The 72,089-nt window shown below is 44.2% G+C and overlaps 1 protein-coding gene across 1 annotated transcript; it reads left to right on the top strand.

Annotated features, from left to right (window-relative positions):
- The first annotated feature begins 12,095 nt into the window (after window positions 1–12,095).
- mxra5a (matrix-remodelling associated 5a) lies at window positions 12,096–68,983 on the top strand. The gene is made up of 8 exons (XM_069892054.1): window positions 12,096–12,469; window positions 36,509–36,623; window positions 39,143–39,434; window positions 41,811–41,940; window positions 45,860–46,250; window positions 52,333–56,907; window positions 64,174–65,074; window positions 66,986–68,983. Exons 3-8 carry the CDS (start codon window positions 39,226–39,228, stop codon window positions 68,889–68,891), a joined length of 8,112 nt encoding a protein of 2,703 aa, XP_069748155.1. The 5' UTR covers window positions 12,096–12,469; window positions 36,509–36,623; window positions 39,143–39,225; the 3' UTR covers window positions 68,892–68,983.
- The last annotated feature ends 3,106 nt before the right edge of the window (window positions 68,984–72,089 follow it).

Below are 72,089 nucleotides of genomic sequence, written 5' to 3'. Positions count from 1 at the left end.
GAAAGTTTAAGGGAGACAGCGGGGGGTACGTTTTTTTTTTTACACAGATTTGTGGCTGCCTGGAATGCATTGCCAGGGTTGGCAGTGGAGGCCAAAACAGTAAGAGCATTTAAGAGACAGGCACATGGATTTTAAAAAAATGGAGGTTTATGAGGTAGAGAGGGTTTTGTTTTTTCGAGGGGGTCGGCACAACATTGTGGGCTGAAGACCCTGTAATGTGCTGCAATGTTCTATGTTCTAATTCAAGCTAGCATCTTCTGAAAGGGCAATCCGAAACTGATGGTAAATGTGACCTTTACCTCCTTTCAAGATTCCAATATAATGAAGTAAAACATGGGTAAACAAAATGGAACAACTAAACAGAATTAATTAACATTTACTTCAAACAGCAAAACCCCAAGCCTTTCTCTTCTAATTTTCATGTACTTGATTTTGAGTTAAGGTGGTATGATATTAAGCAGTAGGGGAGATTTACCAGCTGATAAAACGCTTTTTGGAAAGAGAAGGATCTCTCTCTCATCCCAAAGGATTACAAAGTCACCGCTTAGCACCAGGCCCACGAGGAGTCTTAATGTCAGGGAGCAATTGGCAAACCCTGGCGATCAGAGTCAAACAAGAAAGTCCACAGGTGATGGGGCTGGGTTCAGTAGACACACATGAATCTCAGCAGGTTACGCAGCATCCGTAGGAAGTACAGTAAAACACTCAGTATCCGGCACGCATGGGGACTGGAGTAGATGTCGTGTCATCAAATTTGCCGGTTGCTTGAGATTGCGTGTTGAATGGATTAGTGAGCTAACCGCTAGTGGCTGCCAATTTTGAACTTTAGTATTTTTTACCTATTTACTGCATTAGCATTAACAATGGCGTAAAGCAAGGCTGCGTTCTCGCACCAACCCTCTTTTCAATCTTCTTCAGCATGATGCTGAACCAAGCCATGAAAGACCCCAACAATGAAGACGCTGTTTACATCCGGTATCGCACGGATGGCAGTCTCTTCAATCTGAAGCACCTGCAAGCTCACACCAAGACACAAGAGCAACTTGTCCGTGAACTACTCTTTGCCGACGATGCCGCTTTAGTTGCCCATTCAGAGCCAGCTCTTCAGCGCTTGACGTCTTGTTTTGCGGAAACTGCCAAAATGTTTGGCCTGGAAGTCAGCCTGAAGAAAACTGAGGTCCTCCATCAGCCAGCTCCCCACCATGACTACCAGCCCCCCCCCCCACATCTCCATCGGGCACACAAAACTCAAAACGGTCAACCAGTTTACCTATCTCAGCTGCACCATTTCATCGGATGCAAGGATCGACAACGAGATAGACAACAGACTCGCCAAGGCAGATAGCGCCTTTGGAAGACTACTCAAAAGAGTCTGGAAAAACAACCAACTGAAAAACCTCACAAAGATTAGCGTATACAGAGCCATTGTCATACCCACACTCCTGTTCGGCTCCAAATCATGGGTCCTCTACCGGCATCACCTACGGCTCCTAGAACGCTTCCACCAGCGTTGTCTCCGCTTCATCCTCAACATTCACTGGAGCGACTTCATCCCTAACATCGAAGTACTCGAGATGGCAGAGGCCGACAGCATCGAATCCACGCTGCTGAAGATCCAACTGCGCTGGGTAGGTCACGTCTCCAGAATGGAGGACCATCGCCTTCCCAAGATCGTGTTCTATGGCGAGCTCTCCACTGGCCACTGAGACAGAGGTGCACCAAAGAAAAGGTACAAGGACTGCCTAAAGAAAGCTCTTGGTGCCTGCCACATTGACCACCGCCAGTGGGCTGATATCGCTTCGAACCGTGCATCTTGGCGCCTCACAGTTCGGCGGGCAGCAACCTCCTTTGAAGAAGACCGCAGAGCCCACCTCACTGACAAAAGACAAAAGAGGAAAAACCCAACACCCAACCCCAACCCACCAATTTTCCGCTGCAACCGTGTCTGCCTGTCCCGCATCGGACTTGTCAGCCACAAACGAGCCTGGAGCTGACATGGACATTTACCCCTCCATAAATCTTCGTCCGCGAAGCCAAGCCAAAGAAAGAAGAATTTTCCACAATTTTTTTCTTGAATTTTAGATAACAGGATTTTTAATGTAAATGGTAACATTGGTTATCTTTAAATCTCCAAATGATCGGTTACCCTTTACTTCACATTGATCCTTCCTGAGTTTCTCCAGCATGGCTGTGTCTTGCAATCCTGGTGATCAGTAATGAGGTGGTTTGAGCCTGTCACATTAATGGTGATTCCCAAACTTCCATTTGGTTTTCGTAGTGAGTCCTTCTGGTTGTCCGACAAAATTGCTGGCATTTCTGCAAAAGTTTTGACCAAAAACTCTCTGAATATTGACAAGTTTGTATTAATATGGCCCACTGTATCTTTATCTCTGATATCTTCATTCCATCATATACTTTTTGCTTAATATCGTACCGCTTTCACTCCCATGAGGACATTGACCATCAGCCCTTATTTCCTCGTGCTGTGTCATTATTTTGGAGCCTTCCAACAAGAACCCATCTCCCACAGAAGAAAAACAAAATCAAAAAACAGTAATGTATCAACTCTTTTTTGGCACACACGGGTGATTTTCGCTTTGATATGCTGGCCCTGTGACCAGAGCGCATGGAGAATAAACTGCCTCCTTCATATGCCTGTCTCTCAACAATGGTTTTATTCAATTTCGGTTTATAATTCATTTCATTATTTTCTTGTTCCCCAGTGAGTTTGAGTGGTTTACACAGAAGTAAGTTGTTTAAATGAAGTAATTGCAGAATAAGGCAACAGCATTATTTTAGCATTAACCCCCTGCAAAATAAAATTGTGATAAAACGCTTTTTGGAAAGAGTCGGAGCCCTCTCTCCTCCCAAAGGATTACAAGTTCAAGTACTGAAGCCAATTTCCCTTCTCAGTAGTGTATTGAGTATTCTCTCTGCGTCAGATTCAGAATTTGAATCTCTCTCTCTCTATTCTTCCCCCACCCACTTCTGATTCACTCTCTGTTCCTTCCATTTTTTGTTCCCTTTTGCATACATACACCTCCCTCATCTAGTTCATCTGCCATTCAGCTTTGTCTTTGCCTGCTCCCAATATCACTCACCTGGCTGCCTTCATCCACACAGTATTGGCCCTTCAGCCCTCAATGTTGTGCGAACCTATATATTCCTACTGATTTTAGATCATTTTCTTTCATCTATGTTTCTTTGGCTTGGGTTCGCGGACGAAGATTTATGGAGGGGGTAAAAGTCCACGTCAGCTGCAGGCTCGTTTGTGGCTGACAAGTCCGATGCAGGACAGGCAGACACGGTTGCAGCGGCTGCAGGGGAAAATTGGTTGGTTGGGGTAGGGTGTTGGGTTTTTCCTCCTTTGCCTTTTGTCAGTGAGGTGGGCTCTGCGGTCTTCTTCAAAGGACGTTGCTGCCCGCCAAACTGTGAGGCGCCAAGATGCACGGTTTGAGGCGATATCAGCCCACTGGCGGTGGTCAATGTGGCAGGCACCAAGAGATTTCTTTAGGCAGTCCTTGTACCTTTTCTTTGGTGCACCTCTGTCACGGTGGACAGTGGAGAGCTCGCCATATAACACGATCTTGGGAAGGCGATGGTCCTCCATTCTGGAGACGTGACCCACCCAGCGCAGCTGGATCTTCAGCAGCGTGGACTCGATGGTGTCGACCTCTGCCATCTCGAGTACTTTGACGTTAGGGATGAAAGCGCTCCAATGGATGTTGAGGATGGAGCGGAGACAACGCTGGTGGAAGCGTTCTAGGAGCCGTAGGTGATGCCGGTAGAGGACCCATGATTCGGAGCCGAACAGGAGTGTGGGTATGACAACGGCTCTGTATACGCTTATCTTTGTGAGGTTTTTCAGTTGGTTGTTTTTCCAGACTCTTTTGTGTAGTCTTCCAAAGGCGCTATTTGCCTTGGCGAGTCTGTTGTCTATCTCATTGTCGATCCTTGCATCTGATGAAATGGTGCAGCCGAGATAGGTAAACTGGTTGACCGTTTTGAGTTTTGTGTGCCCGATGGAGATGTGGGGGGGCTGGTAGTCATGGTGGGGAGCTGGCTGATGGAGGACCTCAGTTTTCTTCAGGCTGACTTCCAGGCCAAACATTTTGGCAGTTTCCGCAAAGCAGGACATCAAGCGCTGAAGAGCTGGCTCTGAATGGGCAACTAAAGCGGCATCGTCTGCAAAGAGTAGTTCACGGACAAGTTTCTCTTGTGTCTTGGTGTGAGCTTGCAGGCGCCTCAGATTGAAGAGACTGCCATCTGTGCGGTACCGGATGTAAACAGCGTCTTCATTGTTGGGGTCTTTCATGGCTTGGTTCAGCATCATGCTGAAGAAGATTGAAAAGAGGGTTGGTGCGAGAACACAGCCTTGCTTCACGCCATTGTTAATGGAGAAGGGTTCAGAGAGCTCATTGCTGTATCTGACCCGACCTTGTTGGTTTTCGTGCAGTTGGATAATCATGTTGCGGAACTTTGGGGGACATCCGATGCACTCTAGTATTTGCCAAAGCCCTTTCCTGCTCACGGTGTCGAAGGCTTTGGTGATGTAGAGTCCTTTGTTTTGTTCTCTGCACTTTTCTTGGAGCTGTCTGAGGGCAAAGACCATGTCAGTAGTTCCTCTGTTTTCTTAAATGCCCCTAATGTTTCAGCCTCCACCACTCTCCCAGGAAAGTCATCCCAGGCACCTGCATAAAGAAACATACCCCTGATGTCTCCTCTTAAGTTTCCTTCCTTCACTTTGCAGCGATGTCCACTGGAGTTTGCCCTGGGAAAAAGGCACCAGCTGTCTACCTTATCTATGTCTCAAGACCATGGTTAAGCTTCTTGTCATCTTTCTTCGTGCATCCCTCGCCCACCTGGCTCCTTCTGTCTATTATCCTTCACCCCTCCTCGGTCCACTGCTGCACTTTCTCACACCCCTCCCCCCTCCTTTTTTTTGCTGGCCATCTGTGTTCTCCACTCTCTAAAACATCAATTCCTCTCAATTTTACCGGCTGAGCTCCTCCAACAATTTGTTTTTTGCTCCAGATTTCTGCATCTGCCATCTCTTGTGTTTCTATGTGAAACTAGAAAGAATTCCACTTCTGCTCCTACTCTAATCTTCGTGCTCTCATATGGGATTGCAGTATTATTAACGGTGGACAGCATCAAAAGACGGCATCCAGTGCCATTCCACATCTGTTATCTAACATGAAATCCACACAGCCCCCAGCCTCCACACACCCCACAACCTTCACAGCCTCCAAAACCCCCCTATGCCAGCCAGACCCAACACCACCATAACCCCCTCAAAACCCACCCCTCAGCCCCCCCCCACATGACCCCATACACCAAACACCCTCCCTCACCACCCCACCTCCTCCAAACCCGACTTCACGCACCCCAAAACACCGGAAAAACTCCAAAAACCCTCAAGCCCCACATCTTCCACACCCCTGAACCCCACACCCTCCACAAAATCCCCAGAGCCACACATGCTGAGACACTTGCCAACAAATCTTAGAAGAGCACAGCAGAGAGGGAAGCACTGCCAATATTTCAATTTGGATCCCACTCCCCCCCCATCTCTCTTCCCAGTTCTGGGTCCATGGACAATGCAGTGGCAACAGTGGTATCTCCACTACCTCACAGCTCCAGATATCCAGTTTCAATCCTGGTACCTGGTGCTATCTGTGTGGAGTTCACATGTCTGATCTCCTCCCACATGCACATTGGCAGAGAAGTAGGTGAGTGGAAGAAATGCTCGTCACAAATAGTTAGGAATGGTCAAGCCCGCAGATAATAATCGGATGGATTTACAGACCCTGTCAATTGTGCACAATTTATTTGCCAACAACTTATTTATCTGGCACACTGGTCAGTTCCATCAATGGGAGATAATTGTAATGATAACAAGAGTATAATATGTCATTATACATATGCACGAAAATTCTCACTTGCTGCAGCCAAACAGGTACTTTATAATAAAAATTACATTAAATTAAAAGGAGATAATAAATAGAAAAGAATAGCTCATAAATATTCACACTTCTTATAGAGCAGCGGTACTCAACCAGTGGATCATGGCCTACTGGTGGGCCACAGCGTGGGACTTTAAAGATGTTAAATAAAATACTTTAAATTAGATAAAGGTGTGCCTTTGACTTGAAAATTTTGCTCAGTCCTTGCTACTAGTGGGCCATGGCTTGTCAGGCTGAAAGCCTGGAGGGATTAAACCAAAAAAGGTTGAGAACCACTGGTATAGTACATGAAAAATCTAGTGCTACAATTGTACAGACAGTTCCTTTCGAGGTGTCTGAGCAGCTCCTGATTAGTGTGGCCAGTTCAAGAGCCTGATAGCAGTTGGAAAAAAAACTGTTCTTGAACCTTCTTGAGAACCAACTGAGATTCAAGAGGGTGCTGAGGGCAAGAAAGGCTCCCAAAGGGGACTGCGTACTGTCGTCATTGTGTCAGAGTTTGGATTTGTGCTCGGGCTGCCGATGGTTTGAACTGGAGTCTTGTGCGGCTGCAGAGGCTGTGGGAGCACTGGAGGTGAATCCACGGACTCTTGGTGACTGTGCGGGGGGCGGGGGGGTGGTGGGCTCTCATTTGCTTTTCTTTCCCTGACTCATCACATGACTGTAAAGGGCACCAAATAATGCTAATGGTAAACTTTGACTTCCTTATGGCAGACTAAAGGCAATTTACCTTGCCGCCACTCCGCCCCTCCTTATTCCGACACCACTGAAAAAATCAGAGCCCTACCCCCGAGGTTACCCTCATGCCCCTTGATTACATTTGTTCTGATGTCAACTCTGAGAAGAGGTTGTGATTCGCATAACACCAGTGATAACATTGTAGAGAGCTCACCACAACTGGCAGGTGCGGCAATTGCATGGATGAAAATCAGACAAAGAAGTGCTGGAAAAGTTTGGTGATCAGGCAGCATGTGCGAGGAGAGAACTACCTTCATATCTCTGTTGTCTTTAACCCTGCTACAGCCCATGCCTTTTCACTGCCTCTGCCTCGGTAACTCACTGCTTCTCCCAGTCCTGACTTCATACATAAACCCTGATTAGAATCATAGAACACAGAACATTATTGCCCAGAAAATAGACCTTTCAGCCCTTCTAGTCTGTGCAGAACTATTATTCTGCCCAGTCCCATTGACCTGCAGCCAGTCCAAAGCCTTCCCATCTATGTACCCTGTCCAAAGTTTTAAAAACATTGTTACGTCCAGAGGACCCCAAAACGCAGCAGCAATAGATAAGCACCAATACAAAGCGTTACTTAAAAAAAAGTTGCTATTAATTACTGGATGCCGTCTTCTGATGTTGTCCAGATGGTGACATTGTCCAGATACAGGAATATTAGGCTGTTCTGATCTACCATCTGGTCCATTTCCCGCTGGAAGACCGCGACTCCATGAGTGATACCAAAGGGGACCCTGAGGAATTGGTACATGTGCCCGTCCACTTTGAAAGCCATGAAGGGGCGGTCCTCCGGACGGATCGGGAGCTGGTGGTAGCCTAAATTAAGGTTGATTCATTGCATCCGTGATTCGCGGGAGTGGATAAGTGTCTAAGAGTGTGAAGCGGTTGACCGTTTGGCTGTAGTCAACCACCATCCGCAGCTTCTCCCCGTTCTTCACGACTACTACCTGCGCCCTCCAGGGACTTGTGCTAGGCTCAATAATGCCCTCGTCCAGCATTCTGTGCACCTCACTTTTAATGAATTTTCTGTCCCCAAAGCTGTACTGTCGGCTTTTGGTGGCAATCGGTTTCCAGCCGGGAGTGAGGTTGGTGAAGAGTGTTGGAGGATCGACTCGGAAAATGGGGAGTGGAGTGCCTGGTTCTGGGCACAGGGACTGGTGTGGGCTGTCACTGACAGGAGGTATCCGGAGTGGAGTGGTGGTGGCAGACAGAGAGCAGGGCGTGGGTCACCAATTTAAAATGGCACTGAAAATCCAACCCCAATAATACAGAAGCACACATTTGAGACAGGACTAGTAACTTAAAATCTGTAAATCTGATGCTGTGAACTTTCAAAGTCACCTGCAATACCCCTTGATGCCTGTTGAGTGGGCTCTTGGGGCCAGCAAAATTTTCTGGTCAGTCGGATAGACTGTAAGCGCGCATCGTCGGATCAGGTCTGGGTGAATGAAGCTCTCCGTTGAACCTGAATCAAAAGGACAGTTAGCATATTGATTGTTCACCTTGATGGTTTCCATGGCCCTAGCTAAGGGTTGTGGTTGGCTTTGATTCAGTGTCACAGATGCAGCGAACGATACAGGGAGCAGAGCTGCCTGTGTTGGCATCTCCGGAGGCTGGCATCATGACGTCATGCGTCACTGGGAGGGCTGTCCGTTGGAGCCTCGCGTTACTGGAGCAGGGCCGGAGCCATGGTGCCTCGGCCTGTTGTGCGCTACACTTGTGCGGTGACATCATCGGAGTGGGGTGGTTCGTCGGAGTCTGCCGATGCAGAGACCCGGTCAGAGGGGGCCAACGTGGAGAGCCACGCTGCCGGAAAGTCAGCGGTGAGCGAGGGGGTCGAAGTGGAGAGCCGTAGTGCAGGTGGTCCGTCAGGGCCTGCTGGCACAGAGGTCGCATTGGAGGGAGCTGGCATAGAAGCCAGTGGCGGCAGTGTGTGTGGAGTGGGCAGTCCATCGGGGTGCTGCGTCACAGCGATGGCTTCCACTCGGTGCTTGTGTCATGACGTCAAGTATTGCCGTGCGATCGGTTCCTCAGTCTCATTGGATGGGAGTTCTGAGGTTGAGCAGTTTGAACCTGCGGAAGGCGGTTGGGCCTCACACAAGGCACATTGCTTGACTGCCACCAGCTTGGACCAGCAGAATTTTGTAAAATGGCTGTTCTTTTTGCACTTCTGGCACTGGGCCTTCCTTGCAGGGCACAGGGATCGGCTGTGTTTCTCCATCCCGCAGAAGTAACACTTTGCGGCCGCTTTGGGTAGCGTGGCGGCGGCCAGGCCAGATTAAAAGCAGGTGTTCTACTCACATCGTAACGGTGGGCTCAGCCCTGAGTGTAGGTATCCATGCTTAGGGCTGCAACCTTCATCGTTTCTGCGATCTGTACAGTCTCCACGAGGCTGTCTCCCCCGTGCTCCAACAGTCACTGCCTCACTTCATTTGATCGAATCTCAGCCACGTAAGCATCCCGTATGAGGTCATCAGTGATCCTGGCCGCAGTTTTATCAGTGCATGCCCATGTTCTGCCCAGTAACCTTAGTGCCTGTAGTTAGGCTCTGTAGGACTCACCCGGCTGCTGTGTCCTGGTCGCCAGCATGTGTCTGGCATGGACCTTATTCACAGGTCATTCATCAAGTCCTTTTAGCACCTTCATGGCTGCTGTATAGAAGGTCGCGTCCTGGATGTTTCCATAGACCCTCATGGACATCATAATCAACAGTTTATCGGTGTCTTCCTCCACGACGGAGTCTGAGCACTGCAGATATGCCCCGAAACACCTCGCTCAATGCCTGAAATCGCTCTGAGCAGTTGCTGACTGCGGGTCGATGCTGAGGTTTTCTGGTCGCAGCATCAGCTCCATCCGTTGAAAGTTTTTGGTAATAAAATTGTAGCGCGTTGAATGACTCAAAGACTTGTAGATTCAAACCAAGGCTTTTATTTCCAAAAGACTGGAGTGAAGTACATCAAGGTCAACCAGTCCAGAATGACCTGGATCTGATTAGGTGCAGCACCTTATGACCTGGCCAGTAGGTGTGGCTACGGCTCTCAGCCAATCATATACAAATATATAGAGAGGTGATAGGATCCCATACTAACACAACCCCCAAACACCTCTATAAACTGTCACAAAATGTTAAAACTGAGCTGCATTCTCCACTTCAACTGCCAGCTCGTTCCACACTCCCACCAGTCCCAACATTTGCCCTTTCACCCTTAACCCTTGTCCTCTGACTTGTCTCTCATTCAACCTCAGTGCAAAAAGCTGAGTTGAATTTACTCTGTCTATCCCTCTCATAATTGTGAATGCCTCTATTAAATCTCCCCTCATTCTTCTGTGCTCCAGGGAATAAAGTCTTTGTAATGGTATGGATTGTGTGTGCTGATTGGTTCAGGTTGGCCCGTCCCCTGATGACACTCTCACATTGACTCCTCCCCTGGCACCCAGGCCATAGAGGTTGGGCCACCTCTCCCTTGGATCAGGGCCAGCTCAAGTCTTCTGTGCAATAAAGCCTACCGTTCCCCTCAGTCTTTCCCATTGTGATTATTGGGGCAACTGGTAGTGCCCAACAATTTATTGGACAGAAATTTTAACGCCTCCGGTAATGGAGAAGTTGCTGTGCTCTGATCGGCTAGAGGTGGACCCCCAAATCCTGGGTACATCAGAACTCTTCGAGCAGTGGGTCAATTGCTTCAACAACTTCCTGGAGGCCGCTGCTGGGGTGGTCGATTCGGATGAGAAGAGGCTGAAAGTCCGACAGGCAAGAGTCGGCCAGAGGGCTTTCCAGGCCATCAGAAGCTGCACGACAGACACAGAGACGATGGCTGAGCTACGGGTGCTATACAAGCCCAAGATCAATGAGGTTTACTCCCGTTACCTCCTGGCATCCAGAAAACAGCAGCCTGGTGAGTTGGTGGAAGAGTTAGTTTGAGCACTGGGGAAATACTGTTGGGGAACCCCACGGTCCCTGTGCCTGGGGCCCAGTGCGTGGAAGACCTGGTCTGGGACGCTTGCAGGTTAAGATTGAGGTTGGACTATATCCGACAACGTCTCCTCAAGGAGGATCAACTCCCACTGAAATGGGCGATCCAACTGGCCGCGACCTTAGACTTGGCCCAGCGCCACGCAGAGTCGATTGAGGGCAGAAGTGGGCCTACCCAGTACGCGCCGCCACGAAGGCCGCCATCCTGGGAGTCGGTGTCAAGGACGGCAGATCCAACTGCAGCTGCAGTAGCGCTGGGATCGTCGAGGTGCAACCTCTGCAGGCAGGCAAGACATCCACGACGTCTCTGCCCCACGAAAGGAGCTACCTGCTCGGCCTGCGGGTAAAAGGGTCACTACCAACGTGTTTGCAGGTCCAGAGCCCCAGAGAAGACTACCCCACACAGGAGCGCAATACTGGAGGCTGAGCCACCTGGCTCTCCTCTCCAGGAGTCGGTCCTCCGGGAGGCATCAAATCCCCCCTTCCTCCCGGGAGCCCTTAAGCATCACCCTGACCCAGACTGTTCCCTCTCCTGCCCCCCACCCCACCCCACCCCCAGACTGCTTCCTCTACCAAACGGCAGAGCTCGGACGCACCTGCCCTCCGGTGGTCCTGAAGAAGGAGGAAGTCGCTGGTGCGGCTAAACCTCTAGTTAAATTATTTTCTCTCCCTTCTCATTGTGTTGGGGGGGGGGGAGGTTCTGTTTAAAATGAGGGGGTGAATGTCATTGGATTGTGTGTGCTAATTGGCTCGGGCTGGGCCTGTCCCCTGATGACACGCTCCCATTGACTCCCAGGCCATAGAGGTTGGGCCATCTCTCCCTTCCCTGGCTTGGATCTGAGTCAGTGCAATAAAGCCTACCGTTCCCCTCAGTCTTTGCCCTTGTGATTATTGGGGCAACTGGTAGTGCCCACCAGTCCTACCCTGTTCCTGAAGCCCAGGCCACATCCTAGTAGATCTTCTCTACACTCTTTCAATCTTATTGATAGCCTTCCTGTCCTTTGGTGACCAAAACTGCACACAATGCTCCAAGTTGGGCCTCACTCGTGGTGTCTGATACAACTTTATCATAACACCCCAACTCCTCTATCTCTCCCCATAGTTCCTGCCTGGTCCCTGTTCTATTTGCAGCATTGGAATGCATTATTGGAAGAAGTTCAATTGGTTTGCTTCACGGAGCAGCTCATGTGCCTGTCTCCACCCAATGAAGAGTCCATTGCGTGAAATACAATGCACTCCCCCCCCTTTTCAGGAATGCCCCCCACCTCCGGAACCAGTCCAGCCCAGGGGTGTCTGCACAAAAGACCAGCATCTCACACTCCCTCGGTCAGAAAGCCTCCCCAAGTCTCGCACAGGGAACGAGGCAGATTCACGGACCCCCCCCCCCCCCTCCTCCTCCTCCGTTTGGATCTCCTGGTTGCCACGAGAGAACCTGAGCGAGTCTCAGCCCCCCTCTTCAACTCAATCCGCGACTTGCCCAGCTGCCCACCCCCAGAAGCCGCTGGTGTCAACTTCAGGGGGAGCTGGGGGAACGGTGTGGCTCCCTGCAAATGGGGCAGTCAACGCGGGCGACGATGTGGAGGACGGGAGGGCTGAATCCCCTGCCCAGGAGGTTCTCCTCTATCTAAATGCCTGTCCGGCTCATTCGCTGCTCGGCTCCGAGGGGTCGGCGGGGAATTTCGCGCCCGCACCCTGATCCGAAAGATTAATTGTTGCCATTCTATAGAGAGAGAGAGAGATTGTTAATGTAAATCAAGGAGTCTGGAGATCCCCGCTGGCATCTACAGCGAATTACAAGGTAAATGACGCCTGTTTTACTCGTTCAAGGATAAATTTGACTTTCTAAAATAATGTCATTATTGTTTCAAACTGGGTTTGCAACTATGTTCGCATCTTAATGAGAATGTAACTTTTAAAGTGGTTGATGGGTGGCCAATTAGTGAGATCAGATTTCACTGTTCTAAAAGTTTGCAGTGCACGTTGCCCCCTCGATTCAGTGGGAATGGAGAGTTAGCAAACTTTTCCCCCCACCCCACAAAGTCAATCCTTGGAAACCCAGGTGAAATCCCCATCGGGGGGGGGGGCTTGGCAGAGTGTTTCTATCGACTCTTACACACTGTCTCCCGGGGGAGGGGGAGACAAAAGTGTCCCAAGCAGGAGTCATCTGCATTTGGACAGCAGCGGCGCGCAGATCTCCTCCGGCAGGCTGGGGTCCCCGTCTCCGCACCCTCTGCCCGCGAGTGGGAGGGAGGGCCGCACGTTGCGCGAACCGGCTTCCCTCTGGTTTGAATGTTCCCGGCTCATAGTAGGATGTTGGCGGAGGAAATTCCCCTGGACCACATCAGCAATCCCCCTGGGGGTGGGAGGGGAGGAGAGAGGGGGTGGGAGGGGAGGAGAGAGGGGGTGGGAGGGGAGGAGGGGAGGGGAGGAGAGAGGGGGTGGGAGGGGAGGAGGGGAGGGGAGGAGAGAGGGGGTGGGAGGGGAGGAGGGGAGGGGAGGAGAGAGGGGGTGGGAGGGGAGGAGAGAGGGGGTGGGAGGGGAGGAGAGAGGGGGTGGGAGGGGAGGAGGGGAGGGGAGGAGAGAGGGGGTGGGAGGAGGGGAGGGGAGGGGAGGAGAGAGGGGGTGGGAGGGGAGGAGGGGAGGGGAGGAGAGAGGGGGTGGGAGGGGAGGAGGGGAGGGGAGGAGAGAGGAGGTGGGAGGAGAGAGGGGGTGGGAGGAGAGAGGGGGTGGGAGGAGAGAGGGGGGGAGGGAAGGAGAGAGGGGGGGAGGGGAGGAGAGAGGGGGGAGGGGAGGAGAGAGGGGGTGGGAGGAGAGAGGGGGTGGGAGGGGAGAGGGGGTGGGAGGGGAGAGGGGGTGGGAGGGGAGAGGGGGTGGGAGGGGAGAGGGGGTGGGAGGAGAGAGGGGGTGGGAGGAGAGAGGGGGTGGGAGGGGAGGAGAGAGGGTGGGAGGGAAGGAGAGAGAGGGTGGGAGAAGATAGGGGAGGGGGTGATCCTGAACTGCCCTCTGCAACTGGGTTTCAAGAAGCCTGTGGGGATATGTAATTACATCACTAGGTCACCAGGGGTCATCCCAGTGACCTTGTCCATAAAGGAGTCCAGAGCTACAGTCTGGCCTTCCAGGTTCGTCTTGCAGAGAGACAAGACCCTCTTAGTGTACATATTAGTTTATTAAAGCTGTCTTATACTGCTGGTGTGGTTATGGTCAGTACAATTTAATATCACCACAAAGCCGACCCCCCCCCACCTCAGTTCAGAGCCGTCGTCATTGCAAATGCCCGCGGTCGGGCAGGCTGCACCGAGATTGATGTGCGGTCGCCGGGGGCTGGCGTGTGCCCGCTGATTCTGATCCGCGGGGAAGGTAGAGGTGAAAAACGCAGTACTGCTGCCCTCTACTTCGTCTTCCCCAGTTCACTGGCTGACAAATATCGCAGGCCAGTGCGAGCAAATGTGCTGCAGTATGCAGGGAATAGGCACACAGACATTGATGACAAAGCCAGGATGCATGTGAGTGCACATACAAATGATAAACAGGTGCTTAAATACGCATGCCGTGCATTGACAAATGGGCACATAAATGCACAACTAGTCATTAAATACATACACACACACACACACACACACCATAGTTATCCATACAAATTGTTCATCCAGGTCTGCAGGTGAACCTAAGGGTACCTGCAGCATAGATCATTCATTTTTGTTTGCTTCAGATCTGACAAGCAAATGTTCCCAGATAAATAATGGTGAAGGTTCCATTATTGTCATGTAATACTACATTTAGTATGTAACATACATGACGGCAGTGCCCCTCACAGAAACCTACAGCACCTGATGTTCCTCGGTGGTCTCCCTTCCAAGTACTGGGCCTGCTTAGCTTGAGATCAGACAATCTCAGGTGTACTCAAACTATAAGGTACTGCAGGTGACCCACGTAGGTGTCCAGCATAGGCTCCATTGCTCAGAGTAAACTATGGCCTCATTGCTCACTATGTACCTGTGTGTTCAGCAATGCATTTTATTGATGTATACTTGAACAATACACTAAAAATATTTTGTACATAATCACTGAGCAGGAATTGCATTAAAATCTACTCTCCGCACAAATAGTCTGAAATTCTTTCGACTTAAACTAAGGTGTTGATCCATTGGTTTCAAATCCCTCCCTTAATGCAATAAAGTGAGAGATTGTTAAGCGGTGATTATTTTTTATTTTAAAATCCTGCAGATTAAACCTGGTCAGTCTAAGGGGAAATTCATCTTGAGGCAGAAGGAGATGGAAAATGAACAACTTGTTTGACTCAATCTAGTTGAAGTTCAGGTGGATCGGAGGCACTTGTAACAGAATATGTAAAGATATAGATAATCGCAACAGTTTATCCCACTTTACTATGTTGATCTTACTGATATTGATCTCCGCTTGTAGCAAAAAAAACAGTGAAAATCTATCCAAAGGATTAAAATGAAATGCAGTTTTCTATTTCAGATTATTAGCGAATTGTTTTGCTTTAAATGCGTTCTATGGCTCAAGATTCTTCTGTTAATTGTCATTTAATAAAACAGATAATGTAATCTAGTCTACCGTAAAGCAGACAAATATTCACTAACATCAGAAATTGCCCGGTGCCCCTTACAGTCAGAGAAAAAAGAACCAAAATCGAGTCCCCTCAGAGACACTGAGTCATGAGGCACTTTCAGGTGGCCAAAATACCCCGATGTAAAGCCACATATTCTACCCCTATGCAGCTGTCGGGAGGCCACCTGAAAATGGAGAACCTGGCCAGAAGGAGCACTGAGCTAACCCCTTCCTGTAGGTATAATCTCCAGCTCCGAGAATCCCCCGTTGCCCCTGAAAACAGCAGTGGGATGACAGCCACAGTCCACAGGAGCCAGCATTTGCTCGGATGAGGCTTTCCTTCAGCCAGCACGTTCAGGTAGCAGAAAGGTGTCTTCTCTGCGGCCACCTGAACGTCCCAGCTGCACTCCTCCTGCCGGCACATTATCTGCATCCGAGCACCTGAAAGTGGCTAATGGATTCACCTCCAGTGCTCCCACAGCCTCCGCAGCCACACAGACTTTAATCTGAACCATTGGCAACCCGGGTTCCAGATCCAAACCCCTCTGACATGATCATGAAGCCTTCAGTGCCCTTGGCACACCCTCTTGCATCTCGGATCTGATACGTGGTACCACTTCAGACAGTCTCCAGCAGTCCGCAGCCTGGTTGCGTGAACCTTGACTGCAATCACCAGACGCCTGCCGCCTGAGTGTTCTTCAGCCTCAGAGCCCCTCGCTGATCCGCCGCTGTGGTCACCGTCCGATGGGTCATCTCCTCCTCCACAAACGGTGGATGGACTCCCCATTTTCTGGTGCCCTGCTCGAGTCTTCTGCATTCCTGGAGTCTGTAAATGCTCCCCACCACGAGGCCATTGCCAAAGATAGGCATCCTGGGCCCAGACCCCGCAGTTGCAGGATTTTTAAAATAAACCACAGTCGATTCATTTCTTTGGCTTTGGCTTCGCGGACGAAGATTTATGGAAAGCTTGTACGGAGTTGATGGCAGCCAGTCTGGGCAGTTGGACCTGCAGAGGAGTGCTGTGTCTCTGGTCCCCACTGGTCCACATCAATGGCAGTGCTGCCATGACAGTGGCTCCGGCAGTGCCACCTTTTTTTTTGAGCCAGAATCTCGCCATGTTAACTTTCATGCAGCGCTTAAAAAGTTATGTTACTGTTTTAAATTGCAAAAGGGGATGAAACTTGGAGGTTGGAACGGAAGATTACTGGCAACATTTTTCCTGCCATAACAGAAGAAGAACTCAGATGTACAACTTTGAAGTGTTTGACCATATTCATAATAAATGTGGATATGGGTTTTCAATGGAAAGTAAAGACATTTATTGATACTGACAAGGAACCAGGCCCCAAATGCAGAAAGCGTGTGCTTTTGTGAGGGCGTGAGAGTTCACGTCAGTGCAAAATTTCACTTTGATTTCAAACATGGACATTCCTTATCCCCTCCAAAGTTAACAATTAAAAAAAGATTTATCACAGATTCTTGTTTAATTGTTTCCATTTGGTTGATTTTTTTTAAAAAACTTTGTGAATTATTCCTTTCATCAATTGAACACTTTCTTCCTGTTCTTTCACAGGGGATATGGGCTGGAACTTGTGAGTGCCAGTGAGTCAAATGTTCCAGTAGAGGCAGATTGTGGACAGGGTGATTAAAGGACTTTGTACTAATAACTGCTTCTAATTCACCTACTCTCTCAATTTCAACAACTTGTCTGAGCCACAGCCTGATTCGAGATGTTATATTCAACAGGACGAGAAAATAAAACCACTGTGTTAAATATTGACTCACAAACCCACTGCTTCTTTAACCCTGAGTGATCTCTATTTTTGAAAGTTTGAATTAGTTGGCAGCTCAATGCTCAGTTCTATACCTCAAGGGCATTAACATTAGGGGTCAGATTCAGAATTTATTGCCATGAACACGTGTCACAAAATCTGTTGTTTTGCATACAGGTGCAGAAATTGCAATAAATTTATGAAAATAAAATAAATTAGTGGAAATATAAGAGTCTCAACATCCCCCCCCCCACCCACAAGATGGTGGTGGCTATGATCGGTAGCAGCCATGAGGGTTTGCTGACTCCAGGGAACGAGGGGACTGGTGCAAACCACCAGAAAATGGGGAAACCATACCCCGTTTGAGAAAGAATCTATGGGACAGTGACCTTGACAGCGGACCACTAAGGGGCTCTGAGGCTGAAGAATACACAGTAGGCAGGGTGTTGGTGACTCAAGGCAAAGTAGCTAAATAGGATGCAGGCTGTAGTCAAAGGACTCACACTAGGCTGCAGACTGGTGGTGCCTGGCTTGAGACCAGCTGAAATAGATACCAGGTATCAGAACAGGGATGTGGGATGGCGCTGGAAGCTTGCGGATCATGTCAAAGGTGTGCGTTTGGTGCTAGGGTTGCTGTTGGTTTGAACTGAAGGCTGTGTGGCTGTGGAGACTGCGGGAGCGTTAGAGCAAATCCATGGACACTCAATGACGCTGGGGGGATTCTCTTTTGCTTCTCTTTCTCTGACTGTAAGGGGTATCGGGTAATTTCTGGTGATAACAAATTTTGTGGACAAAATGAAAATTTGTCTGTCGTTTTCCATTTTATTACATGACAGTTGAGCTTGCAGCGAACCAGCAGGCAAAATCTTCGCTAGGATTCTCCTAAATAGAATAATACCTAGTGTCGCCGAGAATATTCTCCCAGAATCACAGTGCGGCTTAAGCCTTCGACACCGTGAGCAGGAAAGGGCTTTGGCAAATACTAGAGCGCTTCGGATGCCCCCCAAAGTTCCTCAACATGGTTATCCAACTGCACGAAAACCAACAAGGTCGGGTCAGATACAGCAATGAGCTCTCTGAACCCTTCTCCATTAACAATGGCGTGAAGCAAGGCTGTGTTCTCGCACCAACCCTCTTTTCAATCTTCTTCAGCATGATGCTGAACCAAGCCATGAAAGACCTCAACAATGAAGACGCTGTTTACATCCGGTACTGCACGGATGGCAGTCTCTTCAATCTGAGGCGCCTGCAAGCTCATACCAAGACACAAGAGCAACTTGTCCGTGAACTACTCTTTGCAGACGATGCCGCTTTAGTTGCCCATTCAGAGCCAGCTCTTCAGCGCTTGACGTCCTGTTTTGCAGAAACTGCCAAAATGTTTGGCCTGGAAGTCAGCCTGAAGAAAACTGAGGTCCTCCATCAGCCAGCTCCCCACCATGACTACCAGCCCCCCCACATCTCCATCGGGCACACAAAACTCAAAACGGTCAACCAGTTTACCTATCTCGGCTGCACCATTTCATCAGATGCAAGGATCGACAACGAGATAGACAACAGACTCGCTAAGGCAAATAGTGCCTTTGGAAGACTACTCAAAAGAGTCTGGAAAAACAACCAACTGAAAAACCTCACAAAGATAAGCGTATACAGAGCCGTTGTCATACCCACACTCCTGTTCGGCTCCCAATCATGGGTCCTCTACCGGCATCACCCACGGCTCCTAGAACGCTTCCACCAGCGTTGTCTCCGCTCCATCCTCAACATTTATTGGAGCGCTTTCTTCCCTAACGTCGAAGTACTTGAGATGGCAGAGGTCGACAGCATCGAGTCCACGCTGCTGAAGATCCAGCTGCGCTGGGTGGGTCACGTCTCCAGGATGGAGGACCATCGCCTTCCCAAGATCGTGTTATATGGCGAGCTCTCCACTGGCCACCATGACAGAGGTGCACCAAAGAAAAGGTACAAGGACTGCCTAAAGAAAGCTCTTGGTGCCTGCCACATTGACCACCACGAGTGGGCTGATATCGCCTCAAACCGTGCATCTTGGCGCCTCACAGTTCGGCGGGCAGCAACCTCCTTTGAAGAAGACCGCAGAGCCCACCTCACTGACAAAAGGCAAAGGAGGAAAAACCCAACACCCAACCCCAACCAACCAATTTTCCTCTGCAACCGCTGCAACCGTGTCTGCCTGTCCTGCTTCGGACTTGTCAGCCATAAACGAGCCTGCAGCTGACGTGGACATTTACCCCCTCCATAAATCTTCATCTGCGAAGCCAAGCCAAAGAAAAAGAACATGACAGTAAAATAATCTTCAACTCCTGGATTTTCAGAATCCTTAGTAAAACAGCAAATTAAGTAATGAATAGATCCACATCTAAAATGAGCTACAGTCCGATATAACCTTGCTTTAGATTGATCATGAATCCTTAAATGGGAAGTGACATTGGGCATTATAACCATATAACAATTACAGTACGAAACAGGCCATCTCGGCCCCTCTAGTCCCACCTACCTGCTTGCTGTCCATTACCCTCCAATCCCCTCACATCCATGCACTCATCCAACCTTCTCTTAAATGACAAAATGGACCCTGCTGCAACCACCTCTTCTGGAAGATCATTCCTCTCAGCCACCACTCTCTGAAGAAGCTTCCTCTTATGTTATCTCTAAAGTTTTGCCGCCTAACCCCTCATTCCAATCTCACCTACTCTCAAAGGGAAGAGCCTATTCACTTCTACTCTATCTATCCCCCTCATAATTTTAAATTCCTCTATCAAATCCCCTTCAACCTTCTATGCTCCAATGTTCAGTCTAATCAATTTTTCTTTGTATTCTAGATACTGCAATCCAGACAACATTTTAGTAAATCTTCTCTACACCCTCTCTACATTATTGATATCCTTCCTATAATTTGGAGACCAGAACTGCACACAATACTCCAAATTTGGCCTCACCAATGCCTTGAACAGTCTCAACATCACCTCCCAGCTCCTATATTCTATGTTTTGATTTGTAAAGACCAGCAGACCAAAAGCCTTCTTTACCATTCTATCTACATGAGAATCCACTTTCAAAGAATAATGAACCATTATTCCAAGATCTCTCTGTTCCTCTGCCTTCCTCATTGCCCTCCCCTTCACTGCATTTGTCTTGTTTTGATCATTCTTCCCAAATTGAAGCATTTCACACTTGTCTACATTAAACTCCATCTGCCACCTTTCAGCCCACCCTTCTAAGCGTCCAAATCCCTCTGCAGTCTCTGAAAACCATCTTCACCATCCACAACTCCCCCTATTTTTGTATCATTCGCATATTTACTAACCCAATTTACCACCCCGTCATCCAAATCAATAATGTAAATGACAAGCAACAAGGGACCCAACACCGATCCCTGAGGCACACCGCTCATCACCGGCCTCCATCCTGACAGATTCTCTGTCATCCACGATGATTCTCTGGCATCTACCTTCTAGCCACTGTTGAAGCCATCTGACTATCTCAACATTAATACCTAGTGCCTGAACCTTCCTTACCAACCTTCCATGTGGAACTTTATTGAAGGCCTTACTGAAATCCATATAGACAACATCTACTGCTCTACCCTCATCAACCTTCCTAGTCACGTCCTCAAAAAATTCAACAAGTTTTGTCAAAGGTGACCTTCCCCACATAAATCCACGTTGGGTCCCTGAATAGTCCCTGCCCCTCTAGATACTTATACATATTATCTCTAAGAATACTTTGTTTCATTTACCAACCACTGATGTCAAACTTACTGGCCTATAATTGTTGGGCCTACACCTGGCGCCCTTTTTAAACAGAGGAACCACGTTTGCAACACGCCAATCCAGCGGCACCATGCCCTCCTCTAGTGACTATTGCAAAATCACTGTGAGAGCCTCTGCTATTTCCTCCCTGATTTCCCTCAAGGTCCTGGGGAAATTCCTGTCGGGACCCAGAAACGTATCCACCTTTACATGCCTCAAAAGTTCCAATACCCCATCTTTCCTAATCCCTACATTTTCCATGATCACCCCTTTTGGTTCTCTCATCCTACACAATTCCATATCCTTTTCCCTAGTGAATACCAAAGAGAAGAGCTCATTCAATATCTTCCCCATCTCATATGGCTCCGCACACCGTTGTCCGCTCTGATTCTCTAATGGACCAATTTTATCCTTCGCTTTCCTTTTGCTATTTACATATTTGTAAAAACTCTTCGGATTAACTTTTCCCCTGTTTGCTATAGCCACCTTGTACCTTCTTTTCGCTTTCCTAATTTCATTCTTGTGCTTCTTTTTACAATCCATGTATTTTCCAAGCATCTCGTCCATACCTTATTTCTTGCATTTAATATAGTCCTCCCTTTAACTTCAAACCAACTTTCTAATCTCCCTTGAAAACCACGGCTCTCTTGAACGTTTGGCTCTGCCTTTTATCCTAACAGGAACATAAAGGTTCTACATGCTCAAAAGACATTGGAAGGAATATAAAATAGAATAGAATACAATAAAAAAAGACAATAAACCATGTATAATAAGAGCACAATATTCTAAAATAAATTGTTAAAAAAAGATTACTGATTCTGAAATTAAAAGATCTCCAATTCTCCTCTACCCCCTTCCCATAAAACAAATCAGCCCAAACCACTCCCTGCAAATCCTTTCTCATCTCATCAAATCTGGCTTTCCAATAATCATCATACAGACCAATGGACCCCTCTTGCATCATGGTCTCCCTCTATCCCACCCTCGAAGAAGCTTTCCCATGTCCCATCCCCATCTGCTGATCAATTAGAATATTTTGTGCAATATATAAAAAGAATGTCCTCCTGCTGCAGCAGGGAGGGTCACTACACCAACAGTTCTCAAATGTTGGGAAAATTGTGGAAAAAAATTAACATAACCACGGCTCGTGTGGTCATTCATACTGGGGGTCTTTTTAGACTGCAAGTCCCTGAGTGTAACAGTCCCGGTGGTTGGATGTGCAGTAGAGTGGACAATTTTTTTCTGGTATGATTTACACTCCAGACTTCCCCCAAAAGGCTGTAGGGGTCCTGAAGGGTAAATTGGGGTGCAGGAATTGACTCAAAGACTTTTTTTTAGACTGCCCGCGTAGCAGCAAAATTCCTTGATTGTGCCGCTAACGTGCCTGCAGTCTGAAAACCATAAATGTTTGGGCATGAGCCCTTTGCCTACGCCCCAGAGTGCCGATGGATTTCTGTAGATGTACTATTGAGACAGTGCTGAGTATAGTATTTTTGTGTGGTTTGGGAATTGTTCTGCACAAGATAGCAAGGTCCTCCAGCGGGTCATGTAAACTGCCCAACGTATTATCGAAATGCAATTGCCAACCATCGAATCTATCTATAGGCGACGATGTTTGGACAGGGTGAGGAATATCATTAAAGATGCAACACACCCTAACCATGAACTATCGGGAAGATGCCTTTGCTCGAGAACTACCAGACTTAAAAAGAGATTTTTTTTTCATGAAGCCGTGATATGTTAAATATCAGTTCACAGCATTGAGTGGTTGCTGCACCAATATTTCAGAATCAGTCATCTTTTTTTAACAATTTATTTTAGAAGATTGTGCTCTTACTATACATGGTTTATTGTCTGTTTTTTTTTTATTGTATTCTATTTTATTTTATATTCCTTCCAATGTTAATCATGCTTCATTGGCTGGTATACATCATGTGGAAAAATTTCTTCTGTCATATAAGATTTCCATTTTGCATGTTCCCTATTCTCAACCTTAACAATGCCCCATCTACAGCACTCTTCCGGGGGGAGTCATGTGATGGAGTAGTGGCCGGACGGTGAACTCCAGCCCTCTCCAGAAAAGTCAAAAAAAAAACAAAGGAAAACACAAAGGCACAGAAATAAAAGTTAAAAAAAAGTGAGTATAAAGGTGGAAAGAAGATGGCGACAAAAAAAGAAAAATCGAAATCAACGGTAAGAAGAGAGGAAGAGACGACAACGGAGGAAGAAGGAGAAGGCCTTACCTGTTCGAAGAGGCCCGCGGTGGAGAGAGAAACCCGCTCCCTCAGGTCGGTAGAAAGTGGACTACAAAAATGGCTCGTTGAGCCGAGTAAAAGTGCGCAACCGCGCATGCAAAAAAAACACACCGACGGGAGGGGTGACCAGCTGGGGAGTCGATCTCCACAGCCGGCAACGACAGCTGCAGAACACCTGCAGCAAGAAGAGACCACAGAAGACAATGAAAATAAGAAAGAAGAGAAGAAAAGGGCAACAAAGAAACAACAGATGGCCAACCCAGAGGAAGAAGAAGAGGAAGAGGAAGAGTACAGTGAAATAGAAGAAGAAAAGAAAGGCAAGATAAAGGATATACTTTCTCTTATTAAAGAATACATGGAGTCATTTAAAGAATGGCAAACACAGGAATTTAATGATTTAAGAAGAAGAATAAACAACACAGAAGAGAAAATGAATAAAATAGATATGACCTTAACAGAAATGGGAAAGAAAATGGACAAGATGGAAGAGCGGGAAGCAGCAGTAGAAATGGAGGTAGAGGACTTAAAAAAGAAATTAGAGGAATCTAATAAAAAAGTTAAGGAGACACAAGAGCTGTTAGCTCAGAAAATAGATATAATGGAAAATTATAACAGAAGAAATAACATAAAGATAGTGGGCCTTAAGGAAGATGAAGAAGGCAAGAATATGAGAGAGTTTATAAAAGATTGGATCCCTAGGATCTTAGGATGTCCAGAACTACAGCAAGAAATGGAAATAGAAAGGGCACATAGAGCATTGGCCTTTAAACCACAACCACAACAAAAACCAAGATCTATTTTAGTAAAATTCCTAAGATATACTACAAGAGAAAAGGTAATGGAGAAGACAATGGAAAAAGTAAGAGAGGGCAACAAGCCACTGGAGTACAAAGGGCAAAAAATCTTCATTTATCCAGATATAAGTTTTGAACTCCTGAAGAAGAGAAAGGAGTTCAATACAGCAAAGGCGATTTTATGGAAGAAAGGGTATAAATTTATAGTAAAGCATCCAGCGGTATTGAAAATATTTATTCCAGGACAACAAAACAGACTATTCTCGGATCCAGAGGAAGCACGAAAATTTGCAGAACAATTACAAAATACACTGAGGGATGAAGACGTGTAATGAGAGTAAAAATGACTACGATCTATATCTATGTGTGTAAAGGGGTATATGTGTGTATATGTATAATGTGCATACGTGAATGTATCCGTATTTAGAGGAAAATATAGATAGTATTGACAAGAATTAATAAGGGAAGGAAATGGAATAGAGGGAATAAGGAGGGAACTAAAAGAGTGACCTTTGTTACATATGAAAAGTGAAATCTATTCTGGGGGGGGCTGGGGGGGGAGGAGTTGCAGTCACTGCAAAATCAGCTGACGCTTGCGAGTGAATTCGCAAACCCAAATGGAGAGGGGAGATGTGGTTGTCCGACAAGGGATAAAGGACAACTCAGGAGGGGAAGGGGAGATTGGGGCTAAAGAAGTTTTAAATAGGAGAATAAGGAAAATGTTTGATGTTTTAGGAATGTTGTCTTATAAAGGGTTTAAAATAATTAAACAGAAATGAAAAAGGAGGAAAGGTAATGATGGAAAAACGGAAAGGGAAGATAAACAAAGTATAAAATGGCTACGTTGAACTATATGACTTTAAATATTAATGGAATACATAACCAAATTAAAAGGAAGAAACTGCTAAATTTACTGAAAAAAGAAAAAATTGATATAGCTTTTGTGCAAGAAACACACTTAACTGAATTTGAGCACAAGAAATTAAAGAGAGATTAGGTAGGACATGTAACAGCAGCATCGTATAATTCAAAAGCAAGAGGAGTGGCTATATTAATTAGTAAAAATGTGCCATTTAAAATAGAAGAGGAAATAATAGATCCAGCAGGGAGATATGTAATGATAAAATGTCAGATATATTCGGAGTTTTGGAATCTACTCAATGTATATTCACCTAACGAGGAAGATCAAAAGTTTATGCAAGATATCTTTTTGAAGGTAGCAAATACACAAGGGAACATATTAATAGGAGGGGATTTCAACCTGAATTTGGATTCAAATATGGATAAAACTGGGAAAAAAATTAACAGAAAGAACAAAGTAACCAAATTTATAATTAAATCAATGGAAGAAATGCAACTTTTCGATATATGGAGGAAACAACACCCAAAAGAAAAGGAATATTCATATTACTCGGCTAGACATAAAACATACTCAAGAATAGACCTATTTTTGTTATCAGCTAGTATGCAAGATAGAGTAAGAAAAACAGAATATAAAGCTAGAATACTATCGGACCATTCACCCTTAATATTGACAGTAAAGCTAGAGGACATCCCTCCAAGAATGTATAGATGGAGATTAAACCCCATGTTACTTAAAAGGCAGGATTTTAGAGAATTTATTGAAAAACAAATAAAAATGTATTTTGAAATAAATACGGAATCAGTGGAAGATAAGTTTATACCATGGGATGCAATGAAAGCATTCATTAGAGGGCAAATAATAAGTTATGTAACCAAGATGAAGAAGGACTATAATCAGGAAACAGAGCAGTTGGAAAGGGAAATAGTAAATATAGAAAAAGAATTAGCAATGAAGTAAGATACAACTAAAAGAAGAGAATTGGCGGATAAAAAATAAAATATGAAACATTACAAACATAATGGAGAAGAACATAATGAAGACAAAACAGAAATATTATGAACTGGGTGAAAAAACGCACAAAATCCTAGCATGGCAGCTTAAGACAGAACAAGCTAAGAAAATGGTATTGGCATCAAGGAAAAAGGACAAACAAATTACATATAATCCAAAAGAAATTAAGGAAAACTTTAGAGAATTCTATGAACAATTATACTGAACTGAAAACGAAGGGAAAGAAGGGAAAATAGATGAATTTCTGACTAAAATTGAACTACCAAAACTACAAATAGAGGAACAAAATAAATTAACAGAACCATTTGGAATAGTAGAAATACAAGAGATAATTTAAAAATTACCAAATAATAAAACACCAGGAGAGGATGGATTCCCAATAGAATTCTTCAAAACATTTAAAGACTTATTAAATTACAGCACTCTTCCAAAAGAAGAAAACATTTAGTTGAGGCTATGTCCACAATGAGTTAATATGTTTAATGTGCATTAGCTCATTAATAGTCAAATTTATTGTCATCTGGTTGCATAAGTACAACCTGATGAAACAGTGTCTGGTCCTCCGTGAAAAACATGCTGACACACAACTAGACACAACACCCATGCAAACAAATAATACATATGCAGGACAAGTATTCTATTGATTAAAAATAAATATAAATGAGAGTCTCGGATGGTTAGTGTGAGCAGTTCCTTTGGTCGTTTAATATCCATTCAAGCAGGATTTACCAAGCATGCATTTAAAATCATTCTGAGACACAGTTGCAAAGCCATGATTGGGAAATACCATGGAGGTGAATCCTGTCAACCAAACTACAGTAATGTCAGGTGGCAATAAATCATTTCACACCAGAAGCAAAATGATGCAGAGGTGGGAGATGCTCTATATTTGCACTCTTTCAATTTGGTATCGTGAATTTGGTGCTCACTGTGTGGTCTTCTCTGCATTGGCAGAAATCAAACATAGATTGGATTACCACTTTGCAGAACATGTGCTGTGACCCTTAACTTCAAGTGGTTTGCTGCTTTCACTCTCGACCTAAATCCCACACTGTTCTATCTGGCTCTGGCCTCCTCCATTGTTCCAATGAAGCTGAACACAAGTTTGAGGAAAATCACCTCACCTTCTGATTAGATACCTCATGGCCTACTATACTCAACGCTGGATTTAACGAGAATAAATCATGAAAGTCTGTATAGCTTGCTCGAGCCCCAAACGCTGGTTAGGTATCTATCTTTGCTACAAAATGTATACTGTTTTTTGACCTGCTGAGTTTCTCCAGCCTTGTGGTTTTACTTCGATCAATCTGCAGACTTTCATGTTTTGCTCTCTCTTGATCATTGATCTGCACTTCCACCAGTGTTTGTTTAGAGATACCGTCTACCAATGGGTTGTCCACATTAGCAAGCTGGCTTATGAACTGCACTAGAAATGAATTGCCTTCTGTTGCTTTTGCTTTTCATCAATAAAGCAAGAAACTGAGCTCCCCCACCAGAGGCTGTCCAAGAAACTGAGCTCCCCCACCAGAGGCTGTCCAAGAAACTGAGCTCCCCCACCAGAGACTGTCCAAGAAACTGAGCTCCCCCACCAGAGGCTGTCCAAGAAACTGAGCTCCCCCACCAGAGGCTGTCCAAGAAACTGAGCTCCCCCACCAGAGGCTGTCCAAGAAACTGAGCTCCCCCACCAGAGGCTGTCCAAGAAACTGAGCTCCCCCACCAGAGGCTGTCCAAGAAACTGAGCTCCCCCACCAGAGGCTGTCCAACTCTATGGACTATTATTTCATTTGTAAATTACTGTCATTCACCACGTGGCTGACAATGTTTTCATGATTTAGCGTGAGGCTGGATAAGTTGGAATGTGCTTTGGTCACATCAATTACTAATGTTACAAAAGAGTGAGGATATGGCACTGACCCTGCCAACCATTGGCAAAGGGACCATTTAGGGAAGGAAGCTGGCCAATTGGCTTGTCAAGCGTTTCAAAAAATGGATCTAGTGATCCATCAGAGCCTTGCACCTTTCCTCCTATTCAAAATGATTTCCACTTTGATAGATGCTCTTGACTGTATTTCCAAAATCATTTCAGGTAAAACATTCCAGCTGATAAGACCTCACTGCATTTTTTTTTAAATCATCTTCATTTATCTCCTGGTTCTCTTACCATTTATTCTAAAATTAGAACATCTTAATTTCAGCTTCGGAAAGAGATTCTCCTTATTTTGCCATCATAACTTTGATTATTCCTATTAAAACTCTCCTTAGCCTTCCCTCCTCTCACATACTCCTTTAAGTATTCCCTATGCCCTGTGATTAGTAAGGGATTGATTCAGATTGTATGTGAAAGAAAAAGATTTGAAAACCTCTGTTTTAATTGTACCTCATTGACTCGTTATGTGCAGGGTTTCAGAACTCCAAACGAAATGGGCCAATGACAATTTTTCTCAAGCCAAGTATTTCGGTGGCAATCGGGTCAAGAGCAGTGATTCTCAACCTTCCCTTCCCACTCACATCCCACCTTTAAGCAATCCCTTTCTAATCACAGAGCACCTAAAGTTGGAATGTGAGTTTAGGGGGCAGTTTGAAAACAACTGGTCTAAACTAATCCCCATTTAGCCACATTAGGTCTGTTGGCTTCTGTGCCTTGGCAATTATATTGCTTGTCTTTATAAGGGTTTACTCTGTAGTCCTCCATCACCTTTCGTGTAGCCCTGATCCAATTACTGACTACATCTCATGGGTAGTAAAAACACAAGGCTGGAGAAACTCTGCAGGTCAATTACCATACTTTAAATAGCAAAGATAGAATCACCTGACCAATGTTTCAGGCTTGAGATCTTCAACAAGGTATAAGCAATATGTAGACAAGTGCCTGAATAAAATGAAAGGGAGAAGCCGGGTGGAGTAGCACAGGCCCACAGACAAGAGGTAAATAGGTAGATGAGGGAGGAGGGCACAACAGCAAGTCGGGAGAGGGAATAATGCAATGAATGGAGAGGGAAGGGGTTAGAGAGCTGGAGGAAAGACAGAGGGATGGGGAAGAGAGAGAGATCAGGGAGCAGAAAGTCGATGTTGGAGAGTGCCCAGACGGAAAATTAGGTGTTGATCCTCCACTTTACAGGTGGCTTTGGTTTGAGGCCAGACATGTTGGTGTGGGAGTAGTTGACCACTGGGAGATCTCTGTCATAGGGTGGCACGATTGGCGTAGTGGCTATCGCAACGCCTTTACAGCGCCTGCCATCAGGACCGGGGTTCAAATCCCGTGCCAGCTGTAAGGAGTATGTACTTTCTCCCCTTGTCTGTGTGGAATTTTCCCTGGGAGCTCCGGTTTCCTCCCACCCTTCGAAACGTACCGGGGGAGTAGGTTAATTGAGTGTAAATTTGGCAGCACGGGCTCATGGGCCGAAATGGCCTGTTACTGTGCAGAATGTCTAAATTAAGAGCAAGGCTGCTCATTGGCACAATCTCCCAGTCTGCATTTTTTTTTTAAATTTTGTAATTCTCTTAACTCTACTGCATCATTTTAATAAAAAAGTGTTTTACTTTACCTCAATCATGGCACCTGCAGACTTTTGCATTTAACTACATCCTAGAGACAATTGAATTTAACTTGGGCCAAGTCACCATTAAAAGATTAGAACAACAAACACTGGTAAACTAACTGTGTTTAAGTTGTTCGCGACACAAAGAAATTTTAATGCTATGTCAAGATCTCTTTCTGAAGAATAAATGGCATTATATTGAAGATTTTTTTTTATTTTAACAGTACAACACAATAGAAGATCCTTCCGGCCCATGAAATCCATGCTGTCCAATTGCAACCAATTAACTTACCTTGCATCTTGTACCTCGATGAAGGGCTCAAGCCGAAAACGTTGTTGATGTATCTTTATCTTAGCTAAAATGTATCCCCAGCATTGGGTTTTCACTTCAACCATGGTGTTTGTGTTATCTCCTCGGACCGCAAGACCCTGTAGAGCAGGGGTGTCAAACTCAAATTCACGGAGGGCCAAAATTAAAAACTTGGACTAAGTCGAGGACCGAACTAAATATTTATTGAAAATTTTCAACAACATCTGCATGTTTTCTCTTCTTTCAACATATGTAATGTTAAACTTTAGGATATAACTTTAGGAGGATAATGTTACAGGTCAGGAGTAGGTAGCTCAAGTTCACCCTTTGCTTGACCTGAGGGAAACCTATTTGGTCCCTGTGGAAATGTAGTCAGCATTCACAGGCTGTGTCCATTTTGGCCTGCATCAGGACTCAGCATTTCCTGCTCACTCCTCAGGCTCTAGGCCTCTATTCACCCTCGACCCACCATCCCTCTACCTGACCAGTCCTTTACCCAACCTCTACTCACCCCTTACTCCACTCGCTCTGCCTCTACCCATCCCATCCTATACACGCCCCTCTACTGCCTCTCCCCTCAACCTGTTCCTCCCTCTACCCATCTCTCACCCTCTAATCACCCCTCCCCTACTTGCCCTGCCCCTCCCCTTTTACCTCTTCCCTATCCACCCCTCCTTCTACTCATCCCTCCCTCTAACTGCCCCTCGCACCACCATAACTTCCCCTGCCCATTACTCTTCACCTACACCCTCTGCCCACCCCTGCTTACCCACCCACTCAGGCCCAGCGCGCTGCCGATCAGCCTTTGCGGACAGCCACCATCTCTCTCTTCACGTGCAGGGCTGAACCAGCCGTCCCTGGGGTCCGCGCGGGTGCAAGCGCTGAAGGCCGTGGCGACCGGGAGAAGTGCGCTCGTGCTGTGGAAGGGCCGTCCGGTGCCAGTCGCGCGGGGCTCGCGCTGCCCGGGGGTCGTGCGCAGCCTGCCATGCCCGTCGCGTCGACAGGAAATCACAGGCGCTCGCCCATCCGCCGCACCGCTCGACAGGTGGGAGAAGTGACTGGTTGTGCGGGGAGCCTTCTAACCGGCTTGCCGGCTGATGACATCGACAGACTTCTCGTGTTACAATTTCTCGTGTTACAGTGAGGAAGGATGTGCAATGAAGGGGGAGGATGGTGGGGGTGACATTACCAAAAAACAGCATCGGCTCTTGCTGCAGGGCGGGCCACCTCTAATACATTTTTGAAATGATCTTGTGGGCCAAATATAATTATATCGCGGGCCAAATTTGGCCAGAGTTTGACATGTGTGGTGTAGAGGATAGTGAAGTCAGCAGAAAAGATCAATAGGGGCTCTCTTCCTACCATGAAGAACTCAATGCAGATGAAAGGCAATAAACATTGTGAAAGACTCCACACACCCCACACGTAAACTGTTTTCCCTTCTGCCCTCTGGTAGGAGGTATCGTAGGACTTTGGTCATTATGTCCAGATTGGGCAACAGTTTTTTCCCCCGAAGCCATTAGGCTCCTTAATTCCCAGAACACCATGTAGATAATGTATCGTGGACTTTAATGTACATGTCTTAATATTTCAATATGTTCAACTTATATTTTTGTAAATCTGCTCTGTGGTTCTGTAGAAATGCTATCTTGTCTTTACTGGGTGAGCATGGCATGAATGATAAATAAAGGTGACTTTATTTGACAAAAGTAGTAAAACACCTGCAGCAACTAAAACAACAGCGCATGTTTTTACCGCGTGCAGACGAAACCACGTGATTCGAAGCGTCGTTGTAGTGGGGTGATAATAACAGCCCTGACTGGAGCGCATTAGATGGTTCAAAAAGTAAATTACTACAGAGTTTTAGCCTTGTAGGTATATTGATACATGTAAGCTGGGCTTACAAAAAATGATTTTGTTGTTATTATATGACTACAGGGATATTTTTATAAAAATAATAATTTTCTGCTGAAACACTGCACAAAAATTTAATAGACAGTTGTTTTGATGTCCCCCCCCGCCCCCGATGGTGTCTCCCAGTGTGGTCTGCACCCCACGCATCCCACTAGTTCTCTCTTTGGCTTGGCTTCGCGGATGAAGATTAATGGAGGGGGTAAAAAGTCCACGTCAGCTGCAGGCTCGTTTGTGGCTGACAAGTCCGATGCGGGACAGGCAGACACGGTTGCAGCGGTTACAGGGGAAAATTGGTTGGTTGGGGTTGGGTGTTGGGTTTTTCCTCCTTTGCCTTTTGTCAGTGAGGTGGGCTCTGCGGTCTTATTCAAAGGAGGTTGCTGCCCGCCGAACTGTGAGGCGCCAAGATGCACGGTTTGAGGCGAGATCAGCCCACTGGCGGTGGTCAATGTGGCAGGCACCAAGAGATTTCTTTAGGCAGTCCTTGTACCTTTTCTTTGGTGCACCTCTGTCACGGTGGCCAGTGGAGAGCTCGCCATATAACACGATCTTGGGAAGGCGATGGTCCTCCATTCTGGAGACGTGACCCATCCAGCGCAGCTGGATCTTCAGCAGCGTGGACTCGATGCTGTCGACCTCTGCCATCTCGAGTACTTCGACGTTAGGGATGAAAGTGCTCCAATGGATGTTGAGGATGGAGCGGAGACAACGCTGGTGGAAGCGTTCTAGGAGCCGTAGGTGATGCCGGTAGAGGACCCATGATTCGGAGCCGAACAGGAGTGTGCAATTCCTTACGGACAGCGTCAGATTTGTACCCATGTCGCTGGTGCTGCAACCCAGGGTTTTTTTCAAAGTTTATTCTATTGGCACATGTTAAAAGTACATACTATCGATCAAAATCAATACATGCAATTTTATCATGTTTTTCTCCTTCCCTCCCACACAGAAAACCCCCCAAGAAAACAGGAAACAAGAAGAAAAGAGGGACAACAGAAACAGAAAACAAAATAGATTAATTGTTTCGACAATACTGGATATTACCTTAAACTAAATTATAGCCTCATTATATTAACCTCTATAACTACGAATATTTCCACTAAATATAAAACACATGATGAACTAAAACACTACTGTATAATATATAGTACTTGGTTAAAATCTATTTTTTATATATATATATATATATATGTATATATAAAAAGATACATATATATAAAACATCTAACAATAATAAAATAAGAAATTAAGGTGAGGTCTGGAAGTGACAAAGCTCAAACTATAGTCTACCAATTAACTTAATATAAGTATTTATAAAGTTATAACACCAATCTTTTGCGTATATGGAAGCCAAATCCTCAAAATTTTATCATATTTATTCTATGTCATCTTTTCCAAGGGTATACAACTTTGCATTTCACCATGCCATTTATCAATACTAAGTCTGTGTCCAATTTCCATGAAATAGCTACACATTTTCTGGCAACTGCCAGTGCAATTTTTAAAAATTCCTTTTGAAACCAATCCAACTTTGAATCTGGATTAATCCGTGAGATATCCCCCAAATAAATAACGTAGGATTTCTCGGGAGTCTAACACCCATTACCTGTTGAAGAAAATCTATTAAATTAGTCCAAAACAATTTGGGACATGTCCATGTAGAATGTAAAGAAGTACCTATATCCTGTTTACATCGAAAACACTTGTCCAAAATGTTTGAATTCAATCTATTAAGCTTCTGTGGAGTGAAATATAACTAATGTATAAAATTATACTGTAGCATTCTATACCTGACATTTATTGTATTTTTCATACCATCATAACATATTTGTGTCCAAATTCTATCAGTAATATCTATACCCAAATACTTTTCCGACCTTTGATTTGATTTACCCCCTTTAAAAATAATTAAATACTTTTTTATATTTCGATTTGATTTTACTGTTTCTATTTCATCATCTTCTAACAGTAGATAAGAGGCGGTTAATCTTTCTTGTAAATAAGCTTTTAGTTGAAAAAAAATCCAAATATTGCATTATTTTGTATTCTAATTTTCAATTGGTCAAATGTCATTAAGTATCTACCTTGATAGCCATCTTTAATAGACTTTATTCCTTTTTTTGATCAGTTAATAAAATTTATATTATTCAAAGTAAATGGGATCAATTTATTTTGCACCAGTGGCATCCTCCCTAGTCCATACCCTTTAAAACCCATCAACATATGTACCACACTCTAACCAAATACATTAACCTTGGTGTACCTACTTCTCCTGTTAATAATGCCTCATTCCATTTACATAAAAATTCCTCAGATTCTTTTTCACCTATCTAATTCATTTCAATAGTATCCCAGGCCACTCTTTGTCCCTCGTCAAAAAAGCAAGAAAGAAATCTTAACTGGGCTGCTTTATAATAATATTCAAAATTTGGAAGTTGTAAACCTCCCAGTTCAAATCTTCATGTTAATTTTTCCATAGAAATCCTTGACATTTTACCTTTCCCTAGAAATTTCCTTATAATTTTATTTAAATCTTTGAAAAATGTTTAGGAATATCAATTGGAATAAATAATGCACTCATGGAAAAAAATTAATTTTAATACACTTTACCCAACCAATTAATGTAGATGGTAAATCCATCCATTTTCTTTAAAATCCTCATCAATATTCTTAAATAGTGACCCATAGATAGACTGGATGTGAGTAGACTCTTTCCCCTGAGGGCAGGGGAGGTTGGAACAAGAGGGCATAAGTTAAGGGGAAGGGGCAAAACTTTAGAAAGAATGTTAGAGGATACTTCTTCACTCAGAGAGTGGTGGCCAAATGGAATGATCTTCCAGAGAAGATAGTTGCGGCAGGGTCCTTTCTGTCATTTAAGAGAAGGTTGGATGTGTACATGGATATGAGGGGGGTTGGAGGGTTATGGGTGGACAGTGGGAGAGTTGAGCTAGTGGAGTTGTTCAAGTGAACGGGCGCGAACTCGTAGGGCCAATTATGGCTTGTTTCCATGCTGTAAACTGTTTTATGGTTAATAATTAAGTTTACAAAGATTTTGTAGATGATTATCAATTCGAATTCCCAAATATTTTATCCCACTGCCTAACGATTTAAATTTTGTCTTTTCTCTACACTGAGTATAATCACCTAAAGTCAAAGGCACAATTTCACTTTTGTCCCGATTAGCATAACATCCTGAAACTGTCTCATATCGTCCAAGCTGCATATATAATTTATTTAATGAATTTACCAGATCTGTCAAAGGTGCTGCAATAAAGTTGTCCTAACACGGCTGCCCCAAATTGAGGCGCTAATCAATTGACATAAATTAAGAGTGAAGAATTCAGATCTATATAAAAAAAACAAAAAGCTTGAAGTCACCATTCATTATTATTTGTAGTTGAGCCAGATTTGTAATAAGGTAGCAAGCTTTCCGAGAGTAATATTTCCTGTGTGGATTTGGCAGAGCAATGCCGAGAAAGTCTCTTTTAAAGACGAGTGCATTACAACTATTGAGAGCCTCAATTGAATGCTTTGGGATCTGATGAATTAATTCAGATTTATGCATCCAAATGCTTTGATTGGATTATTAATATAAGATGAACCTTTAGTAAATTACATTTGGCTAATCACAAGCAGATTTCCATTATCCTCTATTTCACTGGCAACTGATTTTTTTCCAAATGTCCTCCCTTTATCAGACCTCTGCAGCTTAAGTTTTATCCTGTGTTGTAGCCAAGGGAAGAGCTGTTTGATCAGCTTCTGGTGAAGTACCGCAAACATGTATTTTCTGGGAGGTGGACGGGCTATTGGGACGTAGAGTTTGCTGCCTGCGAGTGGCAGGGATGGGATGGAGGTGGGGAATGTCCATCATACCTGATGCAGTTCCCATAGGTAAGAATGGCAAGCAATCTCCCTTGAAATCATTGTCCTGGATGATTTCTCATTCACATTTTCAACAGTTTGAGTCTTGGAATACATCAACTACATTATTATTTCGCTGCCCTGTTCACAAAACCATGTTATAAACTGCATTGAAAATATATTAAAGTTTGAGGGATAGAGGTGCTGCTTTTGTATTTCCCTTGGAAAAAGTTTTGCATCTCACCAAAAATTTGTCTAACTCGTTTCTGGAATTATTAGTGATTTTTAGACAGCAACGGTAGAAAAAAAATATGTAGGGGGAAAATTAACATAAATTAACAAAATTATTCATGTTGTGCTTGCTTCCACGACACGCCTTAAGTTCCTGTGCACGTTAGTCCTGGTGCTTTTATGTGGAGAAATACGACCTGAGCCATTAGCTGGACGTCGAATTCATGAGGCATGCTTTTTGGTGCGATTTAGACTGCAGGCTTCCCCTGAGAAGTAGTAGGGGTCCTGTAGGCTAAACCGCGGTGCAGGAATTGATTCCTGCACTCTCCTTTTTAGACTGCCCCATGGAACGGCAAATATCGTTGATTGTGCCTGCGATCTAAAAACCCTAATGGCCAACAGTCACACCTCACTGTCGCACGTCTGACAACGTCTAAATGAGTCTTTGCAAGGTTGTACGAGTTTGCAACCTTTTTTATTTGCTTACATAGACAGTCTATGGACAACAAAGGAACAACAGCAATGGAAAAATAATGTTTGAGTGACATCTATTCAAGTTTCTCTGAGGTCAGTGGGAGGGGTTGATGTTATTGAAACCATGCATGCCCCGGAAAGAGCACTGATTCTTTTGTCGAGGACATAACACTGCCAGCCAGACTGACTAATTGTGATTGACAAGAGAATTATCCAATCAAGCTGGTGACAGCTGGGTAGTAAGAACATTTATACACATGGTTTGGATGTAACTATCTTCCACCTCACTACAATGTTTGGAGAGATGTTCTTGGGTTTATTAGAAGAAACTCCTATCGTTGCTGTAATCTCTTCTTTAAACAGATTTTCTTCTAAATAAATATTTTATTAATGCAAAAATAACTGCTGTGACACAGGTCCGTTCTGCAGTGTGATTCATGAATAAAGCCAACCAGCTATTTTCTTTTCTTGGTTCCAGCTCCCCTTGCAGAGATCTGGACCCTAAATTGAGGCCGTCACTGGAGTTCAGTCCTGAGGGATTTTGCTGCACAATTGGAAGTATAATTTTTCAAGCTAGAGGGCGTTGATTGAAGGTGAGAGGGGAAAGATTTAAAAGGGACACAATGGGCAAGCGTTCACACAGAGGGTGGTGGGTATAAGGAATGAGCTTCCAGAGGAAGTGGGAGAACCAGGGAAAATAGTTACGTTCAAAAGACATCTTGACAGGTACATGGATTGGAAAAGGTTTAAAAGGATATGGACGCAGACAAATGGGACTGTCTCACGTAAACAACTTGCCATCATGGACCCAATTGGGCTGATGGCAAGTTGTAAAATTCTATGACTTGCTCGTGACCTTGTCCACTTTCTCAGGGAACTTCAGGACCAGCATTAATAACCAGTTAAGGAGTTAAGTCTTCAGCCACTGGGATTGCAGTGGAATTCTCAAAAATGCAGGAGAAGCTCAGCAGGTCAGGCACCATCCATTGGAAGGAAGGAGTAGCCAACATTTTGGGCCTGAGGTATGAGCCAAAAGCAGGCAGGTGCCTCGATAAAATGGTGGAGGGAGGAGATGAGTTAATCTCCCATTGGTGTGCTGTAATGTGGGAGCAAATAAGGTGCTAACAAAAAGATGGATCACAAATGTATTTCATAATTGAGAAGCAGAGTTCTTTCCCAGAATGTAGAACGTTAAGGTCCCTCTACCAGTTTGCCCATCTCACTGACAAAAGGCAAAGGAGGAAAAACCCAACACCCAACCCCAACCAACCAATTTTCCCCTGCAACCGCTGCAATCGTGTCTGCCTGTCCCGCATCGGACTTGTCAGCCACAAACGAGCCTGCAGCTGACGTGGACTTTTTACCCCCTCCATAAATCTTCGTCCGCGAAGCCAAGCCAAAGAGAGAAGAGAAAGAAGAGGTGAAAGCTCATTTTGTCCGTGTGAGTCTGCCAAATGTTATCTGAATGTTGAATTATCGAGAGTTTATATTTTAGGGATTAACCAAGATTTTGCTTCTGGCTGATCACAGCAGGAATAAATGGATTTACTCTGTTAATGAGTTGCTCTGGTTAGAAGATTGCGTTTAATTGTTACCTTGAAGGAGGCCTCTGGCTCGAAACATCGGTTGTACATCTTTACCTCCTGTGGATGCTGTGTGACCTGCTGAGTTCCTCCAGCATTTCTGTGTATTCACAGTGTTGATTGTTAAGAACCAGTTTCTCTCAGAATTCCTGAGTACTGGTATCTAACGTGGAGACGCTATGAATTCTTTGGAAAGAGAGAGAAGGCAGTTGAAATACTAAGAGAAGCACGTGGGCTTTTGTAGTGATACAGGCAATGCAAACGCTTGTTGTTGGTCAGAACTGTCCACGAGCGGGAGAGTTTATTGTCATATACAGTATATAAATACAATGCACAGATACATTGAAATGATTACTTGCGGCAGCTTCCCAGCCAGGTCAAACAAATAACTCCTCATACTCCATCTGGGCACCCTCCATCTCAATGGCATTAGCATCGACTTCTCCAGTTTCCATTAGCCACCCTCATCCCTATTTCTCCTGTCCTCCAGCTCTGTCTCTCCCTCTTTTCTTTCCCTCTGTCTCCTTTCCTCCAACTCTGCATCCCCCTTCCCTGATCAATTCTCACCTCTCCTCTCCTATCTTCCTTTGGTCTAGTGGTCTGTCCTCCCCCCCCCACCCCCCTACTCCTTCCCAACCTTCTAATTCAGCTGCCTGCCAGCTGAAAGGCTTAAGCCTGAAACATTGGTTATGTACCTTTACCTCCTATGGACACTGGTTATAAGCGTCTGCAGACTTTTGTGTTTCACTCAATGTATATTATCGCATCGAAAATAAAATAAAAAAACAAGCAGGAGAGAAAAGAGAGGGGGATTGGGCAATGTTTGGAGCACAGCAAGGGAGAGAAAATGAGTGGATGATAAAACGAATTAGAAAGGACTGCCATGGCGTAATGCCATGTTGAACTAAACTATCCACGTGTGGGAAGAACACAATAGATAAATAAAAGAATCTTAAACAATGGAATTGTAGCTTACAAAGTATTAATCTTGTGATGCTTATATGGTGGATAAGTTTCAAGCATTGATCTATAGGGGCCGAGATGACCTGTTTCTGTACATCTTATACGTATTTGTGTTTTTTTGGACAATACGATTAGTATTGCGGTTAATGGAGCACCAGTGACTCGAGTTTGAATCTGACCCTGCCTATAGGGAGTTTTATGTTCTTCTCATGCCCGCGTGGGTTTCCCCTGGGTGCTCCAATTTCCTCCCATGTTCCAAACGCATATGGGCTAGTAGATTAATTGGTCTCTGCTGAACATAATCACAAACTTTTTAACAAAAATGTACCAATTATTTATATCTCCATGTTTTGTCTCAAGAAAGCTATTTGGAGTTAAAATTGGGAGTAGGAGGAAGATACCCAAGAGCTTTCTTCAAGAGGCTAAACGTGCACAGAAATTCTGTTCCTGATCAAGTCAGATTGCACATGATCTGTAAGAGGAATCGACTGTGAACCGTAGATCCTTTACATGAACTGTGCTTTATGTTTTGGACATCAGTATGATTTTGTCTTTCCTTCTGACAGAACGAGCCAGAATTTTATACAGGCAACACCATCTCCTGTTCTGCTGTACACAACATTTGAATCTCAGAACCACTCCTAGAATAATGGCTAAGATGTTTGAAGTATCTTCCCACATGCATCCTGTGGTTACCCTCTTCATGGTGCTGATACTGTGTCAGCGATTTCGAAGCCTGACATCCTCTTGTCCACAAAGCTGTGCCTGCGATAAATCCACTGAAGTTCACTGTACTTTTCGATCACTGACAGCTGTGCCAGCCGGAATACCAAAGGCCGTGGAAAGCCTCAATTTTGGGTGTGTACTCATCTGGATATGTTTCTATTATCAGCAGAATTTTTTAAATTTGTAAGTCACCTAACTAGGGTGTCTACTAAATGAAAGGTGGTTGTAATTGCCTTGACACATTGAGTGAAACCTTGCTGGAAAATGTTTGATCCCAAAGGGGATTGCAGTATCTTGAATATGGAGAAAGATTGAGTAGACTGGGACTTTATTCATTGGATCGTAGAAGGTTGAGGGGGATTTGATAGAGGTATATAAAATTATGAGGGGGATAGATAGAGTAGACGTGAATAGGCTCTTCCCCTTGAGGGTAGGGGATATTGGAACAAGGGGTCATAAGTTGAGGGTTATGGGGGAAAACTTTAGGAGTAATATAAGAAGATACTTCTTCACTCAGAGAGTGGTGGCTGAGTGGAATGAACTTCCAGAAGAGGTCATTGCAGCAGGGTGAATTCTGTCATTTAAGAGGAGGTTAGATGAGTCCATGGATGTGAGGGGGTTGGAGGATTATGGGCAAGGGAGTGGGTAGGTGGAACTAGTGGAGTTTCACGTAAATCAGCGCGGTGACCTGTTTCTGTACACCTTATACGTATTTGTGTTATTTGGACAATACGATTAGTATTGCGGTTAATGCAGCACCAGTGGCTCGAGTTCGAATCTGGCCCTGCCTATAAGGAGTTTTTTTGTTCTTCTCATGCCCGCGTGGGTTTCCCCTGGGTGCTCCAATTTCCTCCCATGTTCCAAACGCATATGGGCTAGTAGATTAATTGGTCTCATGGGTGCAGTTGAGTGACGCAGGTCGGAAAGGTGTGTCACCATGCTGTATTTCCAAATTTAAGTAATACTGGACAACCACTTTTTTCTAAAGGTTTGCTTCCTGAGAAAATATTGGGGATTATAATAGACAATTTCAAGCTGAACAAAAAGTTAATTTCAGATGTGTCGTGTCATGCAGGAAGTTGGAGAAACATTAAATTGACTTCTACTGAATTTACCACGTGTAATTACATCATAATGCTGACACGTTGCGCTAGTTCAACTGACCTCAATATGGTTTGCCGCTGATTTACATTTGTACTCAGCATCTGATGCCTCTTGTGTCAGTGTTCAACAGTAATCGGCCAGGGGGGATGGGTTCCAGTTGCCCTGATACTACTTTTCCACGGTTGCAATATCCTGGTGAAACCGTTCACCCTGATCATCACCGACTGCACCAAGATCGACAAGGAAGAAGGGCAAATGTAAATGCAGAAAATAAATTTTCAATGAAATGATGCATTTTATGGTTTTGTATGCTTGAAGCATGTTAAAGGTATGACACAAAATCACAAAAAAAATTATATCTAAAAAAAACCAGCATGTGATAGGAAAATTTTTGTTATTTACATGATCAACAGCCGAAAATCCATAAAACACACCCAGAAGTGTGCAGTAGGCAAAATCTTCATTGTCCATTCCAATAATTTAAATGTATACATGCCCTTACGCTGAGCTTAGCAGTGGCACCCTGGTCTCTGAGTTAAATATGTGTGGGTTCAAGAGACTTGAAAACAAGATCTAACTTGACTTCTACTGCAGTGGAAAAGACACTATAATAACAGCAGGGCCAGGACACAGCCTTACCCTCTCAGAGAAGATAAAAGCAATTCCCATGGCTTAATGCACAGAAGCCATAGGATTGTATCTGATGCTCTGGCCAATACAAATCAACTAAAAAGCCTTCTGTTCGTTTTATTGCTCTATCTTTTTTTTAAATTAGAATTATTTTATTTGGCAAAGAAATGTATTTTTGTGATAGATCATCAGCTTTAATAGGTTAGATTAAAAATACAATTTAGTGTTGGTACAAAATATACTCATTATTACGCTTATAAAGGGCGGCACAGTTGGCGTAGCAGTTAGTGTGATGCCTTTACCGCGCCGGCAATCGGGACCGGGGTTCAAAACCCATGCTGTCTGTAAGGAGTTTGTACGTTCTCCACATGTCTGTGTAGGTTTGCCCTGGGGGCTCTGGTTTCCTCGAAATGTACAAGTTTAATTGGGTTTAAATTTTGACTCGTTGGACGAAATGGCCTGTTAATGTACTCTATGTATAAATTTAAGTTTAAAGTTTAACGCTTTTACTGGTTCATTAAGACAACAAATACTTTTCAAAAGAGCGTTTATTGGCTGTATTGTGCTTTGTGATAGAGAGGATGCTATAAAAATGCATCACTGTATTTCTCTGAATTATCCTTGCTAATAAATTGTTGCTCAATTTTACTGAAATAGTAAAGGTTTAATGGCAACCAGAAAAGAAGTTCGGAGAACTTGGACCTCCGTAATGTACTGCATTAGTTGGCTTTCCTTAATTGATCAGAGACGTGATCTCCTTCTGTATTGTTACAGCTTTAACAATATACAGAGGGTGAGCAAAGAATTGTTCGATGGACTGCAAAGGCTGGAACTTCTAATACTCCATGGCAATCGCATTCAAAGTCTTCCAGACAATGTTTTCAAAAACTTGAAATCACTACAGGTAATGCTTGGCTCAAAGGCATAATTTACAAACTTATTAAAATTCCACAATTTCATCTGAAATTCACAACAATACTTAAATGACTGAATGTAGGATCGTAGAATTGTTACGTCACAGGAGGCTGTTCAGCCTATTGGGTCTGTGCTCTCCCAGTCATGTAATCAGTCAGTTGTATCGGCATTGGGCATTAATAAATGTTTTCCTTACATCCTTCTTGTATATTTTGCTCAAAATGTTATAATAACAATAATGATTTTATTGTCATATATATGGTACCATGTACATATTGACTGAAATTCTTGCTGCAGCCGAAAATTAACAACTACAACAGGGTACATTAAATTCTATTAAAATGAGATAATAAATGCAAAAGATGGATAATAAATATTCAGTTATGATAGTAGAAGAAAAATGTGGTATTGCAACAGAGCAGATGGTCGATTTTGTGGTGTTAAAGCAGTCCATGATTAGTGTAGCAGGGGGAATTTCAAGAACCTGATAGCTGCTGGAAAGAAACAGTTCTTGAGCTTAGAAGTGCTGGCCTCTAGGCCACGAACTATCTGCTCATGGGTACCACCTCCCTCTTTTAACTCCATTTACATGAGTCGCTATCAGAGCTCCTTTTAACCACGTTTACTCCAAGGAGAACTTCTCCAGTTGTTTGTTGGAAATTTTAAAAAATCTATCAAGTCATACTTACTGGTTGCTTAGAATGTATTCCCAGATATGTTTGATTTCCCTCAGTTTTCATTTGCAGAAATTCACCAAACCACCCCTTCCAACAGCACTGATGACATTCAACATTTTCAAAACCTTTTTCAAAGTCATGAAGCCATTACATTTGTCTGGTTTCACTATGACTAGTTTGTCTCCTGACGTTTAATTCAGTTTGTCAAATGGCTCCTCACCATGTATATGCTTGTATCATAGAACATAGAACACTACAGCACAGTAAAGGCCCTTTGGCCCTCGATGGTGTCCTGACCCATATATTTCTTAAAAATTGTATTAAACTTTCCTTACCCTGTAACCCTCTATTTTCTTTCCATCCATGTTCCTGTCTAAGAGTCTCTTAAATGCCCCTAATGTTTCAGCCTCCACCACCATCCCTGGCAAGGCAGTCCAGACACCCACAACTCTGCATTAAAAAAACTTATTCCCAATGCTTCCCTAAACTTCCCTCACTTCACTTTGTACATAGGTCCTCTGGTGTTTGCTATTCCTGCCCTGGCAAACAGTCACTGGCCGTCCACCTTATCTATGCCTCTCAAATTCTTATAGACCTCTATTAAGTCTCCTCTTATCTTTCTATGCTCTAATGAGAAAAATCTCAACTCTGTTAACTTTGTCTCAAAAGATTTTTTTTTCCAATCCAGGCGACATCTCCTCTGCACCCTCTCCATAGCTTCCACATCCTTCCTATAATGTAGTGACCAGAACGCAACACAATGCTCCAAGTGTGGTGTCATCAGAGGTTTGTTGAGTTGCAACATGACCACTCGACTCTTGAACTCAATCCTCCTATTAATGAAGCCCAGCATCCCATTGGCTTTCTTAATTACGTTTTTTTTAATTTAGACAAGCCAATTTGGCCCTTTGAGTCCATACCACCCAATTTGTAGTCAATTAACCTACATCCTGGTACATTTTTAAAGGGTAGAATGAAACTGAAGACCCCAGAGAAAACCCACACAGACATGGAGAACATACAAACTCCTTACAGACAGCACGGGATTCGAACTCAGGTCCAGTCCCGATCGCTGGCACTGTAAAGGTGATGTGCTAACTGCTACACCAACCATGCCACCCCAACCATATCCCATCAACCTACGGCGACCTTGAGGGATGCATGGATTTGGACCCCAAGGTCCCTCTGTTCGTCCACACTCTAAGTAACCAACCATTAACCCAGTTCTCTGCCTTCTGGCTTGTCCTTCCAAAATTCATCACCTCACACTTACCTGGATTGAACTCCATCTGCCACTTCTCCACCCAACTCTCCATCTACCACTTCTCCACCCAACTCTGCCTCCTGTCTACATCATCTTGTAACTATTGACAACCTTCAACTCCATCCACAACTCCTCTAACCTTCATGTCATCCACAAACCTACTGACCCATCCTTCCACCTCTTCATCCAGATCATTTATAAAAATCACAAAGAGCAGGGGTCCCAGAACAGATTTTTGTGGCACTCTACTTGTCACTGACTTCCAGGCAGAATACTTTCCTTCCACTACTACTCTCTGGTTTCTACCTGCAAGCTAATTTTTTTATCCACACAGCCAAGGTTCCCATTGGATCCCATGGCTTGTTGTGTTCCCCATTCCTTGCCTTGAGAAATGTTTGGAAGATGTCTTCTTAACGTGGGAATGTCTTGTTGCTCCTTTACAGAGGGTCAGTTAAGTCAACCATGTTAGGAAACTGGGTAAAAACAACAAAAGTACCTTCCCTGAAGAACATCAATCGATAAATTTCAAAAGCAGTCTTGTAACTCTACTCATTTATGCTACCTTCAATTTTTATTTAAAGTAAACTAATTTAGAATCTTCAGTTTCTAAGTTAGACTTTAAGCATGTTTCTGGATCAATACTCAAGGCTTTTCTTTAGCCATACAGCATGATAAGAGGCCTTTTCAGCCCACGAGTCCATGGTGCCCAATTGAACTACAATCCCCGTACGTTTTGAAGGATGGGAGGAAACTGGAGGAAATTCATGCAGACACAGGGAGAACGTACAAACTCCTTACAGACAGCGTTGGATTCGAACCCTGGTCACTGGTGCAGTAACAGCATTGTACTAACTAACCATACCAACCTGGACTATCATCCACAATCAACCTACCACCATTCCCTATCATTAAAACATTCCAAATTAAAATTGACCTAATCAATTTGAATCAATCTGTGCTAAATGTATTGGAAATGGTGATCGTCCAAAATAGGGCAAGAGTTTAAAGATTCTTTTGCTGGGTTTTACAGACACTGAACATTTTAAGGTTGTTGATTCTTTCCCACCATTTAAATCCTGGCTTTGAATCTGACTAAATTAAGTGGGGTTCCTGCTCTATGTCTGGTTGGTGATCCTCTGTGCAATCATCTACTGCCTGCATAAGCTTGCTTTAAGTAGACGATCACATTTATTGAGGTAATTTTTGAATAATCCAAGAATCCATTCATTCTGACTGAAGTGACAGAGATTGAAATTTAATGGTTTTAAAACACAATAGAAGAAATTATTTTAATAGGCCTAACTGAATTGGTTTAAACAAAATATTAGCTTCCCATCCTATATTTTTTATGTCCATTTTTTACTGTTGACTCAGAGAACCATAGATCATTACAGCACAGAAAACAGGCCATTCAGCCCTTCAAGTCTGTGCTGAACTATTATTCTGCCTCGTTCCACTGACCTGCACTCAGTCCACAGTCCTCCATACCTCTCCCAGCCGTGTACCTGTCCAAATTCTTCTTAAATGCTAAAATTAAGCTTGCTCTTCAGTTGGCAGCTCGTTCCACACCCCTAAACTTTTCCCCTTTCACCCTTAATCCATGTCCTCTGGTTTGTATCTCACTTACCCTCAGTGGAAAAAGAAACCTAGTTGCATTTATTCTGTCTATCCCCCATAACTTTGTATATTTCTATTAAATCTTCCCTCATTCTTCTACTCTCCCAGTCCTTGATCTCTATCCACTAGTAATGTAAGATTTTCCCTTCCTTCATCTCCTTCATTTCTGCAAACCTCCCAATATGATCCAATAATGTTCAATGAAGCACAAGGCTAATCCCCTCAATGATCTTTGAATATCCTGCATGTGTTGCTTGTTAATGTCATGCCATGGCATTTTGGAAGAAATCATTCTGCACACTGAACTGATTTACTTCTTGTTAACTGAATGGCGTATTCATTCCTTCCAGGTACTTAAAATGAGCTACAATAAATTGACTGCTATAACCAGATATACGTTTCAAGGGCTGGAGAATTTACGACAGTTAAACTTGGCTCACAACAAGATAGAATTCATACAGCCTGGTGCATTCTATGGAATGGCTTCTCTGACACGAGTGCATCTCGCAGGAAACCATTTGCGACAACTCCATCCGAACACCTTTGTTGCCTTCTCAGTTCTGCAGCATTTCAAATTTTCATCAATAAAGCACCTCGACCTCTCTGATAATTCCATCCACACACTGCCGAGGGAAATGTTAAATCAGATGTGGCAGTTGGAAAGCATCTATCTGCAAGATAATCCGTGGTCTTGTGACTGTAGATTAGAGTGGCTGCTGGACTGGGGAAAAGAGGCTGGAGGTAATCAGTGACCTTTTGAATGAGCATATTTTGTATTCTTGCTGATGTTGGAGAAATGCACACATTTTATAATCCACTATAGTGTCCAGAGGACACCAAAACCCAGCAGCAGTAGATATGCACCATGAGAAAGGGTGATTGAAACAGAAGTTGCTTTTAATTATCTTTGAACATGAAAATAGAATGAAACTTTAACTGATCTCTATTGACTCACTTAACCTACTTAACCCCCTTCTAATTCTAAGTGCATTGTAATGTGTGTGTGTAAGTTCAGCAAAGTTCTTTGGTTCACAGTTCAATCTCACTAGTTGCAGGCAATTCTTGTACTGTCCACAGAAGTTAACAATAACAAAGTTCACCAGGCTTTGGTGCTTAACAGGCCAATGGTTATCACTCAGAAGGGTTCTTGTTGGGCTTCAGAGAAAGGGTTTTTCTTGTTTCAGGTCACCACATTCCAAGGGAAACACCGGACAGCCAGCCAGTCCTCTCCTTTGATCAGACTGTCTTCCAAAGCTTGCCATCTTGTCCGTCTGGAACCGATGTCTCTCTTTCTCTCTCTCTCTTCCCCCCACCCCCCAAACTCTGAGCAGGCTTATTTTCTGAAAAAGTCACATGACCTTCCAGACAGTAAATGCTCTTTTCCAGCCAAAGCTGCCCTGCCTGTTGTTAACATTTGTTGCCTTTTGCAAGTGATGGTCCATCATGAGTCTCTGAGCCCTCTTGCAAAAGCTCCTGCAAAAATTCTGTTTTAAAGTGTTTGTCTGTCACCTGCTCTAACAAACCTTTCCCAATGCATCTCCCAAACACCTGTCACAATAGTCAGATGTGGTGCAATAGATTTAGAAGGAAAGAGACTACTCGGTAATTCTGTCATCATTGTCCAGGCTATCTCCCCTCTGCACTCTCAGTTCTGAGAAAAAGTTCTGGCCAGGAATGTTGACCATACTTTTCTTCCCACTGTAGCTGCCCGACCTATCGAGTTACACCAGCAGATTCCTGTATGTCAACCTTTCATTTGCGAAGAAACTTAATGAAGGCAGGTTTGGAAAAATAAATGACAACTGAGAATATTTTTACATTTTAAATTTAAATTTTTTAAAATTTAAATTTAGACATAACACACGGTAAACAGGCCCTTCTGGCCCACGAACCTAGTTACACACAATTGACCCAAAACTCCCGGTACGTTTTGAAGGGTGGGCGGAAACAGGAGCACCCAGAGGAATCCCAGGCAGACACGGGGAGAGCATACAAACTCCTTACAGACAGCGCTGGATTTGAACCCCAGTCGCTGGCACTGTAAAAGCGTTGCACTAATCGCTAGGCTAACCAAACTGCCCCACGCTAACCATGAGATAGTCATCGGCATATCCAACAGAGAATTCAAGGGAAACTTCTATATTTACTTTAGTCGAAAACATGTTTCCATGAGGGATAAGTGAAGCTAATAGAACCTGTTTTTAAAGGGAAGCAAGGAGCAGTAAAAAAAATAGAAGGATATCGTGCTGGGTTTAGCTGGTAAATAGTGTTGAAAAAACTGTTGTGGAATGAACATTCAATTTGGCTTCATGGTCTTTCTCCTGTAAAATTCAATGGTCACCCATTACTCTGTCGTTGTTCACTTTAAAGAAAAGGACCCACAGTTAACACAGCGGTTAGAGCAATGCTTTTACAGCACCAAGCAACCCAGGTTCAAATCTGGTGATGTCTTTAAGGAGTTTGGACGTGCTCCCCAGTCTGAATGGGTTTCCTCTGGTTTCCTCCCACACTTCGAAACGTATGGGGGTTGTAGGTTAATTGGGGGTATTTAGGCCAGAAGGGCCTATTACCATGCTGGATGTCTAAACTTAAAAATAAAATCACCCACGGCAGTCTGCCAAACACTAATGCATGTTTCATTCCAGCATCAAATCCAGTGTCTCGCAACAGTGATGCCATCACTCAATTGGTGGTGGTGTATCTTTACAGGACAAGAGAGGGACATTGCTGCCAAGGTCCCTAAGAATTGTCCATTCTTAATCCCCTAGATATAAAAACATTTATCCCCTGGATATAAATGCACAACTGAGAGAAAAAAAAAACAATATAACCCCCCCACCCCTTAACCCCTATATAAAAAGAGCTCTCTGTAACAAAAAAAACATATATCATTGCTCCAGATTTTTACAAAATATTTTTTATAAAAAACACAAAACGCCAATAATACAAGCTATTGTTCCTTCAAATTCATACATCTCAAATATGGAGACCACATCTTCACATAAAAAGAATAATTATTATGCAAATTATATGTTAACTTTTCCAAACACACACAGGCTTTCAATTCATTATGTCAGTGATTCATATTTAATACATTTCCTCGCTACTGCTAAAGATATACGAATAAATTCACATTGAAATTTATCCGACTTTTCAGGTTGATAACCGTTCATTAGAACTGGGGAAAAGAAGTTAGAAATTAAATAAATTTAATTTAATGTGGAGAATTATTCGGCCACTCAAGAGGGCAGAAGAGTGAACACTTTGTGGTGGCTATATGAAGTCCCATACAGAATTTCTTCTCTGAAAGATATTAAAGAACCAAATGGTTCAATCTTGTAATGAAAAACATATGCAGCAGATGTTAGATTTCCAAGCCAAAAACAGAAAATGCAGGAAACACTCGACAGGTCAGACTGCATCTGTGGAAAGAGAAACAGGGATAATGTTTCATGTTGAAGAAATAGAGAAAGTGAGTTAGCTTGGACTTGCAGAGTGGATGGGGAGGAATGGGCAAAACAATGGGAACCCTACTCTCACCTTGCCTGAACTATTACGTTAATTTTAATTTAGACATACAGCACAGTAACAGGCCCCTTTGGTTTACGAGCCTGTGCTGCCCACAATTGCACCCATTTGACCTAAACCCCAGTACGTTTTGATCAGTGGGAGGAAACCAGAACATCTGGAAGAAACCCACACAGACACGGGGAAAATGTACAAACTCCTTCCAGATACCGCCGGATACTGGTGCTGTAACACCGTTGTGCTAACTGTGCCAACCCCACGCTAACTATGTCACTCCCATTTTGTCTGGACCAGTGGTTCTCATCCTTTTTCTTTCCACTCACATACCACGTTAAGTAATCCCTAGGCCATCGGTGCTCTGTGATTAGTAAGGGGTTGCTTAAGGTGGGATGTGAGTGGGAAGGAAAGGTTGATAATCACTGCTCCAGACCCAATCGTTACTGAAATATTTTGTTTGAGAAAAATTGTCATTGGCCCATTTCGTTTGGAGTTAGGAAACCGTGTACATAATAAGTTAATTAAGTACAATTAAAACAGTGGTTTTCAAACTTTTTCTTTCTACCTACATACCACCAAAAGCAATCCCTTACGAATCACAGAGCACCAATGGCATAGGGAGTACTTAAAGTGGGATGTGAATGGAAAGAAAAAGGTTGAGAACCACTGGTCTGAACAATCCCTCAGTATCCTCACCATAATTTAAAACTAACCATGTCAGTTCTTAAACAAAAGAGTATTTGCCCTGAAACCCTAACCCTGTTTCCCTTCCCCCAGATGCTGCCTTTCCTGCTGGGTATTTCCTGCACTTCCCAATTTTACTTAAAATTTTAGCTTGAACATTCAAGATTGAGGCGTGGAACCATTCCTTCACACTCAAAGTTGTGGAAATCCTTCTCTAAATAAACTATTGTAGCTAGTTCATTCAGTAAGTTGATTATTATAAGAAACACAATGGTGATAAAGAACATAGAATGTTACAGCAGAGTGCAGGCCCTTCAGCCCATAATGTGGTACTGACCGATGTAAACCTACTTCACAACAGCCTAATCCTCCACTGTCTCACACCCAGAACTCTCTTTTTCTTACATCCATGAGCCTGTCTAAAAGTCCATTGAATGTCCTGATTGTCAAAGCCTCACTCGCAATGCATTCCAGGCACCCTTTACATAATAACCTTACCTCTGATATCTTCCTTCAACTATCCTCCACTCGCCATAAATATGTGTCCTCTGGCATTTGCTATTGTGACTCTGGGAAAATAGGTGCTGGCCGTCCATCCTAGCTAAAGCCTCTCATATCTTATACACACCTCTATTAGGTCACTTCTCATCCCTCATCGCTCCAAGAAGAAAAAGTTGCTGAATCTCACCAGGTTGGATGGGATTAAAATAATATCAGTTAAGATGTTGTTGAACAGTGGAACAGACTCCAGTCTTGATGTTCTTTTGTGCGTTTTCACAGCGGAGGATTCGATCTTTCCCCTCTTAAGCCCTATGGCTTGAAAGTTCCCTGAAAGAGGCAACACAAGTCAAGTCACCTTTATTTGTTGTTCCTACCATAACTACTAAGGCAATACAGAATGAAGATGACCAGGACCATGGAGCAGATTTACATAAAAGGAGTTAAATATTAAGTCTTAACACAACAAAAATCTATGATATTTTAATGCAGATATTTTCTAGGAATTGAGGAGCCTGATGGTTTGGGGGGCAAAAAAAAAAACTGTTGCACTATCTGGGCATATGGGCCTAGGTGCTACGGTACCTCCTTCCAGATGGCAAAAGGGAGAAAAGTTTGCAAGAGGGGCGTGAGAAGTCCTTCACAATGTTATTTGCCTTCTGTGTGTATCATGTGCTGTAGATGTCTGTCATGGTAGGAAGAGAGACCCCAATAATCTTCTCCGTTGACTCCACTATCCTCTTCAGGGTCTTACAGTCTGAAGTGGTACAGCTTCCAAACCGGGCGGTGATGCAATTGCACAGGATGCTCTCAATACACCGGCTGTAGAATGTAGGGAGGATGGCGGGCGGGTGGGTGAAGAAGGTGTTTGGCTTGCATGCCTTCATCGGTCAGGGCACTGAGCGTTATTCTGTAGTTGAGAAGACATTGGTGAGACCACACTTGTAGCACTGTGTACAGCACTGGGGCCTAGCTACAGGAAAGGCATTAATAAGATGGAGGAAATGCAGAGAACATTCACCAGCATGTGGCTGGAACTGGAGGGCAATGGTTAAAAAGGGAAGCTGGATAGGCTGGAAGCATTGGAGGATGAAGGAGGTGACATAATGAAGAAATTGAGGGGCATTACTAAGGTGATTGGTCACAGTCTTTTCTCCCACAGTAGAGGAATCACAAATTAGAGGGCATTGGTTTAAGTAAAAATTCAATGCTTGAGAAACTCAGCAGATCAAACAGCGTACTTTGCATATCAAAGAAAAAAATACATATCCAACTTCATCGAGGTAGGAGCAAAATGTAGATCGGTGTCTGAACAAAATGTTGAGGGGGGTGGTGAGAGGCAGAGGGAGGAGAATAGTCCCACAGGCAGGAGATAATAAGCAGATAAGGGGGTGGGAACACCAGCAAACAAAGGGAGGGGGGATGGTTCTGTAAATGGAGAGGGAAGGGAGAGAGGCTGAAGGAAATAAGACAGAGGGATGGAGAAAAGAGAGGAAGAACGGGGAGTAGGCAAGCATAAACCGGAGAAGTTGACTTTAATGCTATCAGGCGGGAGAGGGCCAAGATTTACAGGGGGGCCTTGGTTTAACAGTACATGAGGCCATAGACAGATGTCAGCACGGGTGTGGGGTGCAGAATTGAAAAGGTTGAGCTCAGCCTACGATCTTTCAGTCTGCGCCCAGTCTCTGATGTAGGGAAGGGCACAACGGGAGCACCGGATTTGAGGGGCTTTTTTTTTTAACTCAGATGGTGGTGGGTATATGGAACCAGCTGACAGAGGAAGCTGTAGAGATGAGTACAATTGAAACTCCGAAAAGATTTTCAGACAGATGCGTGGAGAGGAAAGATTTGGAGGGATATGGGCCAAATGCAGGTAAATGAGACTAATTTTCGTTGCCAACTTGGTTGGCAGGGATGAGTTGGGCAGAAGGGCCTGTTATGGCCCTGAAAACCTCCATGACTCCACCTCCTGACCTTGTCATCAGGCAGTGGGTACAACATGGTACTCTCACACCCCCCCCACCCCCCCACCGCAAGGAAACCCAGGAAGGATAGATGAAAGCAGAGGAGTTTCCGACAAATAATTTGGTGCTTGCCCTTCCTCTCTTATTCACAGATGTGGTCAAATGTAAGGAGGACAGATCGAACCCCAGAGGTCAGGTGTGCTCGGTCTGTTCAGACCCCAAGCAGTTCAGCGGGAAAGAGCTATTTAAACTGGACTCCAGCGAGGTGTCATGCACACAGCCAACAATCAAATCCCCACTGAAGAAAAGTCACTGGGATGAATGGGAAGCAGATGAAAGTGAAGATACATTGCATGAAAACTACCTGAAGCCACTTGGGAGCATGACTTTAAACTTGACTGATGAGCAAGGGAACAGAAGCAACTTGCTATGTCGGATCAGCAGTCTGAGAAACGAAAAACAAGCCCAATGGAGTCATCAGACTGAACAAGTCATTGCAGTCAATATGACTCTCTCAGTAAAACTTACATGCCCCGTGAATCAGAAAGCAATGGAAAGACTTTGGAAACTCATTGCGTACTACAGCGAAACACCTGTAAAGCTGAAAAAGGACTTAAAGTTGTCTAAGAAACCTTTAAGCTACCAGTACAGACAAGCAGTTGACAGCGATTCCTATTACTACACCAATGTCAGGGCAACCATTGCAGCCGAACCATTCTGGCTAATGCAAGATGCTGTTGACATAAAGCTTGATAGAAAACTAACTGTTGGCAATGCCGTTGTCCTCACGTTCTCGCTACAACTGTCTCAGCAATTTCCAATTAAGGATGCTACGAAAGGCAAGATTGACTGGGTTTTAATTAAAGTGGACGACAGGACAAAATTGGTTCACGTTGCGGTTACTGGCAATATGCTGCAACTCCAATGTCAGGTGGTTGGTTCCGGGAGTCCAGTGATCCAGTGGGTTCTTCCTGATGGTCACCAAGTGATGGCACCCTACATCAGCGATGATAACCGCGTTTCAGTCTTGAATACTGGGAGATTGATGGTCAAAGCAGTAGAACCCTACGATGCAGGTGTATACCAGTGCATTGGGTCTGTAGGGGATGATACTGACACCATAGCCTACCGGGTAGTGGTACAGCCTGCAAAGGTCCATGCAGCTCAAGTAAGTGAAAGAGGCATCACTGTCCCTTACGGTGAGACCATTTCTCTACCTTGCACAGCCTCCTCTGTACCAGATGCCCAGCTGACTTGGATCCTTTCAAACGGCAGCATGCTTGGCGCTCCAACAAGCTTTGCAGGTGGGTATGTGATGACAAATGGGATGCTGGTCATCAGAACAGGCCATGAGGGCAACAGTGGACTCTACAGGTGTATAGCCGCCAATAGGTATGGATTGGATGTATTGACCGTCAGTGTGGCAGTGATTAAAACATTGCCCAGCCAAACAGCCCAAAAGGGGATTCGACGTCAGAAGTTCTACCCAGAAGCGAGGCATCAGAAGGAAAGCCAACGAGAGGGTTCCAGTGAGAAGATGGCACATAAAAGTCAGAAACGGGTAAGCTACGGCAGGTACACAGGTGGCCCAGCCCACCGGCAGAGAAACCTTCACGCTGATGGAGTCCATCATGATTCCAAGAGGGACATCAAACTGTGGAAATGGCCAAAGGGAGGAAGGGGGATGTTGGAGGCAGAGGGCAGGAGAAGGTTGGCCTCCCGCAGACGGATCAGCATGACTAATAAAAAGATTGACCCACAAAAGTGGGCAGATATCTTGGCCAAAGTGAGGGGCAAGTCTGCTCCCAGATCAACAGCCACCCCTGTGCATCATGTCCACACATCTCCCCCCCTTGGTGGACACCAAATGCTCAATCCAACAGCAAAACAGACAGATAACGAGAGTCCAATGGCAATGCTTGATGTGGAAGGTTCCTCAGGAAATGGGAATCTGAATTTTGCCGAAGATGAACTAATTCAGATCAGCCTGCCGAGCGAAACGATGGTAAGAGACTATACACTAGTGACTGCCTCGGCCCCAGAAATCCATGTAAAAGGCCATCACAATCCTTCGAAAAATCAATTACATTCTCCTGAAAACAACATGGAACCTCGCACTTCGACAACTTGGCTCTTGGCACCGTTGGCCAAGCCAGAGGTGTTGCCACCATTAACAATCCGGACCCCACCGGTTGAAGTTCACCCCAGTGAGGCCCTCCAGAAGTTCATAGAGTCAACACAGTGGGAAGGGGGCAGTGATATCGAGCAAGGAAATGTTCTGAAAATGACTGAAAGTGAGCACACAGTAGAGAGTTTGCCTGCTGAAAACCTCGACCATCCAGAAGCCAAGCCTCATCGAGCAGAATCGAACAGCAGTGACCACATTACATTCTTCAGCGGGAATCCCACTATAACGAGTGATGCTCCCAAAGCATCTACAGTGACCACCAGAGCCCTTGCTAGTAAGTTGCCTCACACTACCACATCGAGAATAACCTCAATTGCCACCAGCACCCTAATCCAAGGTGGTAATAGCGCAACTGCTGCAATCATTGTTCCCACTTCTCCAGACAATGTAACAGCATCTAAGCCCAGCACCATGTCAACAGTTACCGTTGGTGTCAACACCAACACACGGGCAGTGGAGAGAAGGCGTTGGTCTTTCCCTGGTTCTCGAAGGTACGGCAGGAGAAGACGCCCTGGGAGGAGGTATCGGCTCAATAGACTTCGGCAGAGGAATCGACTGCAACTGAAAGGTACGGCTGGTGAAATATCAACTGCCTCGCCGGCTGTGAAGGTTGCTCCAACGGAAGTCAGTGGTTTAGTTGGTGGCCAAGTCAAGGTCAGTGCTGCCTCAGTAAATGAGACCACAACACCTTACCACAACATACAACCGACCACAAAGCAAGCTAAAATGAAGTCACCAAAGGTCCTGACCACGGGTAAGTCCCAACGCCTAGGAAAACGTCCCACCCTTGTGCAAGATTCAAATTCCACTCCAACTGTGCAGACAACACATGAAACTCCAAATGCTGTCACGGAGGTTTCAAATCATGTGCCCCCCACCCTTCACTCAAAAACTCTGCTTATCCAAAGTCACGATGAACTGCCCCGTGGTACCGGATCCACGGCTGCAACCACGTTGCCTCACATGGTAAACTTCATCAGTGAACCTCCAGAAACTAGTAATGTGCCAGTAACACGCCGAGCAATGACTGCTGTAGATATCCCAATGAGTCCTGAAAAACCAAATGGAGCAAAGGACAATTCGAAAACATTGGATGTTATCATAAGTCCACTTGTCCCGATTACAGAACTTCCTGTTTCTACCACAGTTGGAGTGAGATCAAAATCTGTGATGAATGACCTCATAGCGTCACCTTCTGCTTCTAATACGCAGGGATTAAGAAACACTCCAGCATCAAACATTGCGGTAAAAATATCAACTACACCAGCTTCAGAAATTGATCCTAAATCATCAACGCTACCTCCTGACAATGGAATTTCTACTGTTCAAAACTACAAAAGATTTATCACACCAAAAATCCCCTCCCCTCCTGATGTTGATAGGTTTATCATTGAAAATAAAACTATAAATAGAAAGGGGACTGAAAAAATAGCGTCAGGAATACAACCATCTATATCAGTGCCAGGAATGCAACCAACTATTGGAACCTCGGTTAAAATTCCTGTTTTGCACTCTCTCTTTACCTTCTCTGAGGACAAAGCAACCCAGTCTCCTGACGTTACATCAGGCGGGGTTACCTTTCCTGAAAGGGAGTCGCCCACTCAGCTCAGTGTTGGACTGAAAGAAATTGAACAAGACATAATGGAGAGCACGAGAACGTTTGAGAGTAACGCTCTACCAGATAGGTTCCTGTCGAAGCCCCATACAAATGGCTGGCAACGATTAAAGGAAAGGTACACTGGGAAGACCAATTTAACCTGGATTATAAAGGGCGAATGGAAGCCAAGTTCAAACCTCAGTCCAATGTCCATTCCAAACAAAGAATCTCGGCGTAAATCTCCCAAATATATCCTTGTAGAAGCAACTCAAAAAACGCTGAGGGAGAAGCCCTCTTATTCCACAACTGGAGCACGATCAGAAAGTACCAGTGAGCCCAATTTCAAAGTGTTTGCAACAAAGACCAGACTAAGCACACAAAAGCCAGCTGAGAATTTTATGAAGCCACCTGCAACAACAGTGGAACCTACAATCCCAGTCATATTTAACAAACCTGGCAATAAGGTTTTTGCTGATTTGCACAGCAATTCAAGAACCACTAAAGCAAATTACATACCACCTTTGAAGGAATCTGCTGCTCAACAATCCAACATGAGTCGAGGCAATCAAAAGTTCCGGGGTGTGCAGATTCCGATTCAATTTACTCATGGGGAAAGCTCATCGGTCACCTCCAAGACAACCACTCGCCCATTGCCCAGACCTACCCAGACAACTATACCCATGCCAGCTGCCACTGAGCAATTGCTTATGAATGCCACGGTGAATAGAAAGACGGACTCTTCCCTGAATCTGGCAAAGGCAGAGCGGGACTCATTCAATGATGTTCTACCGTCACCCAGTTTTAGAGCAACACGGACCAAACCGAAAATAATCACCAACAACCCTCTGACCGTGTCCGTGAAAGCAGAGATGGATGCATATCTTCCTTGTGAAGCACATGGGGAGCCCAAGCCCGTTATTTCTTGGACAAAGGTGTCAACAGGTAAGAGCAACTTGTACCTTCTGAGCATACATGTAACCAGCAGTGGAGAATCGGGACCTAATGTACAGCTTTGGTGTGACAATAGACACCATTAAGTGGGACAGGCCTTTAAAAGGTACCTGATTCTATAGAATATAGAACCCAGATCAGTATAGCAAAGAGGCATTTGGTCCCATGATGTCTGCACCAAACACATGGTCAAAATTCTTCTAAATCTTTCTTCCTTTGCATGACCCATTTCCGTTCAGTCTGTTCCTGTTTGGCTGTCTGTCTAAAATCATGGAATTGTAGAACCATAGTACAGAGAAATAGACTCTTCAGGCCTTCTAGTATGTGCCGAACAACTGACCTACACCCAGTCCATTCCCCTTCCATCCATGTAACTGTTCAAATATTTCTTCAATGATAAAATTGAATTTGCATTCACCACTACAGCTGGTTGTGCACTCTCACTGCACTGTGTGAAGAAGTTCCCCCTAATGGTCCCCTTAAACTTTTCCCCTTTCGCCTGCATGCTACGTCCTGTGGTTTGCATCTCACCTTTCTGTTTGCACGCCAGTCCAAACGATTCCGAAGGATTGTTTATTCTCAAATGCAGACCACTGAGAGTCTGTCAATGCCCGGAGTTCTGGAATTCCACTCCCCTCCCTGTCTAGCCCTCAACCTTTCCTTTAAAGGTTCTTCAGGAAACCGACCACATTGATCAACTTATCATCCTAATTTTTCCTGTCATAACCTGGAGTCGTACTTCGTTGATGCCTTTGAGGAGCATAATGTAATGTTTTACTCTGTTAAACACAAAACAAATTGATCAAAATCAATGTTTAGATTGGGTACCAATATCATCACTGGGTCAGAATATGTCATTCCAAAGAATTTTGTTTTCCAGAAACTTTGTCAATTCATTCCTTTTCAGCGCCTGAAGAGAGAAAGATAGATTTTCCCTGAAGTTAACCATTTCACAAGCTTTATTGCTGAGTTGGTGCCACAAGGTTGGCAGATAGCCATGGATAGATCAGTGTTTGAAAAGGTCGAGATAAACACTATAGAATACTACAGCATAGAAACAAGCCCCTTCGGCCCTTCTGGTCTATGCCAAACCATTTTTTGGCTTAGTTCCACGGACCTGCACCCAGTCCATAGCTTTCCATACCTCTCCAATACAAGTACCTGTTCAAATTCTTCTTCAATGTTAAAGCTGAGCTCGCATTCACCACTTCAGCTGGCAGCTCATTCCACACTCCCTCTGCTTTGCGAGACGTTCATCCTCAAGTTCCCGTAAAATGTTCCCCTTTCATTCTTAATCCACATCCAGTGCTTTGTATCTCACCTACCCTCAGTGGAAAAAGCTGATCTACATTTATTCCATCTATCCCCCACATAATTTTAAATACCTCTGTTAACTCTCCCCTCATTCTTCTATGCCCCAGGGAATAAAGTTTTGACCTGTTCAACCTTTTCTTGTAACTCATCTTCTGAAGTTTGGGCAACATCCTACTAAATCTTCTCTGCACTCTTGCAATCTTATTGATATCTTTCCTGTAGTTAGATGACCAAAACTGCACTCAATACTCCAAATCTGACCTCACCGATGTCTTGTACAATTTTGCCATAATATTCCAGCTCCTATAATCAATACTTTGATTTATGAAGGCCAATATGCCAAAAACGCTCTTTACGACCTATCCACCTGTGACACATATTGTTACAGGCCCAGAGAATCTCAAAATTCAGAAGCAAATAAAAATTCACCAAGACAAATAGTTACTTAAATAAAAGTCATTTTTAATTTTCTTTAAACATAAAAACAGGATCAAACTTTATCTTGTTACTATTAACTTAACTTAGCCTAACTTAAACCCCTTCTAATTCTAAGCACACGCTTATTTAATGTTCAGAAAAGTTATTTGATTCACAGTCCATTCTCACTTCTCACTCCTCCAAGTTCACAAGTATCAGGCAATTCTTACATTGTGCACAGAATTTAATATTTATAAATTTTCACCAAGATCTGGTGTTTAAAAGTAATTGGTGACCGCTCAGGAAGGTTCTTGTTGGTTTCAGAGAGAGATTCATTGCTCATTGGACACACACAAACTGATTCCCTCTGATCAGCCACTTCAGTGTCTTGCCGAAAGAACTTGCCCCATCAGGGTTTTCCAAATAATAACCTCTTCTTCTGCAGTAGTTCATTTTTGTTTCACTTATTTCAGGTGAAACACTCTAGCCAGCCATTTCCTCCTGTATGGACCACAGAGTTTTGAACAGGCTGGACTCAGAACTCACAACTCCATCTTCAAAATGGGGTTTTTAAGCAAGCTGCCATTCTCTCTCTCTTAGAGAAAGCCTGTTTGGTCCCCTCTCTCTCTCTCTCTCTCTCTCTCTCTTTCTCTCTCTCTCTCTCTCTCTCTTCTCTCTCTCTCTCTCTCTCTCTCTCTCTCTCTCTCTCTCTCTCTCTCTCTCTCCACCTCCTTCCTTGTAAAACCACATGACCTTTTTAGACCAGCAAATTGCATCCAGACAGACTGCAGCACCATTTATCAAAACAATAATCCATTATTCCACAGCATGTTCAATCAACACCTACTTGTGAAATCCTTCAACAAAGCAGTTTCCATTGTCTTTACAAAGGCACAAGCCCCAGAGTGTCTGGTTTGAGTAGAGCTCTTGCATTTTACATGAGATCTGTTTTGTGAAGTGTTTGTGTTTGTTTGTGACCTGTATTAAAACCCACATTTTATCTCTTCCAAAAACATATCTATACATAATATAAAATATGATATAATCTGTCACTGTAAGCCCAGATCTCTCTATTCTACCACAGTCCTCAGTGCCCTACCATTTTCATGTATGTCCATTCTTGGTTTGTCCTTCCAAAATATAAAACACCTCACTCTTATCTGCATTAAATTCCATCTGCCATTTTTCAGCCCATTTTTCCATCTGGTCTAGATCCCTCTGCAAGCTTTGAAAACCTTCATTGTCCACAACGCCTCCAATCTTAGTGTAATCTGCAAACTTGCTGATCCGATTTACCACATTGTCATCCAGATCATTGATATAGATGACAGACAACAGTGGTGCCAGAACTGATCCCTGAGGCACACCACTAGTCACAGGCCTCCAGTCTGAGAAGCCATCATCCACCACTACTCTCTGACTACTCTCGTCCAGACATTGTTGAATACCTAGCAACTGACCTTGTCAAAAGTCCATGTTGACAACATCCACAGCCTTGCCTTCATCACTTTTCTGATAATTTCCTTAAAAAAAACTATAAGATTGGTTAAACATACATCTGATCTCTTAGAACACAAGATAAATATAAAAAGGAACAGAAGTAGACCATTTGGCCCATTGAACCTACTCTGCAAGTTCACCCTGAGCTAAACTCTTCTCATATCTAGTTCCAAGTTCTGGTCTTTACCCCATATCCCTTGATACCTTGACAAATTAGATACCTGTCAATCTCCCTCCTAAACTCCCCAAATGATGCGGCCTCCACAGCTGTATGTGGCAACAAATTCCACAAATCCACTATCTCTGGGCTATAGAAATTTCTCCTCATCTCTTGGTTAAATGGGTTCCTTCTAATTACAAGATTGTGCCCTCTTGTCCTGGATTCACCCATCAAGGAAAGCATCTTATTCACATTTATTCTGTCCAATCCATTCAGCATTCAAACTGTTTCTATGAGATCCCCTCTCATTCTTCTATACTCAGTGAATAGAGTCTAAGAGCCGCAAAGCTTTCCTCAAATGTCAGCCCTTGCATTCCTGGAATCATCCTGGTAAATCTTCTCTTTTCTATCTCCAACATTATTACATGCTTTCTAAGATAAAGGGCCCAAAACTGCATACTCTACTCCAAATGAGGTCTCACCAGTGCCCCATAGAGCCTCAGCAACACCTCTTACACTATATACACTATACACACTATTCCTCTTGAAATGAAGGCCAACATAGGATTCGCTTTCTTTAATGCCGATCCAACCTGGTGGTTAATCTTTAGGTTATGCTGCACGAGGAAGTCCCTTTGCACTTCTGAATTTTGAATTTTCTCCCCATTCAAATAATAATCTACCTGTTTAATTCCTCTTCCAAAATGTATGACTGTACATTTATCATTGTTGTATTTCATCTGCCATTTTTTTTTGCCCATTCTCCTAAGATGTTCCAGTCTCTCTACAACCTTTCACCTTCTTCAACACTTCGTATTCCATCACCTATCTTAGTGTCATCTGCAAACTTGGCCACAAAACCATTCAGTCCATCATCTAAATCATCAATATACATTGTAAAAAGAAGAGGCCCCAATACCGACGCCTGTGGAACACCACTAATAACCAGAACAGGATCCCTTTATTCCCATCGTTTGTTTCCTGCCTATCGGCCAATGTTCCACCCAATCTAGTATCTTTCCTGTAATTCCATGGGCTCTCATCTTATTAAGCAGCCTCTTATGCGGCCCCTTATCGAAGGCCTTTTGAAAATCCAAATACACAATATCCACGGCCTCGCCCTTGTCCATCCTACTTGAGATTTCCTGAAAAAATTCCATTAGGTTGGTCAAGCAGGTTCTTCCCTTCATGAATCCATGCTGGCTTGGACCTATCATGCCCGCACCTCAAGTTTTGACTACTGATGTCAGACTAATAGGCCAATAATTTCCTTTTTTCTCCTCCCTCCTTTCTTAAACAGCAGAACTACTTCCAATCCTCCAGAACCATGCCAGAGTCTAATGATTTCTGGAAAATTAATTCCAATGGCTCCACAATCTCTAAAGCCACCTACCCATGGGTGCACCTCATCCAATCCAGGAAACTTATCTATCTTCAGTCCATTCAACTTTCTAAGCACTATCTCTCTAGTAATCCTGACTGTATTTAATTCTATTGCCCGAAACCTCTGACTATCAGGTATATTAGTGTTGTCTTCCTCAGTGAAGACTAACACAAAATACTCATTCAGTTTCTCTGTCATCTCTTTGCTACCCATTATAATTTCTCCAGCATCATTTTCAATCGGTCCTATATCTACCCATGTCTCTCTTTTATTCTTTATATATTTAGAAAAACTCTGAGTATACTTTTGTAAGTTGTTTTCCAACTTCCTTTCATAATTATCTTTTCTTGCCTAATGACTTTCTTTATCTCTTTCTGTAAGTTTTTTAAAGTTTTCCAGTCCTCTGTTTTTCCACTAATTTTTGCTTCCTTGTCTGCCTTCCCTTTAGCATTAACTTCTCTTGTTAGCCACATTTGTGCCATTTTTCCCTTCATAATTTTACTTTTTTCTTGGAATATATCTATCCTGCACTTCCTTTATTTCTTTTTCTATCTCCATCTGTAGCTCGTAGTCCACTTCCCGGCTGCTGTCGATAGGGTTCTTTTTTCATCCCATAAAGATTCTACTATTTCTGTCCCTTCTTTCTAGTGACTTAATATCATTGCTGACCATCAGGGTCATGTCATCCCCTCTACCTGCCTGCCTATCCTTTCTATACACTGTGTATCCTTGGACATTCAGCTCCCAATCACATCCATCATTAAGCCATGTCTCAGTGATGGCCACAATGTCATATCTTCAATCTGCAGTTGTACAGCAAGGACATCTACTTTATTTATAATGCTCTGTGCATTTAGGTACAGTACATTTATGTCTGTACTGGTTATTGATTTGTCTGTACTTCCATTTTTGTCCACCCTTAATTGCTTTAAGGCAGAAAGCACTACCTCCTCTTTAATCTGTATCAGTTCCATGAGCTCAGTGCTTGTTTTCCTAACTTCCCACGACTCTGTGTCTATTTCCTGAGTGAATACTGATGGGAAAAAAAATTAAGACCTTCCCCATCTATTTTGGGCTCCATACAGAGACAACCACTCTGATTTGTCCTTTACAATCCTTTTCCTCCTCATATACCTGTAGAAACCCTTTGGATTTTCCTTCACATTGTCTGCCAAAACAACCTCATGTCTTCTTTTCACCTTCCTGATATCTTTCTTTAGGTTTTTCTTCCATTTTTTATACTCCTCAAGTACCTCATTTGCACCATGTTGCCTATACCTGCTGTACACCTCTCTCTTCTTCCAAGCTAGTTATTAGAATGAAATCTGAGGAAAGTAAAAACACAGAAAGGCTGGAGGAACTCGACAGGTCTCGCAGCATCCACAGGAGGTAAAGATATATTACTGAGCCTTCCTCTTCTTTGCTTATTCCTTGAAGAAAGGCTCAAGTTGGAAGCATTGATAATATTTTTTTACTTCCTATGGACGCTGGGAGACCAGCTGAGTTCCTCCAGCCTTTCTGTGTGTTTTGACTACAATCACATGATCTGCAGACTTCCACGTTTCACTCGGAATAGTATTAAGGTTCACTTAGAAACCAAGGTCACTCACCAGGAATTTATCAATGGAAGTTTGTGTTTGACTAAGTATTCCATTTGGATTTTTACAAGACTGGCAGACTGGTCAACAAGTAGACACTCTTAGAAATCAAGGAAGATTACTCTAAAACATGCATTAAATCCATAATTAGCTCTTTGTAGTAAACAATGGGTAAAATTTCCATGATGACTGAAGATCTGTTACCAGGAGAGATCCATAGAACTTGGTACCAATGTCTTTTGGTTTTTATAATATATGTTAATGATCTAAAGTTAAATGAAGGGGAATAATAAAGAAATTTGATATGATACAAAAATCAGCTATGTGATCAAATTTGCGGAGGAACAATTAGATTTCAGGAAGGTGCAGAGGATGTGTGAAAGAATCAATTACTGGGAAGTGGGTCAATGGGATTCCTCTCAAAGCTGGCATGAACTTGATGAGCCAAATGGCCTCCTTCTACATGCAACAAAATATGGAAGGAAATTTGGCCAACTGGGTAGAATAATAGCAAATGAAATTCGTTGAGGTGAAATGTGAGTTTGTGCATTAGGAAAGACTTGGCAAAGCCGGAGGAAGCTTCTAACACCGTCACGAGATCTCACCTGTGTCTTTGCGAGTGCACTGTGGTCTGGAGAGATGTTGTTTCATCTGGTTGATTATAAACTTGAATTTGATTAGCTTAAAGCAGTGGATGCTATTTGGTTAGTAAGGGATTACTTAAGGTGGTATGTGAGTGAAGAAAAAGATTGAGAACCACTGGCCTAAAGCATTGTATTTGGCTGGCATGCACCCAGTAGGAAGAATGACCTCCTTCTCTTGTGTCATAATCCTCCTTAATTGCATGAAGATGTTCAGCACTTAAATCTTTGTCCTTCTTCCAGGGGCAGTGATGACCACAAAGAGCAAGACGGTGAGGTTTGAAGTGTTCGGCAATGGGACATTTGGCATTCGCAGGGCTGAGGTGCAAGATCGCGGGCAGTACCTGTGCCTGGCTCAGAACCCTCATGGAACCGACACCATGCTGGTCTCCTTAGTCGTGCTGGCTCAGCAGCCGCGGATAGCGGGAGCCCGCTACCGGGATGCCACCGCCTACCTGGGAGACCCATTCTTGGCGGAGTGCCGGGCTGAGGGCACCCCCACCCCACACGTTGCCTGGCTGCTGCCGGGCCGGAGGATGGTGCACCAGCCGGGCGACGCGGGAGGCGGCCTGACGCTGTCGGCCAACGGAACGCTATCCATCCGGCAGGCCGCCTTCTCCGACCGAGGTGCCTACAAGTGCATTGCCAGCAACGCGGTGGGAGCAGACACTGTGGTGGTGAGGCTCCACATCTCGGCACTGCCCCCGCGCATCCTGGAACAGAGGACTGAGAATGTCTGGGCCGCGCCGGGGAAGGGTGTCCTCACCCACTGCACTGCCAAAGCCGCTCCTCTGGCCAACATCCGTTGGATTCTGCCGGACGGCATGCAGATCCGACCCTCACAGTTCATCAATGGCAACCTCTTTGTATTCCCCAATGGGACTCTGTACATCCGCGGCCTATCGCAGCGGGAAGTGGGTAGCTACGAGTGCATGGCAAGCAACATTGTTGGCATTGCCAGGAGGACAGTGATCATTGGAATCCAGAAGCATTCAGCCATGGGAAAAACTACTCTCTCATCTCCTCAAAGAGTAGACATTAGTTACGGCAGCGTTCTGTACCTGCACTGTGAGGCTACTGAGAAGCCAGGGCCAAGGATACTCTGGAGACTGCCTTCAAATCTGCAGGTTGATTCACACTACAGGTACAGTAGTGTTAGAAGAGAAACTTCATTTATTATCATGTACTCAGAGCATAAGGGCAGCAAGGTTGGCGTAGTGGTCAGCGCAATGCCTTCGCACCACTAGTGATTGGGACCGGACCAGGTTTCGAATCCTGTGCTGTCTATAAGGAGTTTGCACCTTCTTCCCGTGTCTGTGTGGGTTTTCTCTAGGGTCTCCGGTTTCCTCCCACCGCTCAAACATATTGGGCGTGTCGATTAATGGGGTGCAAATTGGGCGGCACAGACTCGAAGGCCGAAGTGGCCTGTACCGTGCTATACGTCTAAATTGAAAATTTAATTTACAGAACCAAAGAATACTGTAGCACAGAGAAAGACCCTTCAGCCTTTCTAGCCTATACTGAACTGTTATTTTGCCCAGTCCAACTGACCTGCCCCTGGTCCCATCCCTGTGCTAAGTGTTTCTTAAATGGCAAAATTGAGCTTGCATTCACCACTTCAGATGGCAGCTCATTCCACACTCCCACCACTCTCTGCGTGAGGAAATTCCCCTTAATATTCTCTGTAAACTTTTCCATTTCACCCTAGCCCAGGTCCTCTAGCTTTTATCTGTCCTAACTTCAGCGGACAAAGCCTGCTTGGATTTACTCTATCTGTACCCATCTTAATTTTGAATGCCTCTTTTAAATCTCCCCTCATTCTTCTATGTTCCAGGAAATAAAGTCCTGTTTAACCTTTCCCAGTATCTCAGTTGTTCAAATCCCAGCAACAATGCAGCACAGTACTGGACCTTCATCCCAGGATGTTGTGCCAATCTATGGAAACCCGCTCCACAACCAACGTATGAGATGTTTTCTCATGTCCTCGCTCAAAAAAGACCCATCATTGCATCTTCATGCATGTGGACAATAGACATGAACATGAATTCAACTCACACAGCAAGTAGTGCCAATCAACAAGTAAATAAGGTGATTTTGCAGGGAGTAGTGACATAATAAGTGAAATAGTGCATAGTACCAAGAATTTAGAAAATAGTGCAAGGGCATTATTTTTGCCAGTTCAAGATTTAAGATTCCTCTATTGTCATTTCAGGTTTGTGCACGTGTAGTACAGAACATGTAATATTACACAAAATTGCCTTCTACCTGCCATAAGTCAAAGTCGTCACCACCACTAGTGTCGTCCAGCACCCTTACAGTAAGAGAGAAAGAGTAACAAAAGAGAGGCCTTTCAAAGACACCGATTCGCCTCCAGCGCCTCCCGCAACCTCTGCGGCTGTACAGACTCCTGTTCGGTCCATCGGCCGCCCGAGCTCCAGGTCCCGACCTCCAGCAGGTTCGGGAAGCCTTCCGGGCCCCAGGCCCTTCGGGAGACCTTCTCGCTCCCGGCACCCTCTCAAATCCCGCTTCCGATACTGGGTTCCCGTGATGCAGTCTCTGGCAGCCCGCAGTCCGTGCTGGACAAACTGCAGGTCACGCTTAATCCAAGGAAAATAAAAGGCAGTAGACACTTCAGATCTCCTTCAGGAATGCTAAAAAATTAGTGCCACCATATTTTACTCATATGCAGGAAAGGAACTTGTTTGTCTTTTTAATTATTTTTTATTTTCCTGAGTACCTCTGTGTAAGGACATGCCTGGAAGGTCCTTCCATCTCTCCATTATCTTCTTCCATTATTATAAGCCCATTAGGCTTATCCTGTGTGGCCAGCTGAATTTGACCAACATGTTTAACCAGCACTCGACCTAAGCATCTGCAGACTTTCCTGTTTAACTTAAATGCGTCGAGTCTGCTCCGCCTTTCTCATCATGTGTGTGGAAAGTGTATATTAAAAAAAAAAAAAAATATTGCTTTCCTCTGGAAAGGGGCAAACCAAAGTTTTTTTTTAATTTCCTTTTGTTTGCCACTAAACTCTTAATTGTGGTTTATATTGCAGTTACAGCAAGAGAATCAAAGTGCACAACAATGGCACACTCGTGGTGCAGTCGGTAACAGATCGAGATGCAGGAGATTACCTATGTGTGGCCAGGAACAATAAGGGCGGTGACTTCATGGTGCTCAAAGTCAATGTGGTGATGCAGCCAGCAAAAATCAAATATAAACAAGATGCCAACCATAAGGTGATGTACGGCAAAGACCTCAAAGTCGACTGCATAGCGTCGGGGTTACCAGATCCAGAGATCTCCTGGGGTTTACCGGATGGCACCATGGTCAACAGTGTCCTGCAGTCCGATGACAGTGGGACAAGAATGAGGAGGTATATTGTTTTTGACAACGGGACCTTGTACTTCAATGAGGTTGGACTGAGAGATGAAGGTGATTACATCTGCTATGCCGTCAACCAGATGGGCAAGGATGAAATGAAAGTTAATGTAAAAGTACTGGCTGAGCCACCGACTTTCAAAGGTCACGTACCCTCCCGTGTTGATGTGGCGTACGGCGAGACTTGCTCGTTAAAGTGCGAAGCCAAGGGTGAACCAACCCCCTGGATCACCTGGCACTCTCCAACCAACAAGTTGATCTCACCTTCGCCAAAGTACCACGTCGCCGCTGATGGCACTCTGTTCATACAGAAGGCCCAGAGATCGGACAGCGGAAACTACACGTGCACGGCCAGAAACACGGCTGGTGAGAGGAAAAGAGTCGTCACTGTGTGGGTAATCATTGAAGCACCGAGGATTAACGGACAAAGGAGCAGGAACACAGTAGTCAAGGAAACGGCGATGAGGGAGGCTCGCAAAATAATTGACTGCAAAGCAGAAGGCATACCCATTCCAAGGGTCATGTGGATGCTCTCTGAAAATATCATTGTGACTGCGCCGTATTATGGAGAGAGAATTCAGGTTCACCAAAATGGCACCCTGGTCATCAAGAGCTTGGAGCAGTCGGATGGAGTCCAGTTTGTGTGTATTGCCCATAATGAAGGGGGTGAGGCAAAGCTCATTGTGCAGCTGGATGTGCAAAACAACCTGGAGAAACCTTCCTTTACCAATCCGCTGAGCGCCGGAGTCGCCATTCTGATCGGCAACAGTGTTAGTCTCAACTGTTCCTCCCGAGGGACCCCCACTCCAGTAATCACCTGGGTCTTGCCGGACGGACAAAAGCTCATGAAGGGTCAACGATTACCAAAGATGTACCATGGAAGTGACGGTACACTACACATCAGTAGCCCATCGGCGACAGAGGCTGGATCGTACCGTTGTATAGCCAGGAATAGTGTAGGCTCTGTGGAAAGGTTGGTCACCCTGGAGGTTGGGCACAAACCTGAAATACATAATCAGTACACTAGCTTGGTGAAGGTTTTACCTGGGGAAAGTATGCGGCTTGATTGTGTGGCCGGGGGCATTCCCCTGCTTCAGTTATCGTGGATTTTACCCAGCGGGGCGGTTATGAGCAGCTCCCAAACTGTAGGTCGTTTCTCACTCTTGCAGAATGGCTCCTTGATTGTTCGCGAGGCTTCTGTGTATGACAGGGGTACTTACTCATGCAAAGCAGTGAGTGAGCTGGGGCTTACCCTGATGAACGTGGCAGTGATCGTCATCGCCTACCCGCCACGCATCACGAGCGGACCCGCCTCGGTGACCTACGCAAGGCACGGCGCCTCGGCTCAGCTCAACTGCATGGCCATGGGGATCCCAAGAGCAGAGATAAGCTGGGAGCTTCCGGACAGGACGAGGCTCGCGGCCAAGCATCAGGCTCGTCTGATCGGCAACAAATTCCTCCATCCTCAGGGCTCACTCATCCTCCAGAACCTGTCCAACAGAGACACTGGCTTTTACAAGTGCACTGCCAAGAACCTGCTGGGTAGCGATTCAAAGATAACCTACGTCCACGTCTTTTAAAGGAATGCTTCCACCAAACTGTTGTCTTTGCTTCCCAATGAAGTGCCCAAGTGACTGCCTCCTGGAATTAAACAAAGAAGTCTGTAGATGCTATGATTGTAGTGTAATGCACATACGCGCTGGAGAAACTCAGCAGGTGACACAGCATTCTTCATGTTGCTACTTGCAAAGAACGGCTAAGAGAAGTGATGAGTTTCCTTGATGCAGTGAAGATTAAGAGAGGATTGATTGAGTGTTCAAAAGTCTGTAGGGTGTTGGCAAAATAAATAACTAGATATTTTTTTTCCATTCGCGTGGAATTTAATGCACAAAAAAGTGCTGGAGAAACTCAACCGGTGATGCAGCGTTCTTGATGTTGCAAAGATACATCACCAAAATTTCAGGCCTGAGTCATTCGTCAAGGTATGACCAAAAAGCAGGCAGATGCTTGCCTGCTTTGTGCTTATACCTTAATGTAGGACTCCGGCCTGAAACGTTGGTCATGTATCTTTGCAAGTCGCGACACGACGAATGCTCTGTCACCTGCTGAGTGTCTCCAGCGCGTATGTGCATTACACTACAATCATAGCGTCTACAAACTTTCTTGTTCCTCTCTGAGGAAGCATGATGTCTTGACCTCTAGATTGTTATTAAGGGCAGGGTTATCTAGTTTCATCCTGTACTTAATCCAATTCGACCAGTTCACAATGCTCCATCATCCAGGAAAGTCCAGTTGGTGCTGCTTTGGTTATCAGTACAGCAGACGAAGTGCCAGAATTGGCTGACTTGTTTCCTCCATTGTATATAGTTATTATTGGCTACTGTATATATGAAGCTGGCCCCGCCTACTGATGACTCATCCCTTTGACTCCTACCCGTCATCCTGGGCCATAAAGGTCGAGCCACCTCTCCCTTCCTGCCATTCCTACACCTGGATCCGGGCCAGCAAGGTTCTTCTGTACATTAAAGCCTAACGTTCCCTCAGCCTTGGCCTTGTGATTACTGGTAGTGCACTACAGCTCTCGTGCAATCTTTCAGATGAATAGCTGCATCACCATGGCAGGTCCAGAAAAAGAGAGAAGCCTTATTTTCAATATGCAAGACAAAACAGCAATAGATTGATGTAAAAATTGACTGGTACTCCAGTCTCCCTTTGGAAATGGTATTAACTGTACTGTAATTAGAATTATTTATGATATAAAGAAAGGCCATTTGGCCCATTATGTTCATGCCAGCCAAAAAATGGACTACAGTAATACCCCTAGTATCTGACACCCATGGGGATTGGTAGATGCCATATAAGTGTATTTTCCAGTTGCATGAGACTTATTCTTACGATGCTTAACTAAAACACCAGCATTAACAATAAGCAGTTTAAAAGACAAAAATACTACACTGTACTTACACTGAAAAAACTTCACTTGCATGAATATTTAAACTTTAAATCATTTTGCTTTATTTTCAGTCACACTCCGAAAACATTTAACCATCGCTGCATCTGCAGGTTCCTCCCCCTTGACAGAGCTGCCCAAAAGATGAACCATAACAGTATAGATAATTAAACCCCCCCCTCCCCCAAGTTTATCGATAAAGCCTCTGACCGGGGTGACTCTTACTAAGCAGGGATAAGGAGACACTTTAAAGAAGTCACCCCAATAGCGAGCAGCATCAACCAGCTCTTCATCCTGGGCGACGCCACTGCGGTTTCACACAAATTTATTCTTCCTTTTTAAAATATTTTTATTGAGTTTAACAAAAACCCTTTACACAAGGTAAACTAATAATAACATAAAACAAATCATATCATATATATGTTGCATATCAATTTAAAATTATTTCATTAACTTATTTTGTTCAGGACATCAAATTCTAAAATTATAATAATTAAAGAATTAAATCATAACTCACGTCCAAAAATAATATTGAATACAAAAATTAGACAAATAATACATGTATAATTTCCTTACATAAAATATTCTATCCTTCTCTGATGTGATCATGTTGTTCTGTGATATGATCCGTAATCTTTAAACCCCCCCCACCCCACTTTACTTGTTCGTCTTAATAATATAAAGGAAAAAAAATCTTCCTACTTATCTAACCCCCCCCCCTCTAAACAAGGTCATCTGTAAATATTGTAAATATGAGAAGAATAACGGCCCCCGGACACCAGACAGGGAATCCCCGGAGTATCCACACCACTTCAATCTTTCGATTATGAAAATAATCTTCCGTGTCTTAGCAAATTTGCACTTTTAATATTAGATTTTTTTTTTCCCCCAAACTTAAATAAACCACTGAATGTGAGTGGGTAAAACATTATCTTTCCACTTCATCAAAATTGCTCATCATCTTGGTTGAGGACAGAGATGTATCATCTTGTAGAGAAAAAAAAAGCAAATAAAGCCATCAAAGGGGTTGGTTCTAATTTAGTCTTAAGAATCGTTGATAACGTTTTGAAAATCTCTTTCCAAAAATGTTCTAAGTTCGGACTTTCCCAAAACATAGCAATGTAGCTTCAAAAATTTGACACTTATCACATAATGGGTCCCTATCAGGATTAAAAAATGAGATAATTTAACTTGAGACGTATGTGTTCTGTGCATCACACAAATTTATTCAAACAGCTGCTATGAGCAAAGCATGATCAGGCCACTCTTCTGGCTGAATATTTGTTCCCATTGTCATGAGTCCAAAGGACCCCAAAACCCAGCAGCAATAGATATGCACCATGACAAAGGGTTACTTAAACAAAAGTTGCTTTTAATGATCTTTGAACATGAAAATAGAATCAAACTTTAACTTATCTCTCTTTGTCTTTGGCTTGGCTTCGCGGACGAAGATTTACGGAGGGGGTAAAAGTCCACGTCAGCTGCAGGCTCGTTTGTGGCTGACAAGTCCGATGCGGGACAGGCAGACACGGTTGCAGCGGCTGCAGGGGAAAATTGGTTGGTTGGGGTTGGGTGTTTGCCTTTTGTCAGTGAGGTGGGCTCTGCGGTCTTCTTCAAAGGAGGTTGCTGCCCGCCAAACTGTGAGGCGCCAAGATGCACGGTTTGAGGCGATATCAGCCCACTGCCGGTGGTCAATGTGGCAGGCACCAAGAGCTTTCTTTAGGCAGTCCTTGTACCTCTCCTTTGGTGCACCTCTGTTACGGTGGCCAGTGGAGAGCTCGCCATATAACACGATCTTGGGAAGGCGATGGTCCTCCATTCTGGAGAC

The sequence above is a fragment of the Narcine bancroftii genome, chromosome 7 (genome assembly GCF_036971445.1).
Source record: "Narcine bancroftii isolate sNarBan1 chromosome 7, sNarBan1.hap1, whole genome shotgun sequence".
NCBI classification, from domain to species: Eukaryota; Metazoa; Chordata; class Chondrichthyes; order Torpediniformes; family Narcinidae; genus Narcine; species Narcine bancroftii.
The sequence above is the reverse complement of the archived record's forward strand: the minus strand, read 5'-3'. Positions and strand labels throughout refer to the sequence as shown.

What these genes read in the sequence shown, in the direction of transcription:
- mxra5a (XM_069892054.1), top strand. Translation starts at nt 39,226, where the DNA reads ATGGCTAAGATGTTTGAAGTATCTTCCCACATGCATCCTGTGGTTACC. An exon ending in AAAACTTGAAATCACTACAG is followed by an intron (nt 41,941 to 45,859) that starts GTAATGCTTGGC and finishes CATTCCTTCCAG; the next exon opens with GTACTTAAAATGAGCTACAA. An exon ending in CAGGTTGATTCACACTACAG is followed by an intron (nt 65,075 to 66,985) that starts GTACAGTAGTGT and finishes TTTATATTGCAG; the next exon opens with TTACAGCAAGAGAATCAAAG.